The 72,089-nt window shown below is 39.5% G+C and overlaps 1 protein-coding gene across 1 annotated transcript; it reads left to right on the top strand.

Annotated features, from left to right (window-relative positions):
* Positions 1-13,549: 13,549 nt before the first annotated feature.
* On the top strand, positions 13,550-50,249 carry TXLNB (taxilin beta). The gene is given in 12 exon segments (XM_029223963.1): positions 13,550-13,615; positions 15,848-16,300; positions 22,832-22,923; positions 28,205-28,375; positions 32,343-32,537; positions 34,368-34,487; positions 38,245-38,319; positions 45,379-45,471; positions 47,593-47,688; positions 48,925-49,572; positions 49,747-50,059; positions 50,062-50,249. Coding segments are annotated over 11 exon segments (2,430 nt in total). The 5' UTR covers positions 13,550-13,615; positions 15,848-15,861.
* The last annotated feature ends 21,840 nt before the right edge of the window (positions 50,250-72,089 follow it).

Raw genomic sequence — 72,089 nt, 5'->3', positions numbered from 1 at the left:
ACTGATACAAATGAATTGTGGCTACTTCCTGTGGTGTTTTTCTGACTTGTAGGCACAGCATAACAGAATATTCTACTGACAATCCCACCTTGTGTCAGAAAATGCCTCCTAACTGATATATTTAGCATTAGCTAATTTCTATACTCTTTATAGACACAATAAATGAGCCAAGAACAGCAAATAAATGACAAGGCTCAGCAGTAATAAATTCTAGTCCCTTCATCTTCTTTCCAAAACTTAATGTAATTTTTTTTCCTTTTGTTCATCATTGGGGAATCACGGCTTTTTAATAGATTAAATGTGTTTAAGTTAACTGGAAGATTTATTATAATTTTTAATGTCACAACTTTGGCCAGCAGTAGCTTCAGTGGTAGATTTTTAGGTAGGTTCCTATGTCTTTTTGGTATGAGTTTATTAATCTTTGAAAGCTTTCTTGCTTTCTGGCACAAGATGATCCAAGCTATCTGGTATATTTCTAAGCCAAGCATAGACTGAGGTGTTTCTCCAAGGATCCTTAGTTTCCTTTAGTGAAAAAATACAGAGAGCAAGAACTGGATGATAGAGTGCAACATGGGGTACCATTGTCCCTAGGTTATTGCAGTATAAAAGGTACAAATTTTTCTTTTAAAGTTTATATCGATATTTCTAAATCTGTTCTAGAATTACAATGTTCCTATGTAATTTGAGGGATTCTATAATTGTAGCACTTTTTCTCTTACACAAGCAAGAATAATTCCTATTTTCCTTATTGAACTAAGAGTTCCAAGATACCCACCCCAAAATCAATATGGACGATAAAGTACTAACGAAAACTCAGTATTTTCTGGGTAGCCGTTTTGTTTTGAGAAGGGATCCCTGGAAGGATGGGATCCTTCCAGCTACTCAGTTATAGGTTCACTCTTCAGCCTTCATTCTCCGTGGCTATGTAGGTGCTTGTTCGACAGATAGTTTGCTTCACTTTTTTCAACTGGTTTTGAGTGAGGTCTTTTGCATCCTCATCACTGCCAGCTCTGCATTGTCAGAAGTAGAAGCTTTGGGTCACTACCCTTCTTGGTTATAATACCCAGTTTTGGAAGAGAGTCCAACAGCTAGTCTAGTTCAGTCTGAAAGGATGGAAAAATTTCCCTATGTGGTCCATTATAACTTACTGCACAATTAAAAGTACAAATTCATTTATCCAAGGGGATGCTGGGCAAATTGATTCTTCCCACTTCTCTTTAATTTCTAGTAATTAAATTAAAATTTAGCTCTCCTAAATTTTGCCCTTATCATAAAACTCTTTAAATGTACCCTGGTCTCTTTCCTAAGCCAAAAGCACTTCCTTGTATATACCACAAAACATTTTCTCATTCCCTTAGCAAACTGATATATCATGGAATGTTGTATTTGTATTAATGAACCTAAGTGATTGTCCCAGTGAATACCATTTCCATCCAGCCCGGGCCAGTTCAAAGTGTTTAATTTTCTTCAGGAAGATCAAAGAAAGACCTCACGTGCAAATAACATTACATGTAAACTCAAGAGTTTTGAAGTTTAGACTAAAAGTCTCTCCTTTGACCCATGATCCAAAATTCATTTATTTTGAATATATCATCTGATAAATTTTCATGTATCAAAAACACATATATCTTTAATTATAGATGACACTGGTGTAGAACTCCAATTTTTCAGTCTTGGACTCCATTTTTCAATCTTCCAGAAACTACTTCAGAATATCAGAAAACAAGCAGAATGCATCAAAATGAGACAGTTCAATAGAAATACTATGTACATTTACATAAGGTAACTGCATATTTTCACTTCAGTTTTTCTGTCACTTATCCTTATAGAGAAAAAACACGACATCACATTTAATTTACCAGTTCCATTATACAATATAGGTGTGGTTACCCTTTGAAATTTTAACAGGTTTTTAATTTAAAAAACACCAAATTTTGGAATAAATATTATTTAAAAACCCATCAGATTAATTTTTATTGTTGCTATTTTTCAACCCCTGTTTTTCTATAACTGGGACTTTTACTATTTAGGACAGATTTTAAAACTATCACATTTTTCCCTTCTCAGACTCAGGCCCAAGATTCCGATCTTTTCCATGACCTTATTCTTTTCTTATTTGTACAAAGTTATATTTCTCTTCTTGAGTTTAAGTCTCTGATATAAAAATGTATTCATTTAAAACAGCTTAGTTCATATAATATTTAACTTTATATACATAAATTTATATTGTCATCCTATTTTTTTAGCTAAATATACAAAACACATTCAAGCAAAATATTCAAATTTTACAGATATGCTTCTTACCAATAAGGCTTCATAGTTTCAATTAAGTGTATGGTTTTTGTTTAATTGTTTGCTTGTTGTTGCTTCCCCCCTCAAAAGATACTCATTCTTTAGATTCTAAGATCTCTGAATTTTACATTTTGAATTTTAAAAACGTTAAATATATTAGTAGCCTGCCAAGTGTGGTTTGTTTTGTCTTGCTTTTCTGTTTCTTGTTTTTCTGTTTTGTTTTGTTAATGCACACACAGTTATTTATGATTATACATATTTAAATATGTACTCTGGGGGGAATTAGTCCATTTTTATCCACACCCTGTGACTCTAAAAGTAAGGTTCAGGCAGTGGAAGTGTTGATTTCTGTGAACAGACTTCTCCTGGCGAGGCCCCTTTTCCCGTTCTGTGTGGGACACTGCAGGACTGCACTTCCTTAGGTGAGGACCCAAACCCACTACTTCTAGGCTGTGCTCTTCTAATCCATGGGGATGTAGTGATCCATCTCAGGGACTTAATCTTATTTCCAGACAATCTATAGAAAACTTCTTTTCACCAATGGGGACCTCATAGGAAGGTAGATTTGGGACTACGAGTGGAAGTTTACAGCTGGGTTTTCATTACTTTTTAATAATAGTTACATTTTCCCACAAGAAAGTCTTTAAAGAAGTCATCTTTTGCACTTGGTGGCACCATACAGATAGCTGAGAGGATTCCCCTGCATTTTTTCTTCGTGCTTTTAATGATTTTGCAATCTCTCTTGCATATCTGTGGGGAAGGCAGTTAGGAATTTGTCCTTTCCAAGGATACCGTGACTGCATCTGGCCATAGTTCCAGGTTGAGTCTAGGACCATCATATTGCAGAAAACCAGTGGGGCCCACATTTATCTTGCTTGAACAGTGACCCCTGGAGTTAGGCAATATGGCAGCTCTGTCAGGATTCAGCTACAATTTAGGATCATAACTGATAAACAAGATTAACTGATTAACATGATTAATTTGGTACAATTCAAATTGATACAGAATGGATTACAAAATAGTTTAAAGATGAATGGAAGAGGTGAGGTGCTTCCTTTCCAGTTCCTGAACTTGAATCAAGGCCCGCACATGGTAAATTAATCGAATCTAGGGACAACCAGTCACAAAAGATATTTAGAACAGGAAAGTGTTCTTAAAGACTAGGCAGGCAGATAGACAAACTCAATTAATACTCTGTTTCTAAAATAACAAAGCCTAGGCATCCGTGCAACACAGAGGGAGGTAAGGAGGTGACATAATAAAGAGGATGAAAAAGCAAAGGATCAGAGTTCTAACCATTTGCTCACTCCCACCTAACCAGCTGACCACCTCTGCCTTCTCAGGGTTTCTGTTGTTCCAGATTCTATCAAAACTACATCAAATTATTGTGGAGAAGAAGACCACACACTTAGAATTTAAAAATAGGTCCATACTCTTTGATAAGACCTGCATTGCAAGAAGGAAGGAAAAGAGTACTCACCGCATCATAATTAGGTGACCACCACACCCCTGTTTTTAACACATCAAAATGAAAGGCTTTCCTTTAAACACAATTTCAACCTTAGACCCCTTCTTAGAATTGCTTTGTGATCAACAGCAGAAGTGGAGCCTCATGACACTCAGGTAGGGGAACGGAGAACTCATGAGCCTTAGAGAAGAAAATCAAAATCAAATCAATCAAAAACTAACACTAGGGGCTTCCCTGGTGGCGCAGTGGTTGAGAATCTGCCTGCTAATGCAGGGGACACGGGTTCGAGCCCTGGTCTGGGAGGATCCCACATGCCGCGGAGCAACTAGGCCCGTGAGCCACAACTACTGAGCCTGCGCGTCTGAAGCCTGTGCTCCGCAACAAGAGAGGCCGCGATAGTGAGAGGCCCGCGCACCGCGATGAAGAGTAGCCCCCGCTTGCCACAACTAGAGAAAGCCCTCGCACAGAAACGAACACCCAACACAGCAAAAAAACAAATTAATTAATTAATAAACTCCTACCCCCAACATCTTAAAAAAAACTAACGCTAAAAGTGTTAGTTACCAAACCTCAAAAAAAAAGCTATTTGAAAGAGATGCCTTTGGCAAACCTTTGAAAGGAGGCACAGTGCTCGAATGGCAAAACACCATGGATCTATCATTTTTGGAGAACTGATTCCTTTATTTAACTATTGGCAAGCAGTGCTGTCTTATTAGGAAGGGCTGATTTTTTTTTTTTTCATCAAATCTCATCTACCTGAGGATGGATCAGGGTGGCTCTGGAGAGGACCTCTGAGTCCAAGGGAGGTGGGAAGATGATCTGTGGGATCCCTTCCCTTGCCAAGATTCTGCAGATGCCACTATAACCATCAAACCCCAGAACAAGGAGGAATGAGAAGAGGGGATGGAGGAAAGAAATACACCTGACAGTCAAGTCCCAGTGCAAAACCACAGGTCCTCAAAGTTGGGAACATCAGCAACTGACATTTCAGTCAGTCTGCATCATTGCCTTCTTGTCATTAATTTTGGTATCTTATGACCAGAGTTCTTTCAAAAGGGATATATTTCCCAAGTCTCCTGTGGGGAACATGAGCCAGAGGAAGTGGGACACCACAAAGTGACTGTAACCCTGGAGTTCGGGAATTCTGCCCCCAGGGTTATGCTAGAGTATTCGAATGCCAGCAGGATTTTCCTGCCAAGCTGCAGCAACAAGCAGACCACTACCCAAAATAGTATCCTAGAACTCGACTGGATAAACTGTTGGTAACACAGGTTTAGACAGGACGGAGGGGAGAAACATCACCATGCTTCAGCCATACGGTCTTCCAGCCCCCTTGCCGGCAGGTTAGAACAGTGAAGCTTGTTCTGGAGAATGCCATTGCTGCAGTCCTTGGTGGCCATGAAAACTCAGCTCTACCCACCGTGCACACATTTCATGTGAACAAGGCAGTACACAGTCCCATGCTCCTGGGTCTCTACTACATTCAGCAATGCAGTAGGGAGGGACTCTTCAGAGATGAATCCAATATTACTGCAATATGACAGATTTTATTCTGACCTTCCTTGAACAAAATATTGACATGAGCCAAATCTCCCTTGTGGAATGCATGCAGCAAATCTTTTTAATTGAGATTAGAGAACCTGTGTAAAGGAGCTTACTCTAAAATGTATCTGCATTATTTATAAGAAGAAATTCATGATTAAATTGTTATCATGAAAAAATATTTAAGTGTAAATATTTTTACACTTAAGAAGTGGAGTTTTTCTTTCCAAGTGTGGCACCCAATACTTATGCAAGTTTCAAATGATTTATTTTATTTGTGAAAGCTACTTCACATTACCCTTTAACAGAGACAATCCTTGTTTAACTAATTCTCACTTTAAAGTAATAAAACTAAATTCTTTTCATAGGGTGTGAATCATACATTTCACTTCTGGAGACCATCTACACACAACTAGTACAAATTAAAGAGGTATCACCATAGGAATCGAATATTGTAACTTGCTGCATGGTTTTGTATTTAGACTAATTGAAAATAATCTCTGCTTGACCACAAGCCCACACTTTCTCCTATTCTAGAAACACAAAGGTGATGTCTGCTGAGGAAAACAGAGTGTACAGACTTGCTCCTTACCCCAAGACAAATCTAACCCAGGTCAAGTGTATATATATACCATGACCAAGAAATGATAAAATAGATTCTCACACTTAAACTCGATTCTAAACAGCAACAATTTCAAAATGCTATTAGTTTAGAAAATATTAATTCCCATTTCACAGGCTTGACTTAAATGCATCATTACCGGAATTAGTTAACATAGATTAGTGTTCATTACATAGATCATATTTACTGTGTTAATCTCAGATCAACCGTATAAAATAGGTAGTCCCATTTTACAGAGTAAGAAATTAAAGCTGAAGAAATTAAAATAGAGCCTAAGTAAAAGAACTGGAATTCACATGGAGGCTGCCTAATTTTCAGGGTTATAGCCATAATTATTATATGATTTCTGCTTCTCTTAAGCCCGTGGTAGAATTCATAAACGCTTATATTTGAAAGAGATCATAAGTGAGTCATTTAATCTAATCCTCCCCCACTGCTCCCACCATGCAGAAATTTCTTCTTCAGTATCTTTAAAAGAAAGAACAACCAGGCTTTATTGGATATTTCCAAAATTGGAGCTTCTTTCTTTGGAAGATAGTTCATTTCATTGCTGGACTATTATAATGGTTAAGTAGATCTCCCTGAATCCAAGATGACATTATAAAGATTTTTTTCTGACCTCTTTCTCCTCTAAAACTCACTAGCAAACAAGAACAAGAAACAGAAATAGAAACTCTAACATCAATGAAATCAGAAGAACTGAATCCATAAACCCCAAACCACAATGAATGAGGACTACAACACAAGACATAATGGCAAATGATCCCACAGAAAAAGTGTGCTTGACAGAAACAGGGTTGGATGGCCACAGGAAAGGCAGTGAGAAAGTGAAAAGCAAGCTAATTTGCCGGGTAGACTCTGAAAAGACTAAAGAATTTCAAGTTAATACTCAGCAAGTGGTGATACTATCAAAAGTAATAGTAAGGCAGGGGACTACAATGGGATCATTTGATGGCTAGTCTTTTGTTTGGTTGGTTTTTGTATTTGGTTTTTTAACTAGGAGAACAGTTAAACCGAAGGGTCCCCAACTCCACATCACAAAGTGAAGTAACCTCTCTCCACCTTTTTGGGATACCTGAGGATTGTTCTCTGGAGAAGGTTAACCAAAAAGGTTCTGGACTCAGGGATATGAGGCCCAGAGGAGGACAAGGTGAGAACAAATTATAAAGTGGGAAGGAGGTTAAATACATGAGTCTCCAGATTTAAAACCCATTAAGCACCCAACACAATAAATGAAAAAAGGCCCACATCAAATTTTATTATTGTGAAGCTTCATGATATCAGAGTAAAGAGTAGATTCTAAGAGGTTCCAGAGAGGAAAAAAGAAATAGATCATACAAAGGACCAGGAATAAAATTTTAAGAAAAAAAATTGAAATGAATAGACAAGGGAATAATGCCTTAAAAACTTTGATAGAGATGTAAAAACGTTTTATCCAAAATTTTTTTTTACATTTTGTAAAAAGGTTTATATCTAACCAATTAATCAAGTAAGTACAAGAGTAGCAAAAAGGCATCTGAGGCGTACAAAGTTTCCCATAAATGCTTTCTCAGGAAGCCAATAGACAATATGTTTCACTAAATGAGGAAGTAAACCAAGAAAGAGGAAGAATGGAAATTAGGAAACATGAGAAAGGTAAAGGGAATTCCCAGGATGACAGCAAAGGAAGTGCTAGGACCACAGCTGTGCAGCAGACCAAGAAAGTTACCCAACTGGACCAGAGCAGGAAGTCAAGGCTCTGAGGGTGTTGGTATGTGGAAGTGATATCTCCAAGAAATATTAGAATGTATAAAATTACCTGATAGATTTGATCTTGGAGGAAATTGCATAGAGAGGTATTTTACAGAGTTCTTGTACAGGTTGGGAAGACAGAGTGTTCTCAATACTAAACAAATAAAAAGAAAAGGTAATCGTTAACTCCAGGAAAAACAGAAAATTGCCAAAGAATGGAACTATTATCACAGTGTTCTACCTGATTTAGCACTGAACTTTATTTCAATAATGAAAACATAGATATGAATTAAAAATTGAGATGTAATTTTCTTGAGAAATAAGGAAAGGAAAAGTGGTGTAAATAATTTAAATCTTTACCTATCATTATGGGAAGACAATAGGTAATGTCAAAAACTGATGAGTTGACAGATAGCAATCTAGGCATCTTATTTACAAATGAGAAAGTAAATCACAGAAGCAGTATCTGTAATAGTTTAATACTTTTGCCTGGGGAGCTTTGGGGAGCATGGCAAAGTTGGAGGAAGGGATAGTGGGGAGAACAAAGGAATACCGTTTCTCGTGATAAGCTTTTTAGTATCATTTTCAACTATTTTCTTGTAATACTTACATAACAAAGTTATTTTCAAAAAATAAATTTATTCCTTACAGTAGCTCCAAGATTGATTTTATAATAAAACACTGAGCTCTATTGATTTGTCCTTTTAGTTGCCTACTCCAGTTCTTTGAGCCTCTACCACGTTACAGATAGATTCTTGGGAGCCACTAGTTAGTGTGTTTGTATATTCATTTTAATTGTAATTAATATGTACAGGCATACATCATGTTACTGAGTTTTGCTTTACTGTGCTTCACATATATTGCATTTTTTACAAATTGAAGATCTGAGGCAACCCTGCATCTAGCAAGTCTATTGGTACCATTTCTTTCTAATAGTATTTGCTCACTTCATGTCTCTGTATCACATTTTGGTAATTCTCCAAATATTTCAAACTTTTTCATTATTATCATATTTCTTATGGCAATCTGTAATTAGTAATCTTTGATGTTATCATTGTAATTTGTTGGAACACCACAAACCACGCTCACATAAGATGTGGAACTTAATGGATAACTGTTGCTTGTCCACCGACCAGCTGTTTCCCTGTCTCTCTCCTTCTCCTCAGGCCTCCCTATTCCCTGAGACATGACAATATTAAAATTAGGCCAAGTAATAACCCTACAATGGCCTCTAAGTAAAAGGAACAGTCATACATTTCTCACTTTAAATCAAAAGCTAGAAATGACTAGGCTTCGTGAGGAAGCCCTGTTGAAAGCCAAGACAGGCTGAAAGCTAAGTCTCATGCACAAGTTGTGAACGTAAACATTCTTTTTTTTTTTTTTTTTTTTTTTGCGGTACGCGGGCCTCTCACTGTCGTGGCCTCTCCCGTTGCGGAGCACAGGCTCCAGACGCGCAGGCTCAGCGGCCATGGCTCACGGGCCCAGCCGCTCCTTGGCATGTGGGATCCTCCCGGACCGGGGAACGAACCCGCGTCCCCTGCAACGGCAGGCGGACTCCCAATCACTGCACCACCGGGGAAGCCCTGTAAACACTCCTGAAGGAAATTAAAAGTGCTATTCCAGTGAACACATGAATGATAAGAAAGCAAAACAGCCTTCTCACCGTTAGGGAAAATGTTTTAGTGGTCTGGATAGAAGATCAAACCAGCCACGATATTCCCTTAAGCCAAAGCCTAATCCAGAGCATTAACCCTCTTCAATTCTATGAAGGCTGAGAGAGGTCAGGAAGCTGCAGAAGAGAAGTATGAATCAAGCAGAGGTTGGTTCATGAGGTTTAAGGAACGAAGCTGTCTCCATCATATAAAAGTATAAGGTGAAGCAGCAAGTCCCTGATATAGAAGCTGCAGCAAGTTATCCAGAAGATCTAGCTAAGATAATTAATGAAGGTGGCAACACTAAACAGATTTTTAGTGTAGACAAAACAGTCTTATATTGGAAGAAGATGCCATCTAGGACTTTCACAGCTAGAGAGGAGGAGTCAATGCTTGGCTTCAAAGCTTCAAAGGACAGGCTGACTCTCTTGTTAGGAAGAGAAGTTGAAACCAATGCTCATTTACCATTCCAAAAATCCTACGGCCCTCAAGAATTATGCTAAATCTACTCTGCCTGTGCTCTATCAGTGGAACAACAAAGCCTGGATGACAGCACATCTATTTACAACATAGTTTACTGAATATTTTAAGCCAACTGTTGAGACCTGCTGCCCAGAAAAAAAGACTCCTTTCAAAAGATTACTGTTCATTGACAAAGCACCTGGTCATCCAAGAGCTCTGATGGAGGTGTACTATGAGATTAGTGTTGTTTTCATGACTGCTAACAAAACACCCATTCTGCAGTCCATAGATCAAGGAATTATTTCAACTTTTAAGTGTTATTATTTAAGAAATATATTTTGTAAGGCTATAGCTGCCATACATAGTGATTTCTCTGATAGATCTGGGTAAAGTAAATTGAAAACTTTCTGGAAAGGATTCACCATTCTAGATACCTTTAAGAACATTCATGATTCATGGGAAGAGGTCAGAATATCAACATTCACTAGAGTTTGGCAGAAGTTGATTCCAACCCTCATGGATGACTTTGAGGGGTTCAAGACTTCAGTAGAGGAAGTAACTGCAGATGTGAAATAGAATTAGAAGTGGAGTCTGAAGGTGTGACTGAATTGCTGCAATCTCACGGTAAAACCCTTAACATGAGGAGTTGCTTCTTATATATGAACAAAGAAAGTGGTTTTTTGAGATGGAATCTACTCCTGGTGAAGATGCTGTGAAGACTGTTGAAATGACAGTAAACGATTTAGAATTTTACATAAACTTTGTTCATAAAGCGGCAGCAGGGCTGGAGAGGACAGACTCTAATTTTGAAAGCTCTACTGTGGGTAAGGTGTTATCAAACAGGATTGCATGCTACAGAGAAATCATTTGTGAAATGAAGAGTTAATCAGTGTGGCAAACTTCACTGTTGTCTTATTTAAGAAATTACCCCAGCGGGCTTCCCTGGTGGCACAGTGGTTGAGAGTCCGCCTGCCGATGCAGGGGACACAGGTTCGTGCCCCAGTCCGGGAAGATCCCATGTGCTGCGGAGCCTGTGCTCCGCAATGGGAGAGGCCACAGCGCTGAGAGGCCCGCGTACCGCCACAAAAAAAAAAAAAAGAAAAGAAATTACCCCAGCCACCCCAGCCTTGAGCAGTCACCATCCTGATAAATCAGCAGCCAACACTGAGGCAAGACCCTCCATCAGCAAAAATATTCCAACTCACTGAAGGCTCAGATGATGGCTAGCATTTTTTTTATCAAAACAGTATTTTTTAATTAAGCTATGTACACTGGTTTTTTTAGACATAATGCTATGGCATCCTTAATAGACTACAGTACAGTGTAAATATAACTTTTATATAAACTGGGAAACGAAAAAGTTCATGTGACTTGATTTATTGCAATATTAGCTTTATTTTGGTGGTCTGAAACTTAACTCGCAATATCTCCAAGGTATGCCTGTGTAAGTCAATGCTGGATTATCTGGGTAGCTGTCATTTCGGTGTTACCATGTATATCGTTCGTTTTTGTGCCTTCATTATCATGTGTACATCTAGTTAAGTTAGCACCAATTATTTTAATAACTGCAGGAAGATGAGAAAGAGCAATAAATGATGCATTAATATCAAAGGAAGTCCAGTTGAAATCATGGCAGGTCATATGAATGAAACTTATGTAGTAATCTGAATGGACCAAGTGTTGATGAAATTGAGTCATTTCATAAAGCCTATTGTAGAAGAGTGCCAGGAACTCAAAAGGACCAGTAGCCAGTACCATATTCATGTTGCAAGTAGCAATCTGGGTTCAGCAAGATATTATCAGTCACATAAAAGTAATGTTATTTTGAATTGTATTTATTGGTTCTGTAGGGTTTTCTAAATAATATTTTTTAATTGTATCATATAATAACTAAGTATCAGAAGTTTATACCTATTTTTACATCAGTATATATTGGTACAAATAATAATATAATTTGTTTCAGTCATGGTGAGTTCTCTTTCTTCCTTTAAATTAATTTCAACATTAAGTTATTCTGTTAAGAGAATATGTACATTACTTAAATTTGAGAAGCACTGACTTATTGTTTGTATTTACTGAGAGATCTCTCCGGGCTGGTTTGCTACAATCCAATATGAAATATCACTCACTGTGGCCCTCACCAAGTACTCATTAACTTCGAAGGAAGGAAGTACTTTTTTCTCTCACCCATTTTAATTCACCAACTTTGTTATCAAATGATGCAGTAAACAGCTTCACTGTCTTCCTCTCTGGAATTTCTTTATCCTGACCTCCACTTACCGGGCACTCATCTATCTATAACCTATGCCTTCCCTGAACTCGGAGAAAGGGGTGAAAAAAAGTTGGGGAGTAGGATTATTTCAGTTTCCTTTTGCTACTATAACAGGTTACCACAAATCTAGTGGCTTATAAACAACACAAATTTCTTCTTTTACAGTTCTGGAGGTCAAAAATCCAAAATGAGTTTCACTGGGCTGAAATCAGGTGTCAGCAGAATTGCATTCCTTCTGGAGGATCTCAAGAAGAATGTGCTTCCTTGTCTTTCCCAGCTTCTCCGGGGTCCTCACATTTCTTGGCTTGTGTCCCTCCATCACTCTGACCTCTGCTTGGATCATCAAATCTTCTTTTCTGACTCTGACCCTCCTGCTTCCCTCTTTCATTTACAAGGACTCTTGTGATTACAAGGGACCCACCCAAGTAATTCTGGATAGTGTGTCTATCTCAAGATCCTCAACTTGATCACATCTGCAAAGTCTGTTTCACCATGTAACATAGCATATTCACAGGTTCCTGGGATTAGGATGTGGAAGTCTTTCTGGTGGCATGATTCTGCCTAACACAGTGGCTATCAATATGCCCAGCCAGTCCCAAGAGCAGAAACTCTGATGGGGGAACCCAACTTGGAAAAGTGTGGGAACACATTCTCCAGAAAGAGAAGAAAAGGGGAATGGACGTAGGTTAAGAGAAAGAGGCATTATATGGTGAATGAAGAGGAGGTTATTTTTCTGAGGAGGATTAAGGAACAGGTTGAAGGCTTGAGATGGTGGGAAAGACTTGGAAAAGTCACTGTGGAAGGTGGGAAAGCCTGCAACTAAAGAAAAAGCAACTGCTTCCCCAGGGCTTACCTGAGTAGAGGCAGTTACCTGAGTAAGACGTGGGGTCTGAGGTCACGCCAATTAGCATGTACATGAAGATGGCACTAAACCCAGTGCCAAAAGAGCTGTCTAAATTTTTATTTCAAATTTTAGGACAAAACCAAACAATGACATCAGAATTAAAGTGTTTCTACCATCTCCTTTTTGTTATGCCATGTTTCTTCTTTTTCCTTGATTCCTATAAGAAACTTGACACTAATTAAGCTAGCATAAGAAGGTGGTAAAAAAAGAAGATGAATCATAGACCACACTGGAAATAAACCAAGAAATAAGAAAAACTGATCTCTGCCCCAAAGAACAACAATGGTGAAAAACTGCGCTAGCAAAGGGGCTATGTACTGAGAGTTTAAATATTTTTTAAAGGACAAAACATGGAGTCTGATAAGATGTACCAGCTGCTTCTCTTTTCTAAGACATTTGCCCAGGAGACAGCTACTAAAGCTTGAGTGTATTTCTCTCTTGCTGTGTCACAGGATGTTCCTCTCCCCTCCCCACCCCCTCCCTGTTCTCCTGCTGCGTGTGTGTGTGTGTGTGTGTGTCTGTGTGTCTGTGTGTGTGTGTGTGTGTGTGTTTGGTTTCTCTCTCCCTCGTAAGAACTCAGCCCCCGCCTGTCTCCTGCTGTTGCTGCTGCTTGACTAGCTTGCTGCCTCTTGCCTCTCCTTTCTCTCTCTGCTTAGCACCTTGCCTTCTGGTAAGTATGACAAACACTCCCCCGAGCCCTGTGAGATGATGTAGGGTGCGGTTTGTGGTGTTCAAAACTTGCAACTTTGAGACTGCCAGTGAACTGTTGAAGAACTTTCCATTGTTTTATTTACAATTAAAATGTGTTGCTCAGGAAGGGATGTATGTGTGGTAATCTGTTGGGACTGCCAGGACAAGTGAAAAATTCTCTCTCAGAGGAGGCAAAAGATGGGCAATGAAGTTTATAGAAGATAAAACAGAAATAATTTCTTGCTGTAAAACTGATTGATATAGAAAGAGAATTTAAAAGTAACAGAGTTCTTTGACTGTTTTTTTCCTCTTGTGGATTTGTCTTGAGGCTACTTTTAGGAATTGAGTTGTCCTGTGGTTTACAACAACTCAGTTATTCTGTTTTAAAGTAAATGTGCAGCATGAGTTTAAAGGAGATCCATGGACTTAATATAAAAAAATCAATGATTATGGCCTCTGATGAATGAAGAATAAATCAAATACAAACAAAACGCTTGCATTTAGACTAACCACACTAAAATTCCTATGGACAATCGGTTTTAAATTCATTGCTTTAAAGTTTGGTTTACTTTAGATTTTATTTCATCCTCAGGAGGCTCCTTAACACTTTAAAACCCACATATGGATTTAAACCAATAAATGTTTACTGTTTTCAATTTGATTTAAAAAGTATTCTCTTCCCTTGATTTCCAAAGACGAAGTGCTAAAGGCCAGGGCTCCTTTTAGAAGAGCTTAAAATAGCTTCTGGCTGGACAGCAGGTGCCATGTGTCTTTCTCCAAGTTCAGGGGAAGCATAAGTTATATATAGATGTGTGTGCCCAACAAGCAGGGGTCAGGATAAAGAATTCCAGTGATGAAGACAATGAAGCTGTTTACTGCATCGTTTGATAATAAAGATGGTGAATTAAAATAAATGAGAGAAAAAAGTACTTCCTTCAAAGTTAATGAGTATTTGGTGAGGGCCACAGGTAGGTGGCAATGTCTGTACATTGAATTTTCTGTTCTTGTTTGCATTCGAGCATTTGACATTGCCTGCCCTAAGAACCAGAGGAGGAAGCTGCATAGTACATGGAGCAGTATGTTTTAGTTTTCGCTTTCATGCCACCACAACAGCAAAACCTGTGTGTTATTAGGACCCTGTCGTAATTGTATGCTGCTAATTAGCAGCATCACCGTTAAATATTATTTACAAATAAAGTGCACCATAACTTAAAGGTCTAAGCCAAAGGTACTGCAACACTAGAAATGGTGATAGCCAGAAACCCTCAGCCCATTCCTCACCCCCTTTTTCCAAAGAGCCCATGTTATACCTGGATTATTCCCCTAGTTCATTCCCTCCCTGCTTTTTAGACATTTCTATTTCTTAAAAAGTATTGTTATCCTAGAGCTCCTTGACTGAGACAAGAAAGTTGTAATCTGTTTTTTTTCTAAAAGAAAGTCAGTTTTTATATCAGAACAAAAAGGTATAGAAACTCAAGGAATTGTTATTATGAGCATCACCATGTTTCCATACAAGTTCATTAGTTAATTTATACCTTTCCTCATTCTCTCTTATCCCAAAAATGAGGCTGGTTTGAACCTCAGAAAATAAAAAGTGTTTTTCTGATTGATAATTACATGTTGCTCATTTGGGAAAAGGAAAATACCAGACAAGCAAGTATCTCCTGTATCCAATATAATAATTCATTTATATTAATGGACTCATACTAATCAATATGGATTAAAATAGAGTTTAGAATGTTATCATTATGAATGATTTTAGTAAGGTCAATGGCTCTTGTATTCAATGTTTTAACTTTGGGGAAAAAAGCACCAATTTAAATTTAAACATTAAATGTATATATCTATGTATTTATAACGATTGTAAATCTACACAGAATTATATAAGAGAATGGTAACACAAACTGGCTATTCTAAGCAAAATGACAAATATGACCATGAAAAACGGTATCTTGAATTACTCTGTTAACATCAGTAATAGGAGATACTATCGGAATTTAAAGACCAAAACCAAAAATATGCTAATGGTATGACTCGATTTGGAAAGATGCTTCTCACTGTTCCTACTCAACTAATTGCAGTATTGATGGTTTGTGGAAGTACATTCATTCTATGTTAGAAACTGTAATTAGTAGGTGCCCATGTGGGAATAGCCTTACCATTTACCTGTAACTGAGTTAACCACATCAACGCTGGCTGTGCTTACCACCAGATACCACTCCCAGTATGGAGACCAATCAGTCTGTACAGCTGTCGGGGGAGCCACAGTCAACACCTGTGGGGGACAGTTCAGTATTGCCCAGTCAAAATGGCCTTGAGAAGCAAGATGATCAGGATTCCTCAACCCCACTCCTAGCACCTGAGGAGGAGGCAGGTGTGCAGCCTGAACAGGGAGCCCATGATATCTCTGAAGAACTGAACCGACAACTGGAAGACATCATTAACACGTACGGGTCTGCTGTCGGCGCCGCAGGGAAAGAGGGTCCCACCACGGCCAAGGAGCAGCCTGAGAGCACAGCACCACCTGACAATGAGGACAGGGCCTGCGAGGAGGCCGCTGAAGAGACGGAGAGAGAACCTCCGGCCTCCGGAGAGCCGCCCACATCCAAAGAGCCTGTCAGCAATAAAGAGCAAAAACTGGAGAAGAAAATTCTAAAAGGATTAGGCAAGTAGTTACGTTCTAATGTATGACTTTTCTTTGAATTATTCCTAAAAAGGGGCACTTCCTCCGATCTTGCTAAGAGCCACATCTCATATCTGGATTTTGCCACAGTAGCTTCCTTCAGGATCACCAGTACCTTACTGTACTTACCCTCAGCCCCTTAGTAGTGTGTTCCATTACTACATACATAAAATATTTTTTAACTTAACAAAGCTCTTCAGAAATGTATTAATTATAGAATGTTGAAAATCTCAGAAAACAATTTTACTCTCATTAGTTCACTGGTTCAGCAAATATTTACTAATGCCTAGTCTTTATGAGGTACACAAAGATAAAAAAGTCTTTGGTTAAGGAGCTCTAGGTCTGGAGAGAAAAATAAACAGGTACACTAATTGTTATATAGGATAAGTGCTACAACAGGCACAGGAAAATTGTTAGGAGAGCATGGAGGATTGGTAACACCAAAAATGGCTGTGAAAGAAGGATGAGAGAGTTAATTTTTTAGCTATAAGTGAGAGCATGTTACTGCACATAGGAGCGTCCCTCTGCTTGTCTTGGTGAATTTCACTGAAACACTCACTACAATCACCACCTCCTATGTGATACATTCCCTGACATGCCCAGGTAGAGTTAGCATCACCTTCCGTCGTTCTCCATGAAATTTTCTGCAGCAATCATTTGTTTATATACCTGCCTCCCAAGCTGGAGGGAGAATCTATTGAGACAGTGGTCACATCTTACTCGTTTCTGGAAGACAGTGTGGAAAAGTAAAAGATCATGGGCACTGGAGTCAGACTCCAGTGGACAAGTTACGTGTAAACCCCAAAGTATGTCTATGCTGTCACAGGACCTCACTTTGGCGCGTGAAACCACTGCTGGCAACGCTTTCAAGAAGGGCTAAAAGACACATTCAGACAGCTACTTTACCTACTTAGCATAAAGATTAACCCAGATAACACCAAGTTCTAAAGTGCAAGATTAGAATCACTTTAGTGTTTTGGAACTCTGGGAAACAGAATAAAGTTGCTCTGTGTTACAGAGCTATTTTTTCTTCCCTATCAAGGCATCTCAGAAATAACCTTTTACATTAGTCATTGTTAAACTTTCCACAAGATAAAACAAAATCACATCGCAGAGGTAAATGATTTTAAGTATTCCTAACCAGGAAAGTTCTTTGGCTTTATCACTTTGAAACTACTTCTACATAGGAATTCCTATGTGTTATAATGGGGGGATAGGTATGAAGAAAGCAGGGGTGAAGTTAAACATGACCAATTTTGGTTTCTATTCTGTCTTCCATGAGTTATTTCAAAGTCTGTATTAACCTCATACTTACCAAATAATCAAAAAAATTCTTAGAGAAAGAAAAAATTTCACAACTAATTCTGCCACTTTCAATAAGTTACCAAAGTTCAACTGAATGTTTATCAGAACCAATGTTTGTGATCAGAGTGCCCAGGTGGGTCCACTCTAATTACATGTGTATAAGCTGCTGACACTTTCATGCTGTTCCTCTGAACACTATCAGTATATTCTTCTAAACATTGTACTATTTCAGCTATATTATGAGTTAAAACAATATTTTTTTAAATTAATTAATTATTTTTGGCTGTGTTGGGTCTTCGTTTCTGTGCGAGGGCTTTCTCTAGTTGCGGCGAGCGGGGGCCACTCTTCATCACGGTGCACTATCGCAGCCTCTCTTGTTGCGGAGCACAGGCTCCAGACACGCAGGCTCAGTAGTTGTGGCTCGCAGGCCCAGTTGCTCCGCGGCATGTGGGATCCTCCCAGACCAGGGCCCGAACCCATGTCCCCTGCATTGGCAGGCAGATTCTCAACCACTGCGCCACCAGGGAAGCCCAAAACAATATTTTTAAGCTAATTTAAATATTTTAAACATCATTTCAATTATCTGCAAGTGGTTTTAACAGGTTTCTTGGCTATTTTTCAATTAAATGATACTACACTATGGTCTAGACCAATGATTTCAAACTTACTCTGCATTGGAATCAAATGCAGAATTTGTCAAAAATGCTGTTGCTGAGCAGAGAGATTCAGAATTGGTAGGTCTGGACTGGGGCCAAGGCACCCTGGGTAATTTTGACACAAACAGATTGCGGAAGCAATGGTTCTGATGCTTCAGAAAGTTCTTCCTCCACCCATTTGGAGAAAATATAAAGTGCCGGCTGTGGTCTTCTTTTAGAAACTATTTGAAGCTTTTATAGAATATTAGTATGTCATTCAATCCATACCTGAAGATATATCTTTAGTCTTTGCTTACATATTTGATCAAAGATGAGTCTTTAATTATTGTATGTTTATCAGATAACATTTGCTTTATTGATACATTTGAGATACTGAAATGTTCTGACTCAATAACCCCAAATTTTCCAAAGTATATACTTTGGGATATTTGAGATTTCAGACCAAGCTTGTTTCCTAACTGCCAGAATTCTCTGACCTCTAATATGTACAATAGTGAAAAATCTCCAATAGTGATGGGCACAGTTTACAACATTTCCTAAATTTATTGGACCAAAAACACCCATCTTTCACAGAACACCTCTGAATATTTGGGAAATGTCTCTACAACCCAAGCACTCAAGACTTGTTTTTCCTTTACAGGCTGCATATCCTCCCACAGTTAACATATTATACACTGGAGCAGCTGGGGGAACACTTTAAAATCTCTTTAGTTGGTGGAATCACTTTCTCCTTGGCATTGACCAAAACAAAAAACAGATTCCACATTAGACAGCACCATGACATGTCCTCTTAACATCTAAGTGTCCCCCTTCCTTCCCCCCGCCATCTTCCAGCTCACAAGTGTCTTATTAATCTCTTCTCTGTCAACGTTACATGGGCTGCACAAGTCCCACGTAGTAAGAAGCACAAAACAATGATAAAATGTAATATCCCTTCTGATATTTAGACTGATAACTGATTGGGTAGGAATTCATATGTTTGAAGCATAAACCCACGAGAAAAACAAAGCTGATCCACAGGTCCATTCTGAGCTCAGAATCTATCTAGTCAACTCACTGATTTACTGAGAGGGAAATTAAAGCCTAGAGAGTTTTAAAGTCTGCCCCAAAAAATTATTCAACTAATTGATGTGGTTGTGAGATTAGCCATAAAGAAAGCAAGGTGCAGACCTGAAGTCACTAATATTACAGGGCCAAAGATATATAAAAATAATTGATATGTTGGTTGAGGAGCATTTAATTGAGCTACAGTTCAGTTAATTGGTTTCATCTTTCCAGTGACAGGTGAGTTTCAGTTCTACCTTCTGAGTGGCATCTTGACTAGGACATTGATTTTCTAAAATCTTTTCGGCCATTGACTTACTCTGCCTTAGAATGGTCACCTTCCCAGGTAGTCTATTTTATAAGATTTTAGCTTGATTTTTTTTCTAGTTTCACTCTGAGAAGGAAATAAACTGTTGCTTTGATATAAATACTAAATTTTCTGGAAGAAATGGTAGAAAACCAGAAGAATTTAGGAGAGAGAGGAATCCACAGAGACTGAAGGGTCCATGAGTAAATTCATAGAGAAGCTCAAACTTAGGCCAGATCCTGAAAGGAAAGGAGGGTTTAGAGGAGTAAGTGAAGTAAGAGAAAAAAAAATTTGTCTTGGGCAAAATGATGAGTACTTTCTTCTGACCCAAGTTGGGAATGGATGTATTTATTTCTTACTGCTTTTTCTGATATTATTCTTTTTTATTGTAAGGTTTTGCTTTATTTTGTTTTCCCTGGAATAATCTCCTCATTATTAGGCTCAAAGTTGTTTTCTTTTTTAGAAAGTTTTCTTTACAGTTATAGCTAAGAAATTGCTAGCACCTTAAACACATAAAGCCGATTTTTCCTCTTGTGTCAGACACTGTCACCAAATGATCCCGTTTCCTAAAATTGTAAATTATAGCCTTTCTTAGAAGATGAGTGGGTCTCTGTCTATCCCCCTCCTCAACATAATCCCACACAGCACTCTAGTCCAGTGAAACCAATGGAAGTTTACAAATGAAGCTCTCTGATGTTACAAAGTTATGTATTCCATACATGCTCGTCTCCAGTTTCTTGGATTTTTTTGTTGAAATCATTTTTGAAGGGCAGACTGATGCATCTGAATGTTAAACTTCTATACAAAATAAGAGAATATGAGAGCAGAAAGACACCCCAGTGAGTGTGACAATTAAAAAAAAACAAAAAGCATCTGTTCTCATCATTAAAGAACACAAAAGGGGGAGAAGATACTGAATGTGGAGAGAAAAAGAGGCCCACGGGACTCACTCAAGACACGATACGGTTTTCTACGTCGATACTCACACTGAGAGGTATGCTAAGCATACATTAAATGTCACAGGGGAGGGGAAGACCTGTCTTTCCTCTAGCTGATCACAGAGTTGTCTTCTGGACAGCGTTTACTTGACTTACATGATATTAGTGCACAGGTTGGCTTTGTTCCATTATTACCAAGATTTACTAAACACTTGCCATGGGCCAAACACTGTGTGGGGTCCTGGGCCAAATCTGACCAACAGTGCAGTCTCTTGCCTTTAATGGATGATCCTCCAACTCAGGACAGCAGTCATCATGTGAGCACAAACTGAAGACAAGGGTGAGGGGATGGCCTGACCAACACAAGTCTGTCCCTGCTGCTACAGAAATCACTCAAAGCCACGCTTGGTGGCGGCGGAGCGCAGAGCTTACCAGTTTAAAGGCAGTGTTATGCCACCGGCCATATTGGATTGCTGGTGGGGCACCACTCACCCCCACCTTCTCCCCTGTCTCAGACTGTGTCTCTAATCTGAGCTGATTCACTGGGCAAATATAGATGAAACCAGCTGTTAGGAATGAGGTCACTTTTTTCAAAAAAAGTTTCCTTTCATTTCTCTAGGTTTCCCTGGCATCAAAATTCCACATGGGAGTGGAGTGCTTTAGAGCAAGTAGACAAACCTTGGATTCAAGCCTTGGCTCTGCCAGTACTGATTATGTAACTTTGGACTTCTCTGGGCTTTCGATTCTTAATCTATAAAATTAACAGTTGTCTGGGTACTCTCTGAAGTTCCTTCTAGACCTAAAATTCTTTGATGCCGTTAGAGTTATCAGTTTGAGCAAATGAAAATACAAGCTGCCCAGGGAACTTTGAATTTCAGATAAACAAACCATTATTTTTTACTACGAGTGTGTCCCATGTCCTGTATTTCATCTGGCAATCCTAATTCCATGATATATCTGCCTCTCCAGGATGAAAGCAAAAATTCCAGCAAAGGAGACATGGCTGTTCTTGGGGGAGAGGTTGTCAAAGTTGTTAATATTCTTAAGCAGATTTATATCAGGAAACTTGGGCTCCACTGTATGGTCTGACCTCCCAACCCTGATTAGAAAGGGTGGCTGTCACAGGTGGGTGAGGATGGGGAAGCTGCTCCACCTTGGCCCTACTGTTTGCAAAGATACATTCAGTGGTACATACACGTAGGCCTCAGGGTCTGGCTCCTGCCTACAATGCTCAGCCCAGTGGGCACTGAAAGACAAGATTTCCAGGCATCACAGAAAGGCTAACCAGGCAGTTTGAGCTGAAGAGGACAAAAGGAAGAACAATGGGGAAAGAAAAGAAAGAATCTGAGGCTCACTGTCAAATAATCATGAACAGATGAGTTTTTAAATGTAGCATAAACTCCAGCTGGAAACAAAATAAAACTGCCAACAGAGATTAAGGCCTGGGTGAGAGAAGGGAAGACCCAGGGAAGCTAAATCTGCAGCCAGAGAGACACAAAAAGGCCTGTGAAAAAGGCCCTGCATGTCTTGGGTCCATTTTCTCTATATTTTGACTTTATTCCCCACTTGTTAGGAAATACAATCAGAGTCATTCCACCCAAACTTCATGGAGTAGGCTCATGCACAGAAACAAGAGAATTGGTTCTCCCCCCCCCCACACACAAAAGAACAAAGAGGTACTAAAGGAACAAAACCAAAAAAATGGGCAGACTGAACTGTCATGTTTCTCTGCTTTGGGCTGGAATTTTAACAGCTCCATGTATTAATGCTGGCTGTTTCACAGTAGTCAGATACTTGGATAGGCTGGTTTGCTTCTTTTCTTAGATAATTAACATGGGGAAGTGGATGATTTATTCTTTCATAAAGTCAGTGTTTTTTATTCTTTTGAATATTTTCAGAATGTTTAAAATCCCTTGGAATATTTAGAACATGGGGGGAAGTAACAAGAATGGATTCTTGGGATGAAAATTTGGAGACTACCCTTATAGCAGACATTTATTGAGAATCTACCATGAGCCTGACACTGTACCACACATTTTTACAAACTTCTCATCTAATCACTTATTCTGCAAAATAGGTATCATTCCTTCATACAGGGGAAAAAAAACAAAATTACATCTGCGGCTCAGACAAGTGAAGTGGCTTGGCCAAGGTTGGATAGCAGCTAACAAGCAGACAACCTGAGATTCTAACTCTTATCATTTGACATCAAGTTCAACACTTATTTTTTAAAATGTCTTTATGGTCTTTGTTTTCTTTTAAGGCAAAGAAGCCAATCTGCTAATGCAAAATCTGAACAAGTTGCAAACTCCTGAGGAAAAGCTTGATTTTTTATTCAAGAAGTATGCTGAATTGGTAAGTTCTTGGATTAGCCCTTTTTGTCAGAAAGATTCAAGCTCTGGTTAGAGCTGAGAAAAGGATGCTGTTCGTTTTTCAGGTATATCATTATAGCTGGTTACCTCAGACAAATCAAAGCCAGAATTCATAAAGGCAGAATTTTTAAAAAAGAAATAAATAAAAAGAAACAGGAAAACTGAGGAATAACAGCAAAAGGAAGAAAGAGGATACAGTTGGAGTCTACTCCACCTTCAATTATGTGCATAATTTGGGAGATGGAAGAATCATAATTAAAAATTGTGAATATTTAAAAGTTCTTTTTGCCTTTGCAATAAAACAGAAATATACTAGAATAAAGGCAAACTTTCATCCGGTTCTTGTACACAGATTTTTTGAGGGGGTGGTCCCCTCAAGAAGGCAGAGGGTTGAGTTAATCCCACCCCTCAGTTTGTGAAACATTCTCATTTATTCTTGATGACTTTATTGATTGATTCATTCATTCATTCTCTTTGATCTACATTCTTCTCCTTGTCCCCCACGATGGCAAAGCATTTGACATGGATTGTTTTGTTTCCAGTTATAGGTCCTCCCATGCAGTCTCCCTCTCTATAAGGTAGGACCACTGGCAGGAAGGGAAGCCACTCCCAGACTTCAGAGAATCTGTGAAGTGGATGGTCTCCTCGCCAGTACTCTTATAATAGGCCAGTTGGAAGAAAGAGGAGGGTTTAGTGAAGCCAGCCCCCCTAGTTCCCTGAACCCTCACAAAAACTGGCTAAAGGAGTAGCACCTGAGGTCCGTGCACCACCCCTGAGGTGTACAAGACCCACTGAGGAGATGTGGTGTCCTCTCAAGTGAGGCTGGGCAAGGTACCTCTCTCTCATTTCTGCTTCTTTCCCTCATTTTTTTCCACTTTCTTATTTCTTTTGGAGAAGCAGTGACAGGAAAATTAAACTTAAGCCCCTACACACAACAAAACAATTCCTCCAGGCAGTAGATTGAACTGCCCCTGAAGGCAGATTTACCTTACAGCAAAGAAGCTTAAAGAGTCAGTGCCTCTCACTTGTATGGGCCCCTCTGAGGCCCTGAACATAATTCTCTTTTTTAAATTTTTTCCTTTTTTTTTTTTAAAGAAGGTCTCCAAAGCTGAGACCCACAAACCCCTCAGGTCTCTGGCTGCATCTTATCCCTATTGATGGAGTAGAGTTTAGTGAGTGACTTGTTTTCCTTCTTTTTTTACTCTAATTTTAGCACTGTGATCCCTATTTATTCTTTCCTTTCTTCCTTGTACCTCAATGCGTCCTGTTATGCTGAACTGTCATGCAACAGACCCAGAGAAATTCTGAAACCCTGAATGACTAGTGATTGCTTAACTCTACCAACAATACTTTTATTTTTTAATCACATAAACCACATCACAATAATATAAGGAAAATGCTGAATATACAAGTAAAAATATCTCTAATCCTACAATCTAAAACACAATCGTTGATTTATCTGTCTTCCTTTCCAGTTCTGCCATACATTCAGAGATACCTTTTGTATAACTACCATCATAAGGTGCATATAATTTAGTATCTGTTTTTTTGGCTCATATGACAGACATTTTCCCATGTACTTTGTAGTCTTCATAATTATATTTTGTCAAAGCTATGTAATTTTCCATTAATTGACTTTATCTACTGGTTCTCTAATTTGGGGACATTTAGACTCCTTCCAGTGTTTGTTTTACCAAACATTCATGCAGTGAACATCATCATGCATGAGATCTGTTCGTTCTCTTTTATGATCCTAGGAAAAAGTTTCAGAATTGGGATTACTAAATCAAGCAGTATAAATACTTTTTTTAATGGCCATATTGTTTTCCAAAAGAATGGTAGAAATTTATAAAGCAAGTATTAGTGTATCAATTTTATTGCAACTTGTTTAACATTGGCTGTTAACCACTCATGAGCAATTTCAGTGCCATAAAATGGTAGGTGTCAAATTTAATATTTTTCCCCAAAATCTGGCCCCATCCTCACCTGTCCATCCTTGCTCTTTTCAATAATTACTACATTGATTTCCCTTTGCCCTTCAATTTACTCACTCATACCAAGGCCATTCATATTTAGTTCCTAGTGCCATGTTCCATACTTGGATGAACCGGGCATCTTTCTAGACTACTACTCTTTATGGTGCTGTAGCCCCACAGCAGATTATCAGGAAAAAACCACTTACGCAGTCCTTCCAAGATTTTCTTCATGAGCCAGGGCTGTTCACCCTGGTCTCCAGGAACTCCCCAAGCCCACTCACTCTCCTAGCCAAGAAGTCAACCCCACAGAGGTTATTTTTCCAGAAATTCTACTCAATTCAAGTCTTACTATACTTTGGCATTTGTATCATACCCTATAATAAACTTTTAAACTCAAAATATCATTCTAGAAAAAATGAATAAGAGAAAATTGACCCCCAAACCCCATCACATATCCTTTTCAGAAAGGAAAAATTATGAAGAATTTCAATCTTTTACTTGGACACTTAAAAGCTATTTCCCCTGCTCACTGATTCAGATATTAATACAGAGAGTGTCTGAAATACAAGTGTTAACATAGAATAAATCATTAAATTCAAGGCTGTGAATCAAACTGTCACCCTAGCTCACCCATCCTTACAGATTCTAAATCCTGTAATATCATCAACTATTGTATTTACTAATAAATAAGGATAAGTTCATTAATAAATAAGGACACCTCATGACTAAATTAAGAAATGACCTGGAAGAAATATTTTTTGCAAATTTCCTCCATTTAAAAGTAGTTACAACATTACTAACTACTTGGCATTAATTTTACTTTTTTAACTTAATAGTAAAAAAGAGAGAACAAGAGAAATTCCAGATAAAAATCTTATATGCCTGTTAGAATTGTACAGAAGACACATGTCTAAGGGTATTATTAAATCACAAGGCCAGCATTTGACTGAAGTTGACCCAGCTGCAATACGTTTGCTTTCATTCATTAAGAGACCCCATATGCATTCACATAAATCTGAAGTATGGAACAAAATTAGCCACACTCTAAAAAAAAATCGTCAGCAAGTTAAGGGGTTCTATTTAGAGCAAAGCAAGACAGACCTAGCTATATTTCAGATGTGTATGATCCTGCCTTAAAACTGGAACATTTAAATGGCCAGTGAGGTATAGCACAAATCCTCTCTTCCAACTTATGAAACACATGCAAGGTATCCTCCTCCTGATGCTCAGATAAATCCACACACAGGGCAGTGTTCCCCCAAACAGGGGAAGCTGTGCCAACCATGGGCCAGTAGGCAATGTCTCTGGAGATACTCTGGATGTCACAGTTGGGGGTGCCACTGGCATCCGGTGGGTAGGGGCTGGGGATGTGGCTAAACAGCCTACAATGCAGGGGACAGCCTCCACAGCAAAGGACGATCTGTCCCCAAATGTCAACAGTGCTAAGGTTGAGAAACCCTGACAAATGGTTTAATCTTCCAAAGGTAACGTCTGAACCAAAACGGCAATAACAATAACAACAACATATAAATGTCAAGAAAGGACAATAGGTCATGTAAAGTACGAACACAAGTATGAGAAGTTTCACCCCTGTCTAATAACTATGGTGCAAAATGAGATTAGCACGAGAAATATATAATAAAATATAATTGGTTTTCCAACTGAACCTCAAGAAGAATACCAATTTCAATCGATATTTATAGTAATATGGACTTAGTTTTTCCTGATGCTAATTCTCACTAATAAGTAAAAAATGTCCTGAAGTATGAAGATAGAATATCATGTATGAATAGCCCCAGCTTAATCTGGCAAGGGTTTATCATGGACATTTCAGGCTGATGGGAGGGAGGGAGGAAAGGATTAAAATAAGATGTAAACTGAAGAAAGTGTGACAGTCCTGTTCATCTAGTTCAGAAAGAACAAATGCTTTTTCAAGACAGGGTAACTGAGACATGTATCAGGGCTCACACTGTGTGTGTATCCATTTGCATCTGGCTCTGCGAGGTACCAGGAGCACCTGGGGTCCAGAAGCACCCAGAGGCTCCCAGGCCTTTTCCTCTTCATTAGCCAACAAGGTCATTATTAGGACGAGTACCTTCCTGGCCTATGCACCATTCAGGTTCTAAGGGAACTAAGTGCAGCAGAGGAAATGGGTCTGGAAAAAGGCTCCAGCTTGTTCGTGGCCACACTGATCATCCATCTGGGATCCACACTCCTACTACGCTAGTCTCTGGAGGCTGAACCCCCAATTCCCCCCATTCCAACAAGATTTCCATAAAAATGTGTTGCCAAATTTACCAGACAAAAATACAGAACGCCCAGTTAACTTTGCATTTCAGGTAAACCAACAACATTTTTTTTTTAAGTAAAAGTACCTTCCATGCAATACTTTGGATAAACTTTTACTAAAAACGTATTCACTATTTATTTGAAATTCAAATTTAACTGGGTGTCCTACACCTTACCTGGCAGCCCTACCTCAGAACTTTAGCATCCCGAGATGGAAAGCCCAGGGGTTCATTGGTTTCATTTTCCATGCCGCCCTTGATTTCGATACTTCAGCTGTGGCTGCTGGAGAAGTGAGAGAAGAGGCCCCACCTGTGCTCAGCAGATACAAGTGTCATGGTTTATTCACCATAAGTACAGAGGGTGAGGGAGATGGGCAGGGAGCAAGGCTTGTTAAGGATACTTGCCATGTGTGCTGTTGGGTTGTGCAGTGGCTATTTCTGAAACTTCGGTGACAGATCATCAATCCTTAAGTAGTCGAGGGGTACATTCTCCGCTCCCCCTTTCTCATAACCACAGACTTCATCTTCTGTCTGCTAGGAAGCTGCTTTTCACTTTCCTTTTAAAAATAGTTACTAAAGCTTGTCTTGAGAAAGAATTGTGAAAACTAAATGTAAACCAAGCAGACACACCATTGACTATCCTCCTAACGCAAGGCATTATCATGAATTCTGAGACATGCTTCTACACTGACTGACTTCATTAGACTCAAGAAAGATGAAACTGTTTCTAGACCACCAAGAAGATCAAAGCAAAAGAGATCAATAATAAGAATGATGAAGGAAAAAAACCCATAAATGTTATGCTCTTAAAACCATATCTACAAGCACTGCCAAGTTAACATTTATGAAGTTCTTTTGATTCCAGAGAGACAGTGATAACAGCAAAACATTTTCCAAACAACCATACAGCGGTCTTTAGGCGTTTCCTCTTTGGGTCCTTTTCTATCAACTCAACAGAGATCCCTGCCGTTTTCTTTCACATTTGCATCCCCACATCCAGCTGGATGAGCATCGCTCTGAGCAAAGGAAGTTAAAACTCCTACAGAAGAAACAGGCACAGATCCAAAAAGAAAAGGACCAGTTACAAGGTGAACACAGCAAAGCTATCCTTGCACGAAGCAAACTGGAGGGTCTGTGCCGGGAGCTGCAGAGACACAACAAGACACTGAAGGTATGTGTCACCGAGGCCCCACATAACACACCTTCTTGCATGCTCTGTAGGCACAGGCTTCTGCTACTTACGGTAAGGTTGTGAGTTTTAGAATCAGAGAATTGGGTTCAAATACTAGCCCTGCCACTTGCTCACCTGTAGCTTGCAATAAATTATTTTACCTCCCAAGCCTGTTACCTCATACATAAAATGAAGATTATACCAACTTTGCTGCGTGGTCAGGGAAAAATTAAATGAGGCCACACATGGAAGGTGCTCACATAGTACCTGATGTGGAGCAGACCTTTAGTAAAATGTGTGCCATTCCTCTTCCTTATGTTGAGTTTGTTTTGTTTTGTTTTTTAAGGTAGGCCTTAGTTCTACTCTTTAAAATACAAATTTATAAAAATTCAACATTTTTTGTACGATAATGAAATCTGCATGACATGAAATAAATTGACACAAAGCTGACAGAATAAGGCAAGATTCAGAGCTAAAATGTCAATAGTCACCTGAAAAAAGAAGCTACTCGAAAAAACAGTGAAGCTCTTCAAGCTTAATTATTCAATCTAAAAATAATAGACTGATCACTTCAGTCAGTCTGCATGGGTTTCATTAATTACAGCGTAAGCCTCTAGCAGTGTGGTTAATTTGATTACACACAGACACTAGCTCCATCCAGTGAAGCAAGATGCAGGGCTCTCCAAGATAATACTGCATGCATCCACAATCCCCTTTCCAGCTGAAGATCCTAAAGCTTTTGACAAACAAGAATTAATTAGATAGCAATATTCTTGTGAGATAGTTATTATTACACGTGTTTAAAAGAAGATACTTTAAGATACAGAGAGATTAAGATCATCGCTAAGTTTTTACAATGGAGTTAGGAAGAAAAATGGAAGAGGATAATGGCTCCTCATATCCCAAAACTGTTTTCCAATATCTGGGAAATGAGAGGCCAGTGTGATGAACTCTAACTCTCAAATTACGAGTTGTAGGAGATGGGCTTCTGACATCTCTTTAATCATTGCACTGGGACAATCGAAACCCAGGTTATATGGGAATGGGGTCATCATCCTCAACTTCAGATATGTAATCAAGTAATAGCACTCTGTGCTTACATAAATCTCCTGGCTTTCAGTAGTGTTGTATAGTAAGGAGATAAAAGTTAAATTTCCTTTAATGACGTGGATGGAATGATGTGGCTTGATCTCTTTGGACAGCATTCAAAGACAGAATGACGCAAGTGGCAGGAGATCCTGTAGCTATACCCACACACCCTCGGTAATGGCTTCCAGTTATGGAAATGGAATTAAGTAGCATTATTATGCCAGGACTTGTGCTGAGTGCTTTTACATACACATTAGGTGTAATGTTCCATAAGTAACAATTAGCTCTAGATCATTTATGTCTTTACTGAATTTTTGTCTTGTTGCTCTATCAATTGCTGAGGGATGGGTGTAAAAAATCTCCTACTGTAATTGTGAAATTGCCTACTTCTTTCTTTTAATTACATCAATTTTTGACTATAGGAATCTTCTAGTTCAAGCTATTCATATGTCTATATGTAAATTAATAATTTATTGATTCATTAAATAAACATATACTGAATACCCATGGATTGTGTCCCAGGCACAGCACTGGTTCTAAGATGCACAGTGATGCTTGAAAAGTTTTCTTAGTTATTTCAGATTTTGTCCCTCAATTTTCTTTGCATTATTGATTTTCACTTTGAATTTTGTGCATGATGAAGAAAATTTTATCTCAGACATTGTCCAAATGATTGCATTTTCTTTACCAGTGGACTCAAATTTTATGACTGCAGTACATTTATTTTTCTCTCATTGAAAAACAATGTAATGTAAAATGCAAGACGCCATTCTGTGGGCCAGGATTGGGTGCTATGATGGTTTGACACGTGTTTAATGCCATATTAACAGCCATACCTTCTTTCTCTAGCCAGTGGCCAGTGAAAAACTCAGACTTGCTGGGTAGCATGGGGTGGTCCTTTCATTTACTCATTCATTCATGGATGGAATAGTTATAAATGCAAATGACATTCAGATCATGGAGTATAATTCTACGACTAGGAGGTTGTTGGCTTCTAAACTAATCGGGAACAATAAGGAGACAATCACTATCACATGTATATTCAACTGCTCTTAACAGACGCCAAAATCACTTTTAGTGAAATACATATAGTAAGTGTTAGCATTCAAAGTTCAGGGAAATAACATCTCCGATAGTTAATTTCTTCAGATTAGGAAGTGTAGATTTCTTCTACAATATCCCTAAGAAATTTCCACTCAATCAATGTTTATACTATGAATAAATTATTCTGATATCAGGAGTCATATTAGAGTTAGAAAATATGCAAATATTGTAGAAGAAAGGGGATACGTAATGATAAATTAAAATATTTCCAGAGCATGTATTTTCAGCATCAACTTTTATTTTGATCACATTATTCTACTGTAATAATAAAGATTTGCACAATTACTTCTGTTTCAATCGGCATTTCTTTTTAAAAATCCTGTTACATAATTTGATCATGGTAGGCAACTAAATGCAGTATAATTTTACTTGCCAACAATGAAGCAAGCTTTCATAATAACAATTAATCAGAACTAAAGGAATCCTAAAATGTCTGTAACACTTGTCAGCAGTGTCTCTATCTTTGGTATGATGTAGCAAGATTAAGCCCTTTTATTTTAAAAGAATGAGAGGAATAAGTACAACGCAAATAATTCTCAATATAGATATGGGTAAAATTTGGGTACACTGTCAGCAGTTAGCAATGAAGGGGGACTTCTGATTTAGGAGAAAAGAGAACAGCAATGATATAAAAGTTAATTTTCAATTCTCAAATGTTAACAAAGTAGAAGAGAATATTAGATATTTCATTTTAGAGTTAAAGAAGATTTGAAACATAATATTGCTTTCAAATTCAAAATTTACACTGAACATTTCCATTACCCTATGAGACACAATGGATGATTGTTCCTTCAAAAGATATCCAGCATAGGGGACTTCCCTGGTGGCGCAGTGGTTAGGAGTCCGCCTGACAATGCAGGGGACATGGGTTGCGCTCTGGTCTGGGAGGATGCCACATGCCGTGGAGCAAGTAAGCCCGTGCGCCAGAACTACTGAGCCTACTGAGCTCTGGAGCCCGCGAGCCACACTACTGAAGCCTGCGCGCCTGGAGCCTGTGCTCCGCAACAAGGGAGGCCACCACAAAGCCCGTGCACCGCAACGAAAAGTGGCCCCCGCTCGCCGCAACTAGAGGGAGACCACGTGCAGCCACAGGGAGCCAACACAGCCAAAAATAAATACATAAATTTATATATATAAAAAAAAATCCAGCATATTTTCTAAGATTTCCTTTTACATTCTTGAATTGCTGTAATTCATCTATGGTTATCTTAGTTTCCTTTTCAAGCTTTTTGATGAAAGTTTTTTTTTTTAACTAAAAAAATTTATATTGTGATCACTTATATTTTAAAAACTTGGGCAATACAATTATGTGATTAATATGCCATCATTTTTATAGAGGCATAAGATCTATTGTTCTTCTTTACATACCAAACCAAAGGAACACATGATATGTCCCATCAATCAGTAAAACCAAGTGGCCTTTTTTTCCAGGCTACAGCCAAGAGATCAGAACCTTAGGGCTGCATGTCTGTTAGAAATCCCTGCAGTTTATTCACTCAACAGGGGACCCGTTGTCTTTAAAACAAGCCTACTCATCACCAACTATCAAATTCAAGGCCCTTGCTGCACCTGCTCTGAGTGACCGTGTATTCACAGCTGAAACCTTTGCTCAAGCATTTATTTTGGGGCTGAGCAATGTTACCTGTAGAGAGCTGAGGAAAAAACATCCTTCTTACCCTGCACACTAATCTCCTTTCATTGACCAAACCCTGAGTTCTGTAAACCCTGGTGCGTGTAAACCAGCATAACAAAAGAGTTTGCTTTCTATCCACAGGAGGAAACCCTTCAGAGGGCACGTGAGGAAGAAGAGAAAAGGAAGGAGATCACAAGTCATTTCCAGAGCACACTCACAGATATCCAGGCCCAGATCGAGCAGCAGAGTGAGCGAAATATGAAGCTCTGTCAGGAGAACACTGAGCTTGCAGAGAAACTAAAAAGCATCATTGATCAGTATGAGCTCAGAGAGGAGGTGAGAACCACATCAAACAACTTAGAAGCACTGCATATAAAACCAGATCTGGGTTGTGAAGGTGGGGAACTTGGTTAATGACAAAGTTATGGCCAGCCCTCTCGATTGATTAATATTTAGGATTGGATTTCTTTTACTAGCCAAAATAAAAACAGACGGTATTGCAAAGTACCTGGCTGAAAGGCATACAGGATTTCTTCAAAACTGGAATCACTGCAAAGCAAAGGTAACAAATAGAAAGTGGTGGGCCGTGAACACAGTTATTCTTGAAAATAGTATTTCTCAGCCTTTTTGAAACTCTCTCTACAGAACCAAGAAATACCTCACACACTCCCTCTTAAGAATTACTATGTCACCTAAATTAAAAGTCTGCATTGTATATACCCCACAATCAAATAATATATAAAATATTACTATATAGTAATTATAGTAATAATGGCATTATTATTTATGCTTAGCTTGTGCCAGGCAATGTGCTAAGTATTATACTTTACATACAATATGTCATTTAATTGTCTCAACAATCTTATGCACCAGATGATAACATATTATCCACATTTTATAGATGGGAAGCAGAGGCTACGAGATTCAATCACTTATCCATAGACACAAAAGCCAAAGAGTTTTGTTGTCAATGGTTTACATTAGGGGGACTATAAGGATCTTTTATTATTCCAAAATTAAACTTTAATATTCAATATGTTTTTAAGACTCCAGATGCCCCCTCAGGATTTTGATATATCATATCCCTTTTCCCATCCCACCCAAATTTTAAATATCTGCCTTAAAATGTAATATAAAATAGTCAAAGTAGCCCTGTTGGCAACATGCTAAGGTTTTATCAAGAAAAAACCTGAGCCAATAGAAGGTGGTAATAGCAGTTAGGTAAATCAAGAAACTCCTCACAGTAAGCCATAATGCCATGCTACCGTTTTATCTTGTCACGAAGACCAATCCTGCTCCAAAGTGGAGGTCCAGGAGAAAACAAAACGGAAGGAGCTAAAAAGAAAATGTCCATACTCTTCAGAGAGATCTCATATGGGAATGGCCTGGTAGACTAGTTGTATATTCCTAGGATTGGTTCTAGGTAAGGCCCAAGGATGGAATTCCACATGTCCTCTTGCCAGTGGGACCTCCTAATGACCAAGAAATTCTCCACACTGAGGTAGAGTTGGAAGTTTCTCTTCACCAAGGTAGTCAAGAGGTCAAAAGGCATGGAGGAGGCAGTAGCACATCTGCGTGTCAATTCACCTGTGACCCTCAGCCTCGTCTCGCCCACCAGAGAAACAGAGCTGATGTCAGGGGTTCCTGTTTCAGTCCCAGACCCAAGGCCACAAGCTGTTACCTCAGGGCTTCCTCACCACCCTTTGAGGCAGGCATGTAGAGGAGAATTCACCATGATAAAGTGAATTAATGTTGTGATTAAAAGTGGTTTTATATTCACAGAAAGCACCAAAATACCAAGTGATAGTGCTGTAGCCCTTGCAACATACATCATTGTCTGTGCTGCCTAGCATAATTACTAGCGCCATATCTAATAGTTACCAAATTTAGAAAAATACTGTTCGGACCTTTTGGAGTTAGCACTGCTGAACTCTGGCACCTCCACCTTTTGCAGCCACTTTTGTGTAGTACAAAATGCAGGGGACTCCACCAATTTATGACTTTCATATAAAACCATAAACGATGCCAATGCATTTATTCTCCTCTTTTTTTTTAAATCTTAAAACCCAGCGAACACGTGTTTATGTCAACATTACTTTTTTTTTTACATTGTTTTCAGCACCAATAATAAGTCAAGCTTGATAATGTGCACTTTATTTTTCTTAGCACCTGGACAAAATATTTAAACACAGAGAACTGCAGCAGAAGCTGGTGGATGCAAAACTCGAGCAGGCGCAAGAAATGATGAAGGAAGCAGAGGAGCGACACAAACGTGAAAAGGAATATGTACTTATCACCTGAGTCTGTGTGCTTGTCTGGTCTGCCTTGGGATCAGAGAACCCCTGAGAATGTTGTTTTTGACAACAGTCATAGAGCACTAGACTGATGGAGAAAGAGCCTAAGCTTCCCTGGAGAATGAAATTGGCTAGCCCAGTAGGAGACACTGTACTACACTGTTTTTTACCTAAAACAGTCATGCATCCATTCACCAAACCTTTTTCAAACACCTTTCATGAGCTATGCACCCTTCTAGGTGCTGGGGTGTAGCGGTGAACAAGAAGGAGAAGGCCACACTCCAGCATGAATCTAACTGGGAAGAGACGCAATAAACAAGAAAACAAATAAGGAAGGATAATTTCATATAATAGTAAGTGCTACTAGGGAAATAAGGAGGAACCTCGAATGGGGCAGAAGGAGAGGACCTACTTTAGACTGGGTGATTAGGAAGGCCTACCGAGAGGAGGACGCTTGAGCTGCGCCCTGCCTGATAAGAGGGAGTCAGAGAGGAGGTCTCCAGCAGCAGTGTCTGCAGAAGAGACAAAGATCCTAATGCTGGAACCAGCGTGGCATCCTCCAGAAATTGGAAAAGGTCAGGGTGGCAAGAGCAGGTTGACCCATGGGAGAAAATTTCAAAATAAAATTGTAGACGTAAACAGGGGCCAAATTGTATAGCTCTGTAAGCTTGAAATGTAGTTTGGATTTTATTCTAAATGTAATAGGAAAGCACTGGGTAGTTTTAGCAAAGGAAGTGACATGATCTGCTTTGCATCTGTAAAAGCTGAATTTGGCTCGTAGGTGGAGAGTGAACTAAAGAGGGACAAGAAAGCAAGAAGAGAGCTAGGCAGCAATCTGGGCAAGATCTGACAACGGCTTGGACTGGGGAGGTGGCAGTGGAGAAGGAGAGCTGGATGTGGATAAAAGTTATGTTTTTAATGTAAAACCAACAGGCAATGCTTTGAACAGGAAGATGGTGACAGTGAGGAAAGGAAGGAGTCAAGGATGACTCCTGAGTTTTTGGTTTAAGAAACTGAGTGGTGGCTTTTACTGACATCTCATTAACCCCAAACACTCCAAAACAGGTGAGAGAATTGAGGCTCAAAAAGGATATGTGACTTGTTTAAGGTCACACACTACTAAGTGACCAAGATGTGCTGGTCACGTCTCCAGTGTATCTGTCCCCAAAGCCCAAGCTCTGTGATAGTACATCACACTCACAGATGTGTTTCAGAGGCATGAGTTAAAGCAGTGTCTGTTGCTGGGGAGAGAGAAATTTGACACAGTCAATGGACCAGTTGTTCAAATGTAGCCATTTAACAATTGATCACAAGCTCTGCATTTACCTAAAATCAGACTATAATCATTTCAATTTGTTAGAATAGGAATTTTTTTTTAAACTTCGGTTTTCAAACTTGGCAACAAAAGGATAAATTCTGGAGAACATAACCTGGTGGACGTTGCATAATTTCAAATCAGATGTCCACGTGCTCTTAATAAAAAGATTAATTGATTAAATCCGTCTACAACCTAGCTCTCAAAGTAAGAAGTAAAGCATTTATTTATTATTCAGAATCCAAGAAAACGGATACTCCACTGTTGATGTAATAACTCTCAGGTAAGATATGCTTCCTACAGAATATCAGTACCTTTGGTATTTAATATATGAGGCATGAGAGAGGAACAACTAGGCAAAGATTCATGTGAGAGAGACTGGGGGGCAGACACAGAGTGACTCAACCTTAGCAAGAAACTAGCATGCTGCCCTCTTTTCCTTCCCTGATTTAGCAAAACAGCAGGTACAAGTCAAAGAAAGGTAGTCTCCCTCAGTTCTTCAAAGCTAGCGGCTACCTTCCTGGGTTCCAGCTCTGACACTTCTTTTTGAAACTGATGAAATATCAAGTCAGAGCTGCGGGGTAGGGGAGGGGCCGTTCTTCATTTCAAGAACAGGCAGCCTCCTTCTTCCTTCTTCATCGGGAACCACCCATCACAACAGGGCCCCTGTGTGTCAAGCAGGGGCCGGCCATGTACATTGCAGCCACACAGCTCAGATGGCCAGAGGGGGTGCTGCAGGTCTTCCACTCTGCGGCTGCCTCAGACCTCTCTTACAGTGAGTCAATTGCACTTCTATAATAATTGATCCTCACTGTTCACTGGAAGGCATGGAGGGACATATACAACCCCCTTTTACAAATGGAGAGGTCAAGACTAACTTGGATAAGAAAAAAGTTTTTACAAATAATGATTTTATTATTTTTGGTTCTGATAGCAAAAATGAACATTTTTTTTTACAACATGAATAAACAAAAAGAAATTTATATCAGCCTATCTTGAAATAAAATAGAAACTTCTTAACTGACAGCCACCTGACTGACTAACCAGGTTATCCATGATGTTCACCGTTCTCTGGAAGCACGCTGACAGGTGGCCATAGCATGCTGAATCCTGGGGCTAGTTAGCCACTCTGGAATATCTACCCGTGGTTGCCCATGTTAAGTAAGATAGAGCTTACTAAGAATCGGGTCTTTTCTCCCAAACCTTTTGTTCCCAGTTATCCTTGGTTTTGTATTATGTAAATCAACAGAATGATACATAAACTGATGAAATATGTTAAAATATGTTAAAAGAAATATGTTAAAAGAAAGAGTTGCTTTCTAAAAAAAAACTATGCTTAATGAGTTGAAAGCCTAGATGTAGGCCAATAGCAAAAAAAAACTGTCAACTTAGATGTGAGCAACTATAAAAGACTGGAAGAAAGCTGTAAAACTCTAGAGAATTATCCAATCAAGTTGCTTTACAAATACCTTAGGTCTTTAGGTTCTAGCAGTATTGTTTTAAAAAATTATAAATCTTATATGCCATATTATAGATATGATTTTTGTAAAAACAAGCAAAAACCCTCGGAATTCCAATCAGAAGATCCATACCCAAAACAAAGATCACAGCCCTACATCAAAATTGATAAATAAATGAACATACATCTTAAGTTAAAATAACATGTCTTACATATGTATGTGTCATTTTTACGCCTAAAACAACTTTTTCAATTTAACCCATGAGTTCCAGTTCTGATCGTGTTTGACATGAGGGCCTTGGTTGTATTTGAAGGGCTGCCTTATAGAAGAGAGGTGAGGCTTCTTTTGTAAACCTTATATAGGATTTGGAGTAATAGGTCAAATTTCTAACCTGGTGTTTCTCAAAGTATAATCCATGGACCACCAATATCCAAACCATCTTGGGTATTTGCTTTAAGTACAGATTCTAATCACACCCTAATACTTCCTAACTTATTTTCTCTGAGAAGGATCTGCAGTTTAACATGCCCCTGAGGAGATTCCAATGCATACTATGGTGGAGAACAGTGGTCTAATATAAAGGAACAGTTGGGTTTAATATAAAGGAACAGTTGCTCACAACAGTGCCCCAGGTGGTAATATTATGGAAATGTTCAAGCAGAGGCTGAATGATAGTTGGCCAGAATTTCTACAGATGGGTCCAGAATTTGGTGGGAGGTTGAATTTTGTGTGATTCATGCTTGAGTTGGAGACTTTTTTCCTCTTTTTTTTTTTTTCCATTGGAATCACTAATTTTTAGTTGAGAATCAAACTTTTTAAACTAGTTGTTTTCTTAGCTTTCTTAGATTCTTTGCAAAGTTCCCCCAAAATTACTTAAGAGGATTACTTAGCAAGTAATTAAGTTTACACACAAGTTACAACAAATGGTAATCTAAAAGATAATTTGAGTCTTTCCATGCATTCTCTTCTCACAGTTGCTGAACCAGGCAGCAGAGTGGAAACTTCAGGCCAAAGTGCTGAAGGAACAAGAGACAGTCCTGCAGGCTCAGGTGAAGTAGGGGGACAACAATGCATGGGTGTGCCCTCCTTGCTGTGAACCAAAGGTAGTCTGCAAGAGGCCTTCCATGTGGGAGGGGAAATAGGGACAGGAGTTGGAAATGAAGAATAACTTCATATTTATTATTTTTAAGTAAAAATAAAAGTACAATGTTATATCTAAGAAAAATAAATGCTCTGCACCAACAACTTCTAGTCAAAAGGTCTGCTGACATATCAATACAAATGAGGGACAACCAGAATAAGCTGGTGGCCAGGTCCTGGCCTACCTGTTCATATGTCCTCTCTCTCCTCCCCCATTAACCTGTCAAGGTAAGGGTAAAATGTAACTGTCCAGATGCACCATCTATAATTGTCAGTACTGAAAATTTCCTTACTTGTTTGACATTATTTATAATAAAAGGAAATTAGAAAAATAGAGTCAGCACCCACGTTTTTGTGCTATCAGAGGTTGGCCTTGTCAGTGTCACACGATTAAAGATGGCAGACATCAGAAACCATTTTGATTTGGCTTCGTGATGTTATGTGTATGTTTTGATTAGACTATGGGAATTCGTATTTCAGGCTCAAAAATAAAGCCTCATGCAACAGCTGGCTCTGGAGGAAAGCCAGACCTATCCATCTTTCTGGTGCCCTTGGGGCTCTGCCCCTGCTGGCAAACGCTCCCTGTTAGGTTCCAGGAGAGCCATCCTGCCACAGGCCGGGCCACAGAGGGGCTCTAGCTCCCCTGCTGGGAGAAATGCCCAAGTGCTAAAGGGACTATAAAATCTCACAGAGCAAATTCACAGAAAGTGAGAAAATCAGAAGCCTTCCAAACTGGGCAGCATTAATTTAAGATTTGAATAATTCACTTGTAAATGTTTATGTGCTGACTGCTGAATATTTGTTCATTGTGAAAAAAATTCTTCACTGTATGAACAAGTTCAATGAACACGTGTTCATTTTTTAAAAAGGAAAGTAGGAAAAACAAGAAACTTAAAATCACAAATTATACCACTACACAGACAAAAACAAAATAACATTTTGATATCTAACCTTCCTAAAGCACACCTTTCCAATGTGTGTACAAAACCCAATGATGAATTGTTTCCCCCACTAGTAGATCAAAATAGTTTAAAAATATTAATTACATAGAAATACGAACCGTAATTTTTTTTCACTATTAATAGAATCGAAGGACTAAACTCTAAAGTTACAAACTCAAGGTGATCCTTTAGGCAGTCACGGAACACATCATATCATGGTGTGGGGTGGGTGGCAGGCAGTGGCAGTTTTCTAACCAGAGGCAGGCAGGGGGGAAAGGAGGTGTGACCTCACTGTCCAGTGGTGGGGGGCTGCTGGGCGGAGAGTCCAGAGAAGCAAGTCAGGGTTTCTGGCTCTATCCCTGTCCCATTCACAGCACAGAGCCTTGAGGGGTACAACAGGCAGTACTTGAAGCTATTCATTGTTCCATCTGTTATAAGCAATCTCTACTCCTCTATGTTAAATGAAGAACAGATTAATACCATTAGACTCTGGGCTAGAGAGTGACTCATTTGGCTGGTATCAGAATCTAGGTCTTTAATAACCTATGAAATAACATAAAGGTGTGATCCAATTTCCCACGTATACCCACCCAAGTTTGAAAAAGTATGACCCAGGGTTCTAGACTTGCCAGTGTTCCTCGTTCATCCCTCAATACTGGGTCGAACCCAGGGACCAGGGTCAGAGTCCTGGCTCTTCTACTGTGAAGCTGTCTGATCCTGTGCAGCTCACCTAAACCTCCCTGGACCTAAATTTCCTGGTCTGTAAAATAAGGATGTTGTAATGGATCAATGATCCCAAGCTGGAGTCCTCTGACCTCTGGGAGGCCCATTACTTTTCAGTATTTCCAAAACCTAACAGCACATTAGGCAGCAGCTACTATCTAAAATGTAGTTGTTTCTGACATTGTATCAGCTTTTGCTTAGCAGCATGGATGGCAGTTATTCATATGTTTGATTAAGTTTATAGAAGGAAAATGAGTTAATTAACATGTAGTATATGCAGTTTGTTTTCAAGTTATGCACTCAAAACACTTAGCTCAGGGCTTCCCTGGTGGCACAGTGGTTAAGAATCCGCCTGCCAATGCAGGGGACACGGGTTCGAGCCCTGGTCTGGGAAGATCCCACATGCCACGGAGCAACTAAGCCCGTGCACCACAACTACTGAGCCTGCACTCTAGAGCCCACGAGCCACAACTACTGAGCCCGTGTACTGTAACTACTGAAGCTCGCGCCTAGAGCCTGTGCTCTGCAACAAGAGAAGCCACTGCAATGAGAAGCCCGTGCATCGCAACAGAGTATCCCCCGCTCGCCACAACTAGAGAAAGCCTGCTCATAGCAACAAAGACCCAACACAGCCAAAAATAAAAATAAATAAACTAATTAGAAAACAAGAGTAGACACATTCAACAATTAAAAAAAAAACACTTAGTGCATGCCCCCATAGTAAGCATAATTAATTCAACTAATATTTATTGAGCATCTAAGTGCTAGGCATGGTTCTAGATGTTAGAAATATAGTACTTAATAAGAGAATCAAAAATCCCTGCCTAATTAAACTCACAATCTAGTGATAAATATTAATTAAAATGCTAACAACCGATTAGTGTATGCGCTAACATTAGTATTATTTCATAGGTAAGGATCCACATAGTGATATATGAGACAAAAGAAGTCTTTATTTGAAAAAAAGTTTAAGAACCACTGGAAAAGATGATCTCAAAACCATGTTCAGCTCTAGTTTATGAATGTAGAGAATATCCAGAGCTGAAGAACTCAGCTAAACTAGATAACCCTGCCTCCTCCATCACCTTTCTTTCCATGGCACGTGGCTCTCTCTGTAAGGACCCTCCCTTGTCTATCTCTTTTGTCTTCAAGGCATTTTCAGAACTGCAATAATTACTTAATCATCACGAAGAATACAGAGGCCCCAAATCCCTATGTGTAATAATGTTTAAATGAGCTCCTCTTGAAAAATATCAGCATTATATTTTTTAAATGTTTAAACCTTGAAAAACAAAGTCTATCACAGATGATCTTGCAAGGCACTCAAACACTTCCTCTGGTTTGACAATTAAAGGAGTCGGATGGGGCTTCCTTGGTGGCGCAGTGGTTGAGAGTCCGTGAGCCATGGCCGCTGAGCCTGCGCGTCCGGAGCCTGTGCTCCGCAATGGGAGAGGCCACAACAGTGAGAGGTCCGCGTACAGCAAAAAAAAAAAAAAGAAAGAAAGGAGTCGGATGGTAGGAAGGAGAGGCCTTAGTCTCCATTTCTATGGTCTTAGCAAAGGAAATATCAAGGATAGATTGTGTTTTCCTAGGCGGAAGTCACTTTTCAGTCATAAGACAACATGTTGCCAATCTGGGGCATGATTCTCACTTAGGGAAGAGATGTCTAGCTTTCAATTATACAAATCAAGGCAATAGAGTAAATGTCAGATATGATCGATGGGATACAACTGTGGCTACAAATAGAGTGTTCATTGGATCGATAAGGATGAAGATGGTAGTAGATGTGGGAAGTCAGCAATAACCACAAAACACAGCAGCACGGACACAAAATACTACCCCAGGGGGAAGATCAGTGAGCCAACTGTTAAAGATGGGTATTCATAGTCTTTAATCTCAGAAGGCCTCACCTTATCTATATAAGATGAAAGGAGATTCCTCTGCAATTACTATTATAATTGGACTAGTTCCCAAACCAAATCTCCCAAGTTGTCTAAGACAATTCCTGGACACGTTTCTGTTTCATATATGCTATGAATGTTTGTAATTAAAATTTGTGCTCAGGTAAAAGAATGTGTGTGCCGCTCCGCCCATTTAAAAGTGAAATGTCAGGGCAACTGTTGTTGTTACTAACCCTAGAATAGTCTGTTTCTATTTATGCCTCTGGTAAAAATACTGAGGAAGACCTCTGGATGTTCCTTCCACGTTTCCCTGAAATACCAAAGTGAAAGAGGGAATATGACACATCAAACATGCATCACGGGCTTCCCTGGTGGCGCAGTGGTTGAGAGTCCGCCTGCCGATGCAGGGGACACGGGTTCGTGCCCCGTTCTGGGAAGATCCCACATGCCGCGGAGCGGCTGGGCCCGTGAGCCATGGCCGCTGAGCCTGCACGTCCAGAGCCTGTGCTCCGCAACGGGAGAGGCCACAACAGTGAGAGGCCTGCATACCGCAAAAAAAAAAAAACAAAACAAAAAAAACATGCATCATGTCAGCATAATAGTGAGAGGGAAAATATGACCAAACACATATCCATAAAGTAAACAGGAAGTGTGCATTTTAGTTCGTATCAATAAAGAGTGACAGAGTTGGTTACTTGAGAAAAGTACAGTCCATACAGGTTTTGCCACCTATGACAAAGAGGTCAAATAGGAAGAAAAGCAGACTATTAAAAACAGTCACTAAAAGGAAGAAATGGAGAGCTATCGTTTAACAGGTGTAGAGTTTCAGTTTTGCATGATGAAAAGTTCTGGAAATTGGGGTGCACAACAATGTGAATATACTTAACAATATTGAACTATATACTTAAAATGGTTAAGATGGCAAATCTTATGTTATGTGTATTTTACCCAATTTAAAAGATGAAAAGAGAGAAAAAGTTGATGGTCACTAGAAAAAAGCCAGAAGTGGTAATGAAGTGAGACACTACTCCTTGGAACTCTGGTATATCTGTCTTCTCCATGCCACAAGAAAACATGCGGAAGGGAAACAAAATCTGCCGAATTTATACACCAAAAGAACATTTTGCCCAAAGAATGAGGAGAGAGCTGGCCGGGGTGCGTGTGGTTGCCCCCGTTGAGCCTGTCAAGGTTGTGCAGGTGAAATGCACCGCACACGTGCCCACTCCTTCCCTTCCTGTCTGCAGCCTACAACTAGAGAGAGGGTCTAGTTGTGCAGGAGAGGGTCTGGGAGGACCAGCTCAGGAGACCATATCTGCGAACCCCCTGTACTTCTGCTGGAATTACTGAAAAGCTGGAAAAAGAGGAGAAAGTAAGGAAAAGAAGTTAACAGGAGGCTTGGCCAAAAATACAAATGAATGGATTTTGTGATAGGTGAAGAGGATCAGCTGGCGGTAGCTGTCCCCACCCTACACCACTAGACCATGGGCAGTACAGGCAGCCAGTCCCACAGGAGCTTACCCTCAAACTGAGGGACTTGACCTATTCATGCACTCTGAAATCAATTCAGTGGATCTCAGCCAGTACTTTGGGAAAAAATGAAACAATTAAATAGACTATATCAAGAGTGCATTGCATATAATGATCAAGTACAGTTGACACTTGAACAACATGAGTTTGAACTGTGCTGATCTAATTACACGTCGATTTTTTTCAATAGTAAATACTACAGTACTACAGTATCCAAGGTTGGTTGAATCTGCAGATGGGGAACTGCAGATATGAGCACCCGGGAGTACAGAGGGCTGACTATAAATTATACACAGATTTTGCACTTCATGGAGGATCAGTGTCCCTATTACCCTGAGTTGTTCAAGGGTCAGCTGTATTGTCTTATGCACTATGTGTGTAAAACCCTAGGGTACCTTCCTGGCCATGAATTCCCTTCTGCCACTTTACCCAGTCTTTTAAAATCTGTATGCCAAAGAATCATGAGAAGAATTTTAGGCCACTAGAGTTACCTCAAGTTTTATCACATATCCACAGAGTTCATGATTGATTTCAAAATGATGGTCAGCTGTTGTCTGACTTGGGAAAATCTGTGTCCTATGAAAAGTTTTACGTTATTTTGTTGTTCTTGTGTACTGCAGTAAAACCCTGCTATTCTGAATCATGTGAGAATGAGCCATTCTAGATAAGCAAATTTTCTTGGTTCTAGGGGTTGTTTGATTCCCACACCCTCCCTCTAACTCCCATCCCCAAGACTGGGAACTCTCCAACCTACTGGCTTTCGGTCAGTCACTCTTCTCTGCTTTTGAAAGGACAGTCTCACAAGTACCACCAGCCAACTGGCGCCCAACTGAGGACTTGAGGCTGTTCCAGACAGTTAAGAGTACCAAAGTCTCATTTGAAAATGGAAACTTTCCATGTTAGTAAACAAGAATCATCCATATTAAATCTCCACTCACTCAAAACGTGCTATCCTAAAATTATTTTCAAAAGATTTTATTATTGTATCACTGTCAGTAACAATCAAGTATTTATACACTCTCCTTCCCTATCCTGCCCTATTCCTACCCCAAATACAAGCCTCGGAATTAAGGATGTGGAGGTACAAAGGCTCTTCTCCATACTCCCAAGCTAGCCCGTATGATGTTTTATTGGTGCAAATTAGAAAAAGGCATTTCTTCCTCAAGACTCATTATTTCCATCTATAAAAAAATTGGTATAATAAACCGATTTTGTTGAAAAGGGACAACTAACTGCTGTTGGCTAGAACACTGTATTCATAAATACACAAAACCACAATGTCAAAAAGGGAAATGACGATTGCTTATAATAGCACAACCTGCATAATGGCAGCAACCCTAGTCCATGTCTGGCCCATACTTGTCTTCATTCTTGCTTCCTTCAAGACCAAGTTCAAGGCTCACCTTCTCCAAAAAACTGTGGCTCAAATGATCACCTGCCACACTCACCTCCTTCTCTGATCAGTACTTAACTGACTTGGTACTTTGTATTCACTGTCCTATAATCAAGTTGTCTTTGGGATTATCTTCCCGTCAGGAGTGCAGGTCCCTCAAAAACAGGAACTACAGGTTAAATGCTTTTGTACACAGAGTCAGTGCTTATGTTCAGTGCTCAAAAAATGTTTGCTGGTAAAAGTTATAATGAAATGGTGATGACGTATTTTATTATTTCATTTTTCTTTAAAGAAGTACTTCAATCATACTCACTGACCTAGGCTGATCTCGTAGTAAAAAGAATTGAACATATCACTAACACTGTATTAAAAATTACCTTATATCATTTTTCTTCTCAAACAATAAACAATGACATGTTGTTTTGTTCTGGAAGCATTCTGAAAGCAGTCCTAAAACAAATCTACTCTTTCCCCTGTCTACAGCTTACTGTCTACTCTGGAAGGTTTGAAGAGTTTCAGAACACACTGACAAAAAGCAATGAGGTGTTTGCCACCTTCAAACAGGAAATGGAGAAAGTGAGTATTGCTTATCCCCCACGAAATACTGACATCTTCTAGTTCGACACGCAACACTCCTTTGGGTTCATTTTTCTCTTGCTAAGATATTTCAGTGCATTTCATGAAGTAATGAAACATTTATACATGCAAATGAGATTTGGACTGTATTTTTTTTATCGGTAAGTATCTGGTGAATTAGTCTTAGGAAGAGTCTGAAAACACTAGGAAACATTTTCACTCTGAGGAAGAATATTTTCTTTTTCTAGGCCATGGAGAGGTGTAAAAAGAAAAGATAAGAGCTAGAAATTTAATATTATGTTGTTTATACTGAAATTAAAAACTAATCTTTTAAAGATTAAAAAAATTAATTTTCATACTAATATGCAAAAGCAGAATGTTAGAGTAGAAAATACCATTTCATAGGATCCTTCTCAGAAGAGAATATATGTAATAAGATATAACGGACAGGGCGTTGAATGAGGAGATGAAGTCTGGGTGTGTTTTTACTCAAGTAGCAGTGAACAGTTCACTTAACTTCCCCCTTATCTATAAATTAAGAAACGATTTCCCTTGCCTACTCGACAAGACTGTGAAGTTCAAATAAGTTAATGTATTTTTAAGGGTCTTAAACTTTTTAAAAGTCTTTTACAGATATGAGGTGCTAATATTATTGTTGGACATACTGTTTACATTTTGTTTAATTCAGTGTCTTCCCAAAATAAAATCAGCATCAGAACTGTGTTTCTGAATAGGCACTGGCATTAACTCTTTTTAAGTGTAGAAAGCATTCTTTGAAAAAATTTTCATAAACTAATATGATAAATTTCACAATTCATGAGCAAACTTAATGGGCCAACATTTGTTAAAAGTTACAGCTTTCTCACTCCACGATGGATCCATCCATTAAAAAAAATTTTTTTTAATTACAGAGTTTTAATTTGGAATAAATATTAGAGTAGGAAAAATGCTGTTATTTATTGCAAAATTACATAGTTTTAAGATTGGAATAAATATTAAAGGAGTTTTCTACCTGGAGTTCATTTATAGACTCTTAGCAGAATTAGCAAAAAAATTTGATATGCATATTGCATTTCTTTAGGTGTGGTCCCATGGATTTCATCAAATTCCTAAAGGTGCTGATGACTTTTAAAAGTTTAAGTCAGTTAAGAAATGATCAAAATAAAAAAGCACTCAAGGCTCACGTAGCTTCTCTATAGGGCCCAGGGGCCAACTGCCTGGGCCCAGCCTCTAGCCTCCAAGCAGACCCGCCTCAGGCAGGTTAGCATGAAGCAGCCAGTGCCCAGGTGTGGTTCATCCAGGGTAACTGCACCTGAACACACGCCTTGTCCCTCACTTCAGGCAAGCAGAGAGGAGCTCCTATAACCAGGAACGTGAGTAGTTTCAGGTCTGAAAAAGCCAGGCTTCATTTTATTAACTTCTGGATGCCCTACACCCAGCCCGGCCTGGCAACTAGCATGCACTCTGCACATGTTGCATTAAATGAAATAACTCCAGCCTTACTCTTCTGCTAACTCACCTGAATATTACTCCATCTCTCTGAACCTTAGTTTCCCCGTTTATAAAGTGGAGGTGAAAACAGAACCCTCCTTGGGGGACTGTCTCAAGGATGAAAGCAATAACGCATGTAATCACATTCTGTGAATCCTACTGCACTCTACAAATGTGAAGGCTGAGAACAAAGAAAGTTGCCTTTGTGTGGCTACTTCTCAGATGTGCCCAGATATTATCAACATTTTAACATCTGAAAAGCCAGGCCGACCTTCTCACTAATAGTCTTCCATTCAGTACAGTAAATAATGTAAATTTCAAGCTTATTCTTGGAACTCAATAAGGCTATTTTTAAGCAAAAGAAAAAGCAATGACAAAACAGAAAGGCCTTAAGTAGTTTTCCTTTCTCCTTAATTGGCTCTGGTGCACGTAAGTTTGTTCACCACTGACCTAGATGGTTCAAAAATAAATCATGACTCTCTCCACTCAGTCATCATTTCTTGACATCGAATTTTTGCTTGCTTCAGCAGCTGGTAATGAAAGGACTTTTCTTGAAGTCACATAGGGAACTGATAGTTTCTTTGATATATTAACTCTTCAGAATTAACATTAAAACACTCATTTTTGTAGACCACTAAGAAAATGAAGAAGCTGGAAAAGGACACAGCCACGTGGAAAGCTCGGTTTGAGAACTGTAACAAAGCTCTGTTGGACATGATTGAAGAGGTGAGGAAGTTTTTCCCCTTGTTCATCTTCCCTTGTCTAGTCAATATATTTATACTCAGAAAAGAACTATGGTCTAATACCACAAAATAATTACTTTTGAAAAAGAGCTGAATTTTTCTGGGATGTGGTATATGATATTGTAATAAAAATAATTAGAGCAAACGTCAATTTAGTAATTTAGTCTCAGGTCCAGACTCATAAAGAGTGTTGTGACCCTAAGTCACACGCCTACTTGTTGATTCCAAAGCTGTCCCCAAAGCAGCACCACACCTGCTGGACCGTGAATTCCTTAAAGGCAGGATGAGTGTTTTACCTGTCCTTGAATTTCCCTGGTGCCTGACACATTACAGGCGCAGAATAAATTAATTAGTTGATTTGAACATAACTGAGAGAAGACACTAGCCCAAGCACCCAGGGTATGTGCTATTTTATAGACAGATACAGAGATATATTGTTTAATTCCTCCAACAGGCATTTAAATACTGATATTACATCAGGCTCTGGAGATTCTGAGACCATAAAGGCAAAGATACATGGTCCTTAACCTGAGAGGCAAGGCTTTCAAGTGAAGGCCTCTCCACGTAAAGAAGTGGGAAAAAAAAAAGGTACAGAGTAGCACAAAGGTGGGGCTGAAGGAGTAAGATGATTTCATGCACAAACACACCAACATTTCTAGAGGAAAGGAGAATTGAACAGTTCAAGCAGCATCATGAATGAGTGTGTGGTGAGTTTCTCTGGATATAATTACTGTTCTAACAATTCATCCCAAATTGCAACCAATTCCAAAGAGATGTGCTTATTATTCATAAACATATTTCAAACAGTTGCTGGATTAGCATATAGCAGTTTATCTACAGAACAGATAAGGCATTGCTGATGGCCAAGACCCAGTCCATCGCAATCATTTTGTCATAAACTTCTACTTATGCCTTCTAAGTCTCAGAAGCAGAAAATTCATTATAAGATTTTAAAAGCCCTAGACTGAAGCAGAGAGAAGCTTTGCTATCTTTCTTTTCTAAAGAAAAGAATACGTGGCTTAAAATTCTACCAGAGTCTCCAACACAGTACAAAACTAGAAGTGATGTCCCTGACCGAGTATCTGTCCAGCCACCACCCTGTGGTCAGAGCCTAACAGACAAATTCCTGGACAAATGGTTTTGCTTCTCTCCATAGAGCATCCTGGCAATTTTGCTTTTCATGTCGTTTTATAAGTGTGTGTGTCTGTTTAAATCACAGAAAGCACTGAGAGCTAAAGAATATGAGTGCTTCGTGATGAAAATTGGAAGGCTAGAGAACCTCTGTCGAGCTTTACAAGAGGAGAGAAACGAACTCTATAAAAAAATTAGAGAAACAAAAATGCCTGAAAAGGATGACCAAGGTCAGCTCACCTCTGACGACGACGAACCGGAGTCAAATACCTCCGTGGGTGAAGAGGCAGATGCGGAGGAAGCCAACAGTGTTCACAATGCTGTGCAAAATCTGACCGCGGCCTTCATGGTCATTCATCGTCCAGAGTCAACCCTCGAAGCGTCCAAAGAAATCCAAACAGAACTCAGCAGTCCTCAAGGGGGCGGCGGCACGACCCTCAAGGGGCTGGAACAATCCCCTCTGAGCCCAGCATGCCATTCAGGGAGTCCCCTGCAACCCCCAAGTCCTCAGGCTGAGGCGGAGGGAGGCAACGAGGTAGAACCTCCCCTCAGATCAGGGTCAGGAGCACAGGCCCAAGGCAATGGCCCCCCTGCTGCACCACAGGCTGATCCGCCGCCCCGGAAGCCAGAGGCAGCATTTTCCAGCCAGGCGCCGGAGCCTCCGGCAGAAGCGTTTCTACGGGAGATGGAGGCCAACGAGCAGCCCCGGAAGCCAGAGGCAGCATTTTCCAGCCAGGCGCCGGGGCCTCCGGCAGAAGCGTTTCTACAGGAGATGGAGGCCAGCGGGCAGCCCCGGAAGCCAGAGGCAGCATTTTCCAGCCACGCCCCGGAGCCTCCGGCAGAAGCATTTCTACGTGAGGTGGAGGCTAACGGGCAGACCCGGAACCCAGAGGCAGCATTTTCCGGCCAGGCCCCGGAGCCTGCAGCAGAAGCATTTCTACGGGTGATGAAAGCCAACGGGCAGCCCCGGAAGCCAGAGGCAGCAGCTTCCGGCCAGGCCCTGGGGCCTCCGGCAGAAGCATTTCTACGGGAGGTGGAGGCCAACAGGCAGCCCCGGAACCCGGAGGCAGCATTTTCCCGCCAGGCCCCGGAGCCTCCAGCAGAAGCATTTCTACCGGTGATGGAAGCCAACGGGCAGACCCGGAAGCCAGAGGCAGCAGCTTCCGGCCAGGCCCCGGAGCCTCCGGCAGAGGCTTTTCTATGGGTGATGGAGGCAGACGGTCGTGCCCCCCGCCCGCAGCGGGAGAGCACGTGCCAGCTGGGGAGTCTAGATGGGAGCCCAGGAGGCAGCCCCCAGCAGCAGCAGCAGCAGCAGCAGCAGCAGCAGCAGCAGCAGAGGGACTGCCAGGAGGGGCCTCAGCTGGGCCCCCGCTGCCCAAAGTGGCCGACACCAATCTGGAAGGAGCCGACTAAGCCTCCTCTGCCTTCTGAGGCTGTTCTTCCCGACTTTCCATCGTCCTAACAGATTGTCTCCTGAAAGAGGCGTTAAGGGCTGGGGATGTCTAATGGAAGAGACTTATTTAGAATCAAGACATTTTAATATGTTATGCGGAGTACCTTCAGCCTTTGCTACTTGTTCTCAACTTATAACTGATTTAGAGCTTTTCTATTTAACACTGATAGGATAATTTTCTCAAATGGCGACAAAACATACGAGTAGCAAGTTTATATTAATTTGCCATTAAGATGGTACTTAATTCAATTTCTTAATCAACAGTAAGATTTGGTGTTTAAAGACTCCCATCACAATATATAAATACTGAAAATGTGATGCTTTATTTATTTCCATAGAGTTTAATAAGTGCCATAGTAAGTAATGGATGACCAGGTTCCATTTAAACATTATATACATTGTGTGTGTGTATATGTATATGTATGAATATATACATATATGTGCTTATGCACTTATATACACGTGTATATTTTATACACATGTATGCAAATATATATTACACATATATTCTATCATCTCTTTTTGGCTTTCTGTCATGCAGAATATTTAGATGCTTATCAAAAAAATTATCTCTTACTTGCACCTGGGACTACAGTAGACTAATGCTCTGTGAATTAGAAATAGGTTCAGAACACAAATATTAGGCTACATAATGTTGGGTAAAAATAAGTAACCCAATGGTAGGTCAATAAATTCAACCAATGGATTAAATGACGGAACAGCATTGGGTTAGATTGCAAGGCTATACAGAGCACATAGACACAAAGATGGCCAAAAGAGGCCCTAAAAAATGGGGGAACAATCACAGCAGTAGACTGCTCACCTCTTGCAGCTGCTTCTCCTACACAACTTGGCCCCTTGCCTTGCAACACCCTCATGTGGTGAAGCAGCCCACTCACGCCTTCCTGCAAGGAAAGGGTTGGAAGTGGGAAAGGGAGGTGGGAATAGAGGGATTGAGGGCCCTCAGGCTGAGAGTCTGTGCTCTGGTACCCTGGCTTTTGAGCTAGAGGTCTGGAGAGAGCATATTCACCTGGCCCTGCCAACTCTTCAGTTGCCTCCCTGTTGTCTACCACTCTCTCCAGAGGGTTTCCCCACCACCTCCTGCTGTCACTGCCCCTAATCTATATTCTCAAAGCTTCTGCTCCCTCTTTCCAACCCTCTCCTTGGCAGCAGGAAATTACATTCAGCCCTCATCTCAATTATGGCTTGGTAAAAGCTATTATTTTTCCAAAACAAATCCACACAGGGTTTAAATATGAGTGATGAGGCTTGCAAGCCAACACATTTTCTGCTTTGATGAATTCTGTACAGCCAGAAGTTCAAAGCAAAGGACACGTGGGTCCCTACTCAAAATGACTTGAAAAATAGGTGAGGATTTAGGAGATGCAAAAGCTAGAAACACCTGGGGTTGTCTACATGAGTATTACATTATTACTGCGTGACAAGAACCTCTAATAATACTGACAGCATGAATTACTCTATCTAGAGTAAAGAGAGACTGCAACAAAGAAATAGGAGGGAAGAGAGGGAGGGAGGGAAAAAACAGATCTAACCCAACCCTACCTTAAAAGTTGAACTCAACTCAACCATAGAAAAATGGTTTAAAGCAAGATTCTCTACTACTCATCCAAGAAATCATTTTTCAGTGTTGCATGTGGCTGTCCGCTAAAGCACACAAAGTGCTTGTAGGCAGCAACCATATGCTATAAGAATTGTAAACTACATAATATTTGTTTGAAGCAGACAGTGAGGGTAGTAACAAAATGCTAGTCAGGAAAAAAAATCAGGAAGAAAGCATATGCTATTTGAGAACCCATGTATTTTTAAAGGCTTAAAATTTTATAACCACAGGGTATCCAGCCAAATTCAACATTAACTGAAAATCTTAGCTATTTAAACATTCATTTAATTCAGAGCCAAATATGTACTACAGCAATCCAGGAGGGTCTCCTTTCCCATTATTTACAGAGGCTGAACTTCCAAGAATGGGGTAAGATTAGATAATCATGGTAAAGTCTCACTCTGAATGTTTAGCAAGAGAAACAGGCAGGAGAGGAGCCGAAATCCAGTAAATCAAATATTCTAATACATATTCTAAAAAGTCCATTTTTTTTCAATCCAAAAGCTTTCATAGCAACACGTTACTCACTAGGGTATATATCTTGGGCAGATTTTCAGATACAATAACTTGCCTGAAATTTGCAAGGCTTAATATAGGCTTTGGAAGAATTATTTTAATATTCAAAGAATGTTTTATTATAGTCCTTTGGCCTTACTAATTATAACAATAACTCATAAGGCCCAAAAGAGTAAGGAATTTCTGTTCTTTATCAAGGTCATATAACTATTTCTAGAGATGCCAAGTCTACTTTCCAGAAACACTGAAGTTATTGGTGTTTTCTAAATTAAATAACTATAATTTATGTATTTACTAAAAAGGCACTTCTCTTCCCAAATGCTCCAGTAGTGGTTTTATTTTAAAATTTTTCACTTATATTTATTTTTACTTATGTTACTTCTATGTTTCAACAATACCTAACAAAGATTGTAGTTATATTCTCTTGGTTGAATTTTTGGTCTATGAGTAGAATGTACATGGAATGAACACTTTGAAAATCTTGGTGTGGGTGTGTGCGCACGTGTGCGCTCGGTGAGAGAAAAGAGGGAAGGAGGAAGGGAGAGAGAGAGAATGTGACGGCCCAGGCCTAATGAGAGAGCAGAACCCAGGCTCCTCAGCCTGGCCATCCGCTGCTGCAGACCTATCACACTTCAGTTCCAGTCTCCCGTGAGACCATGTTTCCACAAACTTCTCTGGCATGTGCCCTCACAGAAATATTCTGAGGAGTAAGGGAGGGAGTGTAGAAGGTGTCAGCTCATTTTCTCCTTTTTCTACCTGCTTCAAGACTTTTCTCTAACAAGATCGTTAGAGGCCCACTGTTCTGCCTTTTGCTTATTCCCTCTCCCCAACCCATCTTGATCCGGGAGGGGCTTCTGGAACACAGCATTTCCTAGCATGCTTGGAGAAGAGGGTTGCTTAGCTAGAATGAAAAAAAAAAAAGATTAAACCTTGCTTTTTTCATATGGTATAGATACACATTTTTAAAATAGCTCTTTTTTTTTTTTAAATAATGAAAGTACTATGTGTATGTTGCAAAACTGAAGCTGCTTTTCAATAAGACTAAGAGATAGCGAGGAGAGAGATCATTTCAGGAAAATTTCCTTAGCCCCTGCTCTAACCAGTAGTTAAATCCAGTATTTAGAAAAACTGAAAGTAATTAAAATGTAAAGGATTCACTAAAAGAAGATATGAAATAAAAATGATAACTCTGGTCTCTAAAATTTGTTCCCATCATAAACTGGCAAGTAGGATTTAGGAAGTAAGTAGGCAAGTAGAGTATATAGGTTAAATTTTCACAAGGCTTAAGTAATTTCCGTTTCTGAACCTGAAAATTAAAGTTATCATTAGATCAACCATGAGAGCATTCCGTGAGAATAGAAACATTCATAAGTGATAGCAATAAAGGTTTTCCTCAACACTGTTCAGTTGTATCCTCAATACCTGAAGTCGAGTCTCCTTGGTGGTATCCCCTGATAGAATTTCCACAAATGCTAGTTACTGATGCATATGTGTGTGAATGTACACACACACATGCACACAACACACATATATAAAATTTGACACAGATTTAATTCTGTTCCTATAGGTGAGTCTTTACACCTGTATTTTCAAAGGATACCTACTATCATTTTTCCTGACAAGGACAACGTGTAAAAAGGAATCATTTTCTTCATGAATAAGGATATTTGACAGAAACATTTAACTAGCAAAAGAAACCTACAAATTCATTGATCCATGGCAGAAAAACTATTCACAGAAGCTGTTTCACTCTATCTGGAGATAAGAAACAAGACAAATCACTTCAGCAGGACAATCAACCTTGGCAAAATCTGAATGCAAGTCCTTCCTGCTGGATATTAGAGCCTCAGACTTTCTATTAACACCGACGGTGATCCCATTTAATTAACTTGTTTATTTGCAATATATGCAAATATTTTTGAATGAATGAATGAACTGTTTAATATTAAAAAATTTTTTACTCTTTTTTAACCCCAAATTAATTTTTTAATTAAATCCACTTTTTAAAATTTTTATACAGTTTTTAAAGGTTACTTTCCATTTACAGTTATTATAAAATATTGGCTATATTTTATATTTTAACTTTGAATTTTTCAAGTGGCATATCATAATGTTCAATTACCTCATATCATAATTAAAAGATACCTAGGTGTCAGATTCATTATTTCAGAACTGACAGTCAATGGATGACATAACAAATAACACAAAACCACCATAACAAGAAAAGACATATGTTAAGAGAGGGGAAGAAAGAAGGAGAGAGAGCTATTATATAAAAGAAAAAATAAAAAGATAAAGCTTTAAGACTATTAAGAGCAATAAAGGAAGTGGCACATCAATTGGTGGTCCCTTTTGTGAAAGCAGGATTATAATAAAGGGCAAGAACCATAATGACATTCACACACCTCCACACCGTAATGTCAACTTGGGGAAATTTTTACAAACATGTTTCTCAGTGTTGTTTTATTCTTTCTTCTTGTTTGCCTTTCTTTTAAAATAATAAATGTGGTCTTTTTAGCATTAAAATAATAAAATTATAGAACATTTAGAAAATAGAGAAAAGTGAAGATTTACCCAATACTCTATCACCCTAACAACCACTGTCAGCATTCACTATATAATAGTGTATTTTATTTTATTATAAATTTATTTTATTTATTTGTTTTTGGCTGCGTTGGGTCTTCGTTGCTGCGTACAGGATTTCTCTAGTTGCAGCGAGCGGGGGCCACTCTTCGTTGCAGTGTGCGGGCTTCTCATCGTGGTGGCTTCTCTTGTTGGGAAGCACAGGCTCTAGGCGCGAGGGTTTTAGTAGTTGTGGTGCACCAGCTCAGTAGTTGTGGCACACAGGCTGAGTTGCTCCGTGGCATGTGGGATCTTCCCGGACCAGGGCTTGAACCCTTGTCCCCTGCATTGGCAGGCGGACTCTTAACCACTGCACCACCAGGGAAATCTTATCATAGTGTATTTTAAATTACCTATCTTTTTTATTTAACGTTGTGTTAGTTTGTCTTTGGAGGAGGGTGCAGTAGTTCAAGTGAGAGTAATAGCTGTTAATAGCTGCCAGCTTTGTGCATTCACACTGTTATTCAAATTTTATATGCTTACATGGAAGCATATTATACTGTTTTTAGAATAAGCATGACTGTGCAAATACAGATACACAGCACACTCATATGTTGTTTGAAAAAGTTATGCCATGCAATGCACTTAAACGTTCCACCGCACATATACAAATTTCCAAGTAAACCTACTGGACATGGGCCAGAGTAAGACGTCTAAACTTAACACAGCTCAAAAAATTATATAAATATCAGAAACCAACTCTAGAGAAATACAAATGCCTTAAATAACAAAACAAAAAAAAGTCCAAGTCCAGTTTATGAAGCAACAGGAAACATATGATAATACCATAAATCATTACACTGGCTAAATAAAGGTCAATGATCTAAAACAAATCTAATCTCTTTAAAGTTAATGAGACAGTTAATGGCTTTGTTGCTCTAATGAAATGATGGTCACCATCACTAGCTATAGCATATCTATTAAGTAGGGCAAGGCTAAAAACTGTTGTGACCTGAGATCGCTCTAATAACTACCAGGCAGATGCAACCAACCATGGAATATTCAGGGATCCCATATACTAAGAAAGTCAGAGTTGAAATTTATAGAAATAGTACAACAGGGATGCTTTCATCACATCTAAAGTCACAAGGTTAAACATATGTCAGATTGGAGGACTGGCAGTGTGATAGTATAAGCAAGATTTATTAGAATACAGCTAATGCTCTACCCTAACCAGTATAATTTCTCATAGACTACTGTAATATAGTGTATATTATATGTTAAGACTTGTTTTCTTAAGAGTCTTATCAGGAAGTTATTCCCTGGAATAAAATCAGTCACGTCCAAAGTAAAAAGTGTAGGATAGCACTGGTCCAGGAATCAGGCTGTTGAGTCCCTTGTCCCTGTTCTGCTACCAACCAGCAGGGTGACTTTGGAGAAATCACTTAATATCTCTGGGGCTCAGTTCACTCATCTATAAAATGACAGCCTTGGATTAGATGAGCTCTAAGGTTCTGACAGCTCCGATTACATTCTCAAAAGATTTAGGAAGTTATGTGGGTTTTCTACTCTCCAGAGAGGGTTTTAGTATAAGAGATCTGCATATCACCTTGGGCATGTCTGTTAGAAGTTAGGCAAGGGGAAAGAGACAAGAAATTACTCTAATAAAAAGTTGTTTTTAATTTTAAAATTTAGACAAAGAAAAGGTTATGGGGTAAATCACAAATTCTTTGATTTTTCTCAATAAATATTGAAGTCTTTCTATGTGTGAGGTTCTGTGGTCGCCCCTGGTCAGAGCACCAGTCAGAGCTCCCAGTCAGAGCACTTGGTCATCTGACTTAGGCCTGAGTGTCCCTCCCACTACTTGTCCCACAAATTGCAGCAGCCAAACAGCAGGAAGGAAACTTCTGAGAGCATTTCTATTACAAATGCTACCCAGATCTCCAGGTGAGAAAGTGTGTGTTCCTGGTAGAGAAGGAAGGTTATATGAAATGTGTGTGTGGTTATTTGTGTGTGAATGTATAATGTGTGCGAGTGCGTACCTGCATGTGAGGGCATGTATGAGGATGCATGTGCAACATGTATCAGTGTATGTGTGTAGTTTTGTGCAGGTGTGTGGTATGAACGTAGTTCTATGTGAATGTTTATAATTGTATGTGACTATATTTCTGCATAATAAGTTGACGTGAGCCTACATAAGTGTGTGGCTGTGTGAGAGTTTCTGGCGTGTGCAAGTTAATGGTGTGTGCGCGATAAGGCTGGGAATGGAAAAGCTGAAATACTATAGATGAGGTTTTAGGCATGTGGCTGGCTTGTTTTTCATAGGATCACGTCTTGTTGCAGACTTCTGTTTGCACAGCTAATCCTTTTTTTGCTTGCAGTGTCACAGGGCTCATTCTGTTTTGGCTGACAATCTGCCTGTGAACAAACATGCAGGTGGGTGAGGCTGTAAGTGGTAGTGGCAGCTATTCATGAAATACGTGCACACACCACCAGCCCAAGGTGACGGCCACCACTGACGCACAAGTCCCGTCCGCAGGCAAGGCTATGGGTACGTCCGGGGAAATTCACAAAGACCAGCCATAGCTTGAGCAAGGAACATAAGCAGTGGCAGCAGAAAGGCTAACTTTATTCTGGTCTTTCTACATGCAAAAGAAATTTCTCACGTGGTCACTGTTCCTAACAAAGGCGGCATCCTTGGAGGCAGAGTTATAATCTCCTCTACCAGCCCCCTGAATATCAAGAAAGTTTCTCTGAACTAAAAGCCCAGATCGTGCCCAATCTATTTATGCTTTAATCAGTGAGTCAGAGGGTAGCAAACCAGAGTTGATTGCAGATGCTAGCAGCCAGTCAGTCATGCCCATGACTCATCCTTTGCGCAGAGAGATTTTTTGCTCTGATACAATTCATCTCCCAAAAATATCTAGTATTGACGAGCTGTGCTGTCATAGTTAGACCATCTGGCTGCTCCCTTGTCAGTCATTAGAAAACGGATCCAGAAGTCCTCCAATTCAGTCTGGGAGTAATTTAAAGCAATGCCCAAAGGAAGGAGAGTGAGAGTTTTTAAAACAAATTAATTGCCTACCATACAAGTTAACTGATGATCTTCAAAAGTTAAAGGGAACAAAACACCTAACCATAAATAAAATTAAAAGACAAGAACAGAATGGGAGAAGATAGTCACAATAAATACAACAAAGCATTCATGTCCAAAATACAAACAGAAAAAAAAAAGAAAAAAAATACAAACAGAAATCATACAAAGCAATAAGACAACTCAGAAGAACGTGGGAGAGACAGTAGGAGCACCCCACCCAGGCACCAGCGATGAGGGAGAGGGGGCATTGTCTACAGAGAATTTTAAACTGGTAATAAGGCCAGCTGCAAGCCAGTCTTCTTTTTATCATCATCATGCACAGCAATCCTGAATAGCATCAGTGGCAAAATTGTCCTCCCTGGCAGAGATGATCACTCTTGCTGTGTGCCCCATCCCCCATTTGTACACCACTGGCATGGAATAGGATGGGCAGTTCATAGAAGAAGAAATGCAAATGACTGAAACACATCAGGCCAATAAAAAGTAAAACAATGAGATGCTATCACTTTTGCTCATTAGACTGACAAAAATTTCAATATCAATAATATCAAATATTAGCAAGGATGAAGCAAACCAATAGTCATAACCTGTGGGTACAGTATTGGGTGTCTGTCTTTTTCTTGTCCATTTGGGCATTTTGGCAGTGTGCATTACACTTTTTCTAATGTGCAAAAGTAAAAATTATTTAGCAAAGAGCAGACACATGGCTCTTGCCTGCCCGCATCCTTTCTTTGGAGGAAGCACTGTGTCCTGGATACATAGAGTCTACGTGGGGCCGTCAATCACAGACCCTTAGGCCCCCTCACCCATCCTAGCCTCCGGGGCAGCCTGAAGCAGCATCACACTCCATTTGGTATTTAGTTCACAGACAGCAGCAGCTCCAGGATTTCCACAGAGGAGGGGGTTTAATCTGCTGTAAAGAGGGGCGGGAGGCTACTTGACAGGTCATGAAGTTGCATTTGCTTCATGGCAACCACACTGTTTTTACTCTTATGTTATCTTGGGGTTTGTGGGTACTGAAGCCCCTTGAATTCAGTGTGCCTAAGTTTACCCAGAAGAGTCCAGTGAAATCTACCTCTTGGTTCTTTCTGCTGGAATTCTGTCTACCACGTGAAGATAGTCTTCATGCAGAATAGTGTCAAGAGGAAGGGAGTGAGGGGCTTCCCTGGTGGCGCAGTGGTTGACAGTCCGCCTGCCAATGCAGGGGATGCAGGTTCGTGCCCAGGTCCGCGAAGATCCCAAATGCCGCGGAGCGGCTGGGCCCGTGAGCCATGGCCGCTGAGCCTGGGCGTCCGGAGCCTGTGCTCCGCAACGGGAGAGGCCCCAACAGTGAGAGGCCCGTGTACCGCAAAAAAAAAAAAAAAAAAGGGGAAGGAAGTGGAGTTGCAAGATGAGAGAACAGACATAATCCTGATAACCATATTTGAGCCCCTGAATCCAGTTGGCCTTTACAGATCAAGCATTTCCCTTTTTGTTTTAAGAGGGTGTGAGTCAGGTTGCTGCCCATCTGCACTCAGAGAGCCCTGGGAAAGAAGGATGAGGAGAAAGCTGAAATAATTGAAGTGCGGCACACCAAAAAGAAGAGTTTACAATGATAATCATTGAACTTACATCAAAATGTTTTTAAAGTCTCATTTTTCTCTTTAATTTCTCAACATATCTTTAAAATCTGTTTATTGCAAAAATACTGAATTAGTACAATGAGAATTCTTTCGTGTAAACTACCACCCAGGTCAAGAAATAAAACATAGCCGAGCGTCCTAGAAGTTCCCTCACCTCCACACCTCCAGAGGGAGCGACCTTCCTGATGTACAGCAACAGGGATTTGTTTTACTTCTGTGTGTATGTATGCTGTTGTTGTTGTTTGGGTTTTTTACTTTATAAAAGTATTCTTCTGTGTCTTCTTCTGTGATCGAAACTATACATGTGAGATTCATCCATGTTACACATCCATGATTGTAGGAGTAGTTCATTCATTTTCACTGCCATACAGTAATCTATTATATGACTATTCCACAATTTATTTATCCATTCTAATGCTGGCTGACATTTAAATTGTTTCCAATTATTGGCTGCTACAAATAACTTTGCTGTGACATTTCCTAACTATATACTTAGGAGAGGAATTGTTGGGTTATATGGCATGTGCCTCTTCAGCTGTAGGAGATACTACCAAATCGTTTTCCAAAGAGATTGTACCAATTATTTCAACCACCAGTGTATGAGAGCTGCTGTTGCTCTATGTCCTCCTCTTGGTGTCATCAGGCAGTTTAATTTTAGCCATTTGGGTGTGTGTAACTGTATCTGATTGTCATTTTAATTTGCCTTTCCTGGATGACTAATGAGGTTGAACATCTTTTCTTATAGTTACTGGCCAAGTGGATGGATATCCTCTTTTTGGACATGCATGATTTTTTTCCCTTTTTTTCCCGTTGGGTCATCTGTCTTTTTCTTGTTCATTTGTAACATTCTCATATTTCTGGAAAGAAATGCTTTATTAATAACTGTAATTGCAAATCAATTCTCCTATTCTGTGGCTCTGTGAATTTTTATTCTTTTAATGATATATTTTGATAAACAGAATTTCTCGATTTTAATGTTGTTCAATTTATCAATATTTTACCTTTTGACAAATACAAGTGTGTCCTCTTTAAGAAACCTTTGTCAACCCCAAAATAATGAAGATATTCTCTCACATTATCTTACAGAAGCTCTGGTGTTTACCAGAATTACCAGTCTACCCAGAATGAATTTTTGAATAAATATTGACACAGGGGGCAGATCAATTTTTTTCTACATAGATAGGCCATTCATCAAGCACCACTTATTTAAGCAAAACATTTTTCTCCATTGCTCTAGTGCTATCTTAGTCATAAATTGAAAGTCCATATGTGGGTGGGTCTTTTTCTAGACTTCTGTTCCACTGATTGATTTGTTCATGCTTGCATGAACACCACATTGTTTTAATTACCGTAGCTTTATAATAAGTATTTATAGCTGATAATCTACGTCTTCCTACTTTGTTGTTCTTCAAGGTAGTATTGGCTATTCTTAGCCTTTTATTTCCATGTGTAATTTAGAATCAGCTTATCAATTTACACACACATGTATATACACATACACACACAGGGATTTTTCATAGGGATTGGATTTAATCTATAAATCAATTTGGGGAGAATTTATATTTTTACAATATTGAGTTTTCCCGTCCATGAATGTAGTAAGTATTTCCATTTATTTCAGTTTTCTTTAAATATTTTCCAATAACAATTTATCATTTTGGGGGTGTTTTTGCTCATTTTTCATTAGGTTTAATTCTAGGTGTTTTGTGTTTTCTGATGATATTGAAAACGACATAGCCAAGTTTTACTTTCTAATTGTTTGTTGATTTTACATAGAAATATAATTTTTTTTACATATTGACCTTGCAGCTAGCAAGGTTATCAAATTCACTAGCTAATTCTAATAGGCCATTTTTAGATGCTTTTGGATTTTCTGAGCACACAATAATGTTATCTACAAATAATGTCATTTATTTCTCACTTTCCATTCATTACACCTTTTATTCATTTTTCTTAAGTTATTGTACTGGTAAGGACCTCTGATAGAATTTGAATATGTCTGGTGATAGCAGTCTTCTTTCTTTAGTTTCTGATCTCAAGGGAACACATATTTCACTATTAAATAGGATGTTTGCTGTTATGACTTCTGTAGACATTTTCTATAAGACTAAGTATGATCCCTTCTATTTCAAGTTTGCTATGAATATTTATTGTAAATAGATATGAATTTTATAAAATGTTTTTTCTGTATCTTCAGACAATCATGATTTTTCTTGTTTTCTTCTGTTAATGTGATAGATTACAGTGATTGATTTTCAAATGTTAGGCTAAATTTACATTTTTGGAATAAATTGAACTCCGTCATGAAGTAATATCCTTTTTACATTAGTAGATTCGGTTTGCTAATGTTTTGTTTAGGATGTTTGCATCTATGTTCATGAGAGAGATTGCTTTAACCTTCTCTTCTTATAATGTCCTTGTCATTATGAGCTGGGGAGTGTTCCTTATTTGTCTATTCTTAAGGAGAGTTTGTGTATGTTAAGTGTTCTTCTATCTTTAAATATTAGAATTCTTGGGTTAAGTTATCTGGGTCTGGAGTTTTTTGTGAAAAGGATTTAAATTATGGATTTAATTTTCTTTAATAAATTTTCCCATTGTTTCTATCAGTTACTGAATGCCATATTTTCAAGAAATTAATCCATTGCACCTAAATATTCAAATTTATTGCCACAAATTATTCATGATATCCTCTTAAATTTTTAAAAAATTTTGTAATATCTGTAGTATTTTTCACTTGTGATACGGATAATTTATGCCTTCTCCCTATGTCTTTTATAAGTCTTATAAGAGGGTTATCAATTATATTGTTCACAGAACCAACTACTGGCTTTTTGTTTCATCTATTTTATCTTTTTTAATTGCACATTGTTTTGTTTCATTAATTTGTGTTAATTTCTTGATGTTTCATTTGCTGTTTTTTCTAACTTCTTGAGATAGATGTTTAGATTACTTTCTTCCTTTCTTCTTTTCTAACATATGAACATATGAGTTAAAGATTACTTAAGAATATCTTTAACTGCATTCCACAAGTTTTGATCTATTATATGGATTATCATTCAACATATTTTCTAATTTTCACTAGTTTTTCTTTGACATATGTTTAAAGGTATATTGATTCATTTCTAAACAGAAAATTTTCTATTTATCTTTTCTTAAGCTTTTAATTAATAGTTTAATACTGTTATGGTCATAAACCATATTCTGTAGGATTTAATTCATTTGAAATTTGTTGAAATTCTTTATAGCTCAGCATAGGTCAATTTTTGGTAAATGTTCTGTGTGTAGTTGTTGAGTGCAATGTTCTATATATTCGGTATACAACAGTTTGGTCAATTTTTTTAAAATTAATCAATTAATTTATTTATTTTTGGCTGCATTGGATCTTCATTGCTGCACACAGGCTTTCTCTAGTTGTGGCGAGCAGGGGCTACTCTTCGTTGCAGTGCGCAGGCTTCTCATTGAGGTGGCTTCTCTTGTTGGGGAGCACAGGCTCTAGGTGCGCGGGCTTCAGTAGTTGTGGCACGCAGGCTCAGTAGTTGTGGCTTGCGGGCTGTAGAGCACAGGCTCAGTAGTTGTGGCACACAGGCTTAGTTGCTCCATGGCATATGGGATCTTCCCAGACCAGGGCTCGAACCTGTGTCCCCTGCATTGGCAGGCAGATTCTTAACCACTGTGCCACCAGGGAAGTCCCAGTTTGGTCAATTTTGTTAATCATGTTGTTCAAATCTTCTTTATCCTGGTTGACTGATCGATTCATTTTTGGTCACTGGTTCTATCAGTTACTGAGAGAGGTATGTTAAAATCTCCTACTATAATTGCAGATTTTCATATTTCTCCGTTTTGTTCTACCAAGCATTACCTTATACATCACCAGGTGTATATAAATTTACAATTGTGATATTCTTATGTTGGAATGACCATTTTCTTATTATGAAATGTCCCTTTTTATCTTTATTAACACTTGTTGCCTTAAAGTCTACTTTATCTGATATATGTACAGGTAAATGAGCTTCTTTTGGTTAATATTTACATGCTATGTCATTTTCCATCCTTTTACTTTCAACTTTCCTGGATTCTTATACTTTCCAACATGCACTTGTGTACAACGTAGAGCTGGGTTTTGTTTTGATTTAGTTTTTTGTTTGTTTATTTGTTTTATTCATTCTGACATTTTTTCTCTTTTAATTAGAATTTTTATTTATTTACATACAATAAGTGATATATATATAATCAAACTCACCATCTTGCTATTTGTTTTAAATGGGTTCTTTCTGCTTTATGTTTCTTTTTTCCTTTTCTTCTTGTGTCTTCCTTTAGACTATGAATTTTTCTTATTTTTATTATCCCATTTCTCCCTCTTTACCTGGCTATTTTTAATTATACAATATTGCATTATGTATTTAGTGGTTACCATAGAGATTTCAGCATTCATCTCTGACTATTAAAGACTAATAAATAGTATTAAATTTACCACTTTCTGGCCAAAGCAGGGCCTTAGTCCAGTTTAACTCCATCTAATCCTTTTCTGCCTTCCCCTGATTCATCTTTCAGTTTATATTCTCTCTCTTCAACTATATCTAAGCCATTGTGAAATGAATCCATTGAAATCTTAATTTTAGATATTAACTTTCAAGTTTAGATATTCCATCTGATTCCTTATAGTTTCCAGTGCAATTTCTATCTCATCATTTCAATTCTTGAACATACTAATCACAATTATTTTAACCTCCATGCCTGATAATTGCAATATTCAAATCTCTTGAGTGTTTCCCCACTCAGTTTTCAGTAATTTTCCCTTAAGGTATACTAGATAATTTTTGTCTGAATGCAGGGCATTTTCTATTAAAATTTTTTGAGATAATTTAAAGCTCTAGATTGCATTATCTTCCTGAAGGGAGTTTATTTTTGCTTCCAACAGGCAGTTAACTTGGAGCAGATTATCTGACCCAATCATAAATTGAAGTGATTTGAAGTTAGGCTTCTGACTTTTTTTAAAAGAGTATTCTATTTCCTATGGTATAGTAATTTGAGGGTCCCAACCTAAAACCTGACTGGTGCCAAGACCCTAGATCACTGGCTGTCCCTAAACACCAATTTTTGCTCTTCGTGCCCCATAAAACTATTGGAAGCATAGCTTAGCTTCTCAACCTCTAAGCCACAGCTTGGATATTTGCAAGTGCCTTGAGGGAGAAAACCAGTCCGAATGTCACTTCATTTCTTTTTTTTCTTTTCTTAAGGGCCTTGTCCCTTCAAATTTTTGCTGTCTGAGTAGCACTCCAGTGCCTTCACACAGGTATTCTATACATTTTCTCCATCTTTGCTAGTTGTTCTTGGAGGGAAGGTTACCCTGCAACAAGTCATTCCACCCTCACCAGAAGCAGAATTCTCACCCAGCTTGTCTTTTGAGCATCAACTTCATCATCTTGAGATTCTGGAAATTCATCATACTTCCTTTGAGCTCTAAAATTAAATGATGCCCTATGGCTTTCCTTAGAGTTTCTGTTTCTTTAAAGAACCAACTCTAAGGGATCTGTTTTTTTGTTTCAGCTAATATTTTGACCTTTATTATTATCTAATACAATGAAAATATTAAAGATCAACCATAGTTGAAACCAGACAAGTAAGTTTTTTCCCATGTGCCAAAGCACCTGAGGCCACAACTGGTCCAGCAGGAAAGTGTGCCATGATAAATTAATAATGCCTACCCTAGAGAGAAGTGGTGGCAGCATATTTACCAGGCATTTGTCAGACACAAAGGAGATGATCCACAAGTGGATTCATCTCTCTGAGAAGTTGCTTTGTATCCATTCAAATTTTAAAAAGACAGCTACTGCCTCTCTCTTCAATGTGGACAAGGATTTGCTAACATGGCAGGTATTCATCCCATAAACTGAGACTAGCAAAAACCAAATCCCAATGGCTGATGGTTTCCCATCGTCTTGTATAAGAGTTTAAGTTTGAATTAGATAGGAAGAGGGGGCAAGCCAGCAACTGCAGAGTTTGACATAGAATACAGTTGTCTTAGTTCATTCAGGCAACTATAGCAAAATACCTTAGATTGAGTGGCTTATACACAAGATAAATTTATTTCTCACAGTTCTGGAGGCTGGGAAGCCCAAGGTCAAGGTGCCACCAGATTCAGTGTCTGGTGAGAGCCTGCTTCCTGGTTGATAGATGGCCATCTTCTCACTGTGTCCTCACCTGGTGGAAGGGGTGAGAAAGCTCTCTGGAGCCTCTTTTCCAAGGGCATTAATCCCATGCATGAGGGCTCCACCCTTACGACCTAATCACCTCTCAAGGGCACCACCTGTAAATACCATCACATTGGGGATTAGGATTTCAACAAAGGAACTTGGGGGGAACACAAACATTCAGTCCATAACATTGCTTGAGACTCAGCTGTCAGAAAATGGAGGGTAATTATGGTGACCACATTTTCTATACCCCAAATAGAGGGAGGCACTGTCTGAGAAGGGCTAATGCTCTTATATTAGCAATAAGACAGAATGTTAGAAATTAAGACTGACCAGAAGCCAGCACATAGGTATAAAAAATATAATTGTCACTGGTTCAAGATGCTCTTGATTTTCACTAATTTGGTTCCAAGACAGGACTTTAGAGAGTTGGCCACATTGATGAGATTTTCCAGAACAGAGTTACAGGAGGGAAGAGCCTCCCTGCAGCCTGGTCTCATCCTCCAAGCTGCTCCCGGACTTTCCTACAGGGAACCAGAGAGCGGACTCCTAACCTGCTTATTTTAGACAGTGGCTTTGCTTCTTGTCTCCAGCCTCACAGATTCCAAAGGCCTTTACTTTGAACCAGCCTGCGAGCAGGGACAGTCAGAAGCGGCTGCCACCGCGCCAATCATGGGTTTGTGCAGCTGCTTGCCCAAGGAGCTGCTTTGAGTTGACCATCTGGACCAAACCCACGGCCTCCGCGCTGGCTGCCGCCGGCTCCGGCACAAAGAGAGCACGAGCGCCACCTACTGAGCACTGCAGATGTAGCCGGCGTCGCGGCTAGCCGGGTCGGCCCGTCACCCAGCCACGGGCCTGAACCACCTTTATGCAGAGGTTAAGGTGGCCTCGTTTTCTGCCAGAGTTAGAGACTGTTTACCATGGTTAGGCTGAAAAAGTCTCAAGAAAGTTTATTTTGCTCTGAACAAACGAAACTAAACTACAGTTGGGATCCAGGCTGTATTCCACTTTAAGTGAGCCGTGGGCAAGCCAGCCAGGGCAGAGTTTGACATAGACCACAGTTATTAAGGACTCACCCTGAACCAGATGCTGGTGAGGCACTAGGGACAGAAGGATGAATGATCTACACTAGACCAACAACAGAAAGATGATAAAGCTGTATCTGTACTCCACAACTGGCAAACCCACTAGAGGAACCCAGCCACAATTCACTCCACAGAGTATATCTCAAAGTATGGAACTGGGGGGAATCCAGGTTTCCCATCTTTCCCTGTGTTCTAAATAACCCCCCCGTCACTAAACTTAGATTAAGAAGTCATGATGAAAAAAAAAAAAAGTCATGATGACTTCTTTTTTGTTTTGTTTTGGTTTGTTTTTTGAGTTACCAATTAACAAATAAAATATTTGGAATTTTGTTCTCAAAATAGCTGTTTTGCAGATGCCCTAAGCATCCTCTTGGCCTGCCTTTCAGAAAATCTTGCCAGGAAAACTCTCAAAGTGCTAAATCCTTTCCCTGTATTCACAAACTCCTCTACATGTGCTAATAGCACATTTCTGACAATGATTAGTAAAATACATTTTTAAACGTTTTTAGTGCCTAATGACATTAGGAAATCTTAAAATACAGACAGACAGACAGACATTAGGCTAGTTAGTAAGTAAACACCCTATTAAGTCAAGACCCCAACACACAGTGATGCGGTCACACTTTTGCAGCTGGGCAGCAGAACCTGAACACCCCGGGGGGCCCCTTCCCTACAGAGAGATCCTGGTGTTTTAGCCACGAGGCACAGCCATCATCCAGGCATATTCTAATAAGCTGTACAGGTGAGCCTCCTCCACTGGGAGGAGATCAGGTAAATGCAAATGATAGGAAATGGGCAAAGGAGTGCCCTGTTGGATGCAAGATACATAGACTTAAGGGAGAAATGAACATTCACAAACTAAAACTTCTTAAGCTACTAGTGTGAGAATTGTATCTGAGGCCCTGCTAAAGTTTCTGGTATTATACTATGATTTTACTTTTGAATACAGTCCAGGTGAGCAATAACTTGAGTATTAGGTATTAAATATTTATGTTAGCTCCTATTTTTACCCATAAAGATTCATTCATCATGTTTTCCATCCATCCCAACCCCCTTCTTTTTGCAAGGTTCTGTGCAAAGTAGTTCTGAAAATGTTTCCATCCGATCATTTTGACTGCTGACCTGATAAAATTTCTTACATGCCTTATTCCTACAATTCAGTTTAGACAGGGCACTTACAGCAACCATCAGCTACTACAAATCCACAGTTAGCCATTAGGTGAGCTGCTGGGAGGACAGGCATACATCACTCTGGACTTCTCTCAGAACCTGCCACAGGACCCTAAGGCTGCTCTGGCCCTCGTTCTTTCCAGAATACCTGCACTGGTCTGAGGATTGGCCTTATGCTTCTCTAGTCTCTTTTTGAGGAGTGCCGACTGGTCGGTACTGGGCAGGACCCAGAGGCTGAGGCTCAGCCTTCATTCATCCTCCTTCCCTCCCTTCCTCTCCCTCCTGCTCCATCCCTCAAGGTCAGCAAGAAAGTATGAACCGTCACCTGACAGAGTCAAAAATGCTCAAGACTTGGGGACAGCCTTGGTGAAAACAGACAGAAAATGAAACAAAACAAAACAAAATAACCGTACATGCTTATGCAGGAAGGAAACTTAATACTCCAACTCAGCCTCTTACTCAGAGCTTCAGTGCCCTCCATACTCCCTGCCCAACAATTGTCATCACAATAAACATCTCCAGCGATGGGAACTTATAACCCCAGAGCAGCTCATTCAGTGTTTAGATGAACTTCCTTATATCAGCCAGAATATGACATAATAATACTAGTTAACTTGTTATTCAATTTTGTATATATAATATTTTTTATTCTCCTCAATAAAGCAGTGAGGAAGATACTAATATGGTCCTATTCTACAGATGAGAGAAATGGAGCTTAGAGAGGTTACATAACCTGCCCAAATTTATCCAAAAAGGAAGATTCAGTGCAGGATTTGAACACAGGCTGTCTGACTCCAGAACCCCTCTAAATTATTGAGTTTGCATAGCATAATGATTCCTGCTTCCTCTAACGTCCACTAATTTAGTCTTTGGTTTACCCCTTGGGCCATGAGGGCAACTCCTTCCTCTTCCTCGTGTTAGCCTTGACGTTCAGCATAGAGGAGGTACCGTCCCTTCTCCTAGCTAATTACCCAGGTCCTTCAACGTGCCTCGTAGGGCATGATTTTCATTTCTCTCATTTTCCAGGCCCTCTAATCTCAAATGCTCTATTTGGTCTATGTCCCTCTGAAATGTGTTACTCAGACCCAGCATAACCATATCTTTGATGTGGTAGGACCAGTGCATGGTAGAAAGATGTGACCACTGCCTGCACTCTAGACCAGCACCATCCAACACAACCTTCTGCAATGACAGAAATGTTCTACAGCCGCACCGTCTCACTCAGTAACTACCAGCCTCCCTGGGCTAGCAGGTGCTTGAAATGTGGTTACTGAAACCAAAGAACTAAAATTTGTGTTTTATTTTATTTAACTAATTTTATTTTGCACAGCCCGGTTTGTTAAATGGATACCTTGTGGAGAGTGTAGTTCTAGATTCCACATTTCTGCATCACATCCTAATCCATGTTGAGTCAAATGTTCCCAATAAGTATGTCATCCCCATCATAACATGTAGCTGGCTTTTGGAACCCCTGCACACATTTTACATTTATTTTTGACAGATGTCTCCTCGTGATCATTCCAGGTGTCAACTTAAAGAAAAACACACAACATAAGAGTTGTAAGTTTAAGTTTTATTCTGGGTCTTGCTGAGGAGTATAGCCCAGGAGACAGCCTTTCAGTAGCTCTGAGGGAACTGCTCTGAAGAGGCGAGAGAGAAGCCAGTTTATATATGATTTTTGGCAAGGGAATACGTTCAGTCAAGCATACATCTTGGTAAAAGGCTACTACTGCTAATCACAAAGAACCAATATCTCAAGTTAATGATTTTAGTGCTTTTCTATGTATGGGAAGATGCAAGAATCTGGGTTCATTCAAATTCTTCCTGAGATATGCATCTAACTGCCTAAGGGGCCTTCTTGTCCAAAGCACAGAGGGCCTCACCCTGTCATCATCTTAACTTCTTCTCAGGGTGCCTTGTCAGTCAGCAACTGCAGCTGGTTATGACTTAACCCTTGTAGAACTGGGTGCTGAGTAATGCAGACAGAAGCAGTGTTGCTAACCAGCTGACCTTAAAGTAGGGAAATTATTCTGAATTATTGGGTGGGCCCAATGTACTCACAAAGGTCCTTAAAAGTGGAAGAGGGAGGTAGAAAATGATGTTGGAGTGATGCAATATTAGGAGGACTCAACTCACCATTGTGGACTTTGAAAATGGAGGGAGGGGGCCTTGAGCCAAGGAATGTGGACAGCCTCTAGAAGCTGGAAGGGCAAGGAAACAGATCCTCCTCTGGAGCCCCCAGAAAAGAATGCAGCCCAGGCAACACCTTGATTTTAGCCCAGTGAAACCTGTGTCAGGCTTCAGACCTACAGAACCGTAAGCTAATAAATTTATGTTGTTTGAAGATGCTAAGTTTGTGGTCATTTGTTATATCAGTGATGGAAAACTAATGCAAATGGAAACACATTGGTAAGTTAGAGAAATAGCAAGGAAACATCACTGAAACAAAGTAAACAAGGGAAGGCGTGGTAACATATGCACTAGAGAAGTAACTGGGGGCCAGACCATGTAGTTTCTTGTTGGCCAGTCTAAGAATTTTGACTTTTACTCTAAGAGAAAGGCGGAAGCATTACACAGTTTCAGGTGGGACTGTTAGGCTGAAAATTCACTGAGAGGGCAAGGCAGAAGCAGTAAGAGGGACTGGAGGGCTACTGCAACGAGCTGAGCAAGAAACAATGACTTTTTCTCTTGACAGTGACACTGACAATGACTAAGGAGCAGCACTGGGCTGTGTGAAGTGTTTGGATTCCAAATATATTTCAATGGCTGAGTTGACAGTACTTTCTAAAATATTGGATATAGAATATGCAAAAGAAGAGTCCAGCATGATCCCAAGGATCTTGGTCTAAGCAATTGGAGTTGCCAGTAACTAAAACGGAGAGGGATATGGGAGGAGCAGTTTTGGAGGGAAAGATCAGAAACTCGGTGTGGGAATGTGAAGCCTGAAATGTCTAATAGACAATTCTGCTAGATTGTATTGTTCGACATCATTCTCTCCCTTTCAGCTGATGGAGTATACTTCCCTATTTTATTGACTTTGGTCTTGGCCATCAAAAATCCCCACCTACCCTTTCATTCCTGCTCTCTGCTACAAAAGAATAGACCAGACCAGACAGAGGTGGTGCCTTCAGACTGGTACCTAGAATGAGAAGACAGAGAAGATCCATCTATGGAACAAGGGAAAAATCTGAACCCAACCTATAGCCTGGAGCTGAGATGCAGCTGAACTACAAACCCATGAGCAAGAAATAATGTGTGTCAGTGTAAAAGCCACTGAAATGTGGGGTTCATTTGTTTTTGAACTAATGCAGCCTAGAGTTAAGGGAAGAAGTCTAGGCTAGGTATGTAATGTAGGTATCCTCACTATATGGTTAGCATTTGAAGTCAGGAGACAGGATGAGACCATGAGTATAGACAGAACAAAGAAGAGGGTCAAAGAGTGACCACTGGGTACTTCACGGTTAAGTGAGTGGGGAGATGAAAAGAGCCAGGTGGGGAAGGATTGAGAGGAAGCTAGCCAGTAATGTAAGAGGAAAAACTGGAACCTGTGGCATGGTGCCCTGACAAAGGGAGTGATCGCTGTATTAAATGCTCATAATTTAAGTACAGTGAGGACTGAGAAATGACCACTAGCTTTAACATATGGAGGTCACTGATGAACTTCGCAATAGTCTTAATGGAGTGATCAAATGAAAACATCACTCTTTGTGATCCTGGTCACCTATTTATTCATTCATTCAATAACTACTCAGAGCACCTACTCTGTGACAAAGCACTATTCTAGACATTTGGCATATACCAGTGAAACAGACACCCACACCCACCCCAGAAAAATACATGTCCTTAAGGGGCTTAGATTTTATTAGAGACACACACAATAAACAATAAGCATAATAAATAAGACAGAAGGTGATGACTGCTATTAAAAAATAG

The sequence above is a fragment of the Monodon monoceros genome, unplaced genomic scaffold (genome assembly GCF_005190385.1).
Source record: "Monodon monoceros isolate NGI ecotype Baffin Bay Population unplaced genomic scaffold, NGI_Narwhal_1 Super_Scaffold_15, whole genome shotgun sequence".
NCBI classification, from domain to species: Eukaryota; Metazoa; Chordata; class Mammalia; order Artiodactyla; family Monodontidae; genus Monodon; species Monodon monoceros.
Note: the sequence above shows the minus strand (reverse complement) of the source record. Positions and strands in the feature narration are given on the sequence as shown.